Raw genomic sequence first — 70,969 nt, forward strand, 5'->3', positions numbered from 1 at the left:
TGTTTTTCACATATCAGATTACAAAGCCTCAGCAAGCATGTGACCTTCTTTGACAACAAGTCTGACATGTTTCTATTTTGTCAGAGGCTTAGCGCCGCCACATTCTTCTGCAAAGTGTTTCTCCTTTTAACGCTGATGGTCTGGGTGGTGTCCAAGTAAAACAACCATCACAAAACAGAAAGTGAAATTGAGAAACAGGAACTCGCATGAAATGTGAGTGCGGATGGATTTGGGATGTCATTCTCTGACCTGTGAGGAAACATGGAAAATGCACGGTGCACTGATTTCAACATGATGTTCGAATTGTAAGTAGGGTCTATAAACAGGGCCACTGCAAAGATGTTGCAGCTAAACAACAGAGCTTTCTAGGAACTATAGCTTATGTAATGTTTTGTCCCTATTTTTTTCCGTACCTTAAATCTCAGGTTAAATATGGTTCATCAGCTTCTTACCAGCACTGGGGCTAATCTTGTTACAAAAACAAACATTTCAATGAAAACAGCCGCTGATCGTGTTCAGAGTTTCATAACAGGATCCCTGCAGCTGATCTGTCCTGGGGTTTCCATCCTCAATCCCGATTAAGAAATCGCAAGAGTAGGAAATTAGATTGTTTAGGAAAAATTATCTTTGGGATGGTGCGATTTGGTCGGCATTCACAGTCCTGTCACAAGCTCATGAATCCTAATTGAGTTGATGGGGTTATGGATGAAATATTTATAGCAGCAGTGTCTGTCACACTCATCTGTCTGCTCGACATTAAATCCGCTTTGATAATTGTCTGTGAGTCTGATCCTTCAGTACATCATAATAGATCCTGACCATTCATAATTTACATACATTAAAAATCTCTATATCAAAATAATTTGTATTTTATTATATTATTGAATATAGTAGTGTGTATTGGAAAAAACTATAGAATGTTTGTTTATTTATATATATTATTAATTATTATTATACACCGTTTATATAAATGTTAGGAATTATTATTTAAATAGATTTTAAGTATATATATATATATATATATATATATATATATATATATATATATATATATATATATATATATATATCGTAATTACATGTTTTAAGACTAAACATATATGCAAAAGGATAAAAAAACTTTGGCATAACGTTATGTGCACGAGATAAAAATGTTCCATGACTATAAAAAAAATAGAATCGTATTTCATCTCACCTTTCCTCTGTGTTGCACATGTTTTTTTTCCTCGTAGGCTGCTTTACTCAGATAACTCAAAGACTGACTGTTGTGCACAAAGTCCACGGAGAAATGCACCATATATGTAATAATTCTCTCCGAAACGTCCTGCGATACGCGCGTCGTGCTTTGACACCGAGCACCGAGTGCGCGGCGCTGACGTTGTGAAGCTGCTTCTGAATATTAATGAGCCTACGAAATCCCCTCCAATCAAACGCCGAGTGCGATTGTCAACCGACACGCAGCTTCATGAATATTCATGACGTGCAGCGTGGAGAATAATGGGAGACAGACGCAAAACAGGGAAGTGAGTGAGTGACAGTGAATCTACTAATATTTTTCTGCTTTTAAATAGCGACGAGGGAAGGATATCTATTGTTTTATATGTTCTTCATAAATATATATAGTAATATAATGCGATTTAAGACAATTTCTGAAGCATTATGTTGGGATTTGACGACGCTGAGGGTTTCTGGGAAATGAAGTTTTCAGCTTTGAATATTCCTACAGTTTCATAATCACTTAATTTACGTGTAATTAATGTAAATTGAACAATAAAAATGCTAAAAAATCAACAGAAAAGCCATCTCATTCTCAATTATCATGTCAAATTTTATAAACTAATGCTAGAAATGCATAAACTGAATACGTCATCTGAAAATACTCTCACGCTTCCTTTTTTATTTATTTTTTAAGACCTCCAAAGGACTTTTGGGACAGGACTTATGTTATGTAAGTGCTGGTAGGCTAATGGAAAGAACGCATGGGCCAAAAGATTAAAGGATTAGGAACCGGACACCAGGCGGTGTGATCGTTACACTGCGGTGGGTGAAGATCAGTCTCAGTGAGGTATGACTCCAGTTTAGAGAGAACCCATAACACAATCAATATCTTAACTCTGCAAGGCACTGGGTTTGAATTTTTAGTAGTAATGAAACCTCAACTGGGTTCGAAATCAGAATGAGTGGTTTAAATGGGCTGGGGTTTTCAATTGGTTTTTCCACAGAAACCTATAATAGGTGATTATATCCCATACAATGATAAAGTTAGTTGCATTTGAATTTACCATTGTTTACATGCTATCAGAAGAGATTTCTGTGGAGACTGCAACCGCCCAGATGAGAACCAGTAAGGGTACTTAATCAAGCTGTGTTGTTGGCTTTCTCATAATGAGAACAGATACCACAGAAATTATAGGCAACTTTTGCAGTCTACTTATTTATGGTTCGGTATTGGATTTCATTGTTCATTTGTCCTTGTTGGCATGATGACATCCATTATGTGTTTGGTGGTTACAGTGTATTGTGCGCTAAGTGTGGTGTTAGCAACCACTAGATTTGGTGGCTTTTTTTTAAACAATAAACAAGTTTGAAGACCTAAACATATATCAGCTCAGGTCATGCCACAGTTCTTGTCACGCACCCCTCAAACTGAAAGCTACCACAAGGAATTCTAAAACCTCAGGACAAACAACAAAAACATATTTACTTTTCCATAATGATGCTCCATAATAATTCACCCTGACTACAGCTGACAGAACAATAACAACAATAATTAGCAAACAATTAAATATATTTGATAAAGTCAAATGATGTAGTTTATTAGAGTAGCACATCTGAAAGATTATGGATTACAAGTTACCTTTGGCATGATTTATAAGGCCCTGTTTACACCTGGGGCCTATTGCACAAAACTAGGATAAGGGATTAAGCCAGGATATTTTGGTGATCCTGGATCAATTTATCCGCTAATATACAGTTATCTTTCTTTATTGTTATCATTTTTGGTATGGGTGTGCCTTCAGGGTACATTTACACGACAGTGGTGTACTCGATTTTGCATACAGATGACAAGATCATCAAGATATCTTATCCTAGTTTTGTGCAATAGGCCCCTGGTATTAAAGGTGGGGTAAGCGCAACCGTTAGTGATATTTCAAATCACCAAAACAAGCATGCCCTATCCCCCAAAAGGGTCTCGCCCCTATTTTGATAGCTCCGCCCCACACACACACACGTTACCTAGGCAACGACTATGGCAGAATCTGTGTGTAGCTAATCCAGGTCAAATATTCAATGAAAAAGTCACCATCACAAAAACACAAACCGCTCTCATGAACAACTCGATAGAACACGAGCCGACAATCCAACTAACAACATATTACAATTATGACTGGATTAGGGTTATATAGAAAAGAAAAGAGGAAAAGAGGAAACAAACATATTTTAGGAGTATAGTATCTTACTTGTCGGACACATTTTGTGAGCTGACACTTGAAACAGACAGTGAGGAGATTTAGATGCGCCATACGGTGTGGAAATGAACGGATCTTTATGACAAGGGAACATGACATATTGAACATATTATATTAGATGAATATGAGTATATTCAAGCAAAAGCCAGCATTTATTTGTTCTCGGCTAATGTCCGTTATATGTTTTGAAATAACACTTACCCCACCTTTAAGATGTGTTTTGGTCGATTGGATCACAGTTTTAAACGGAGACACATTATTGTCTCTTTTGTCCACTTTCAACCACTTCTGTCCTGATTTCTTCGAGGGGAGGGTCTATGGGCTGGTAAATGCATGGTATTTTTCCGATCTTTCCATCTAATGGATGAAATATGCTTGCACAGCTTTTGTTTCTGCTCTGACAGACGCAACTCCAGCCAAACGCTGTGAGTGTGTGTTAGAAATCAGGAATGGAGAGAGAACATTGTGCTTGGTATGTTTTCAAACCAAACGTAACTCTCCAGCTAACAAAGTTTAAATCCTGTCTGTGCTAGAGCGCTTCCAATAATATTTACACATTAGGTCAGTAGGCAGTCTTTTGTGGCTGTTTGAACCAAGCGGCAACCTCCCCTAGTTTCTGTTGAAGCCAATACGAAAGTGACTTAAACTGAAATTCCTCGACTGGCCACTAGGGACAGGCTCCAGAAGGGAGCAGAATCTCATTGAGCCCCATGATAAAATCCCCAACTTTACAGCAGAAAAAAACATTTGTACAGCCTGGTACAAATTGTGTTTTGGTCTATACAGCTAATTTTGCCCTTTCATGACAACTGTGAAGGGGGTGAAGTTTTTTATAACTAATTTGTTTACATTATATAAAGCCTTAAAGTTTTGCATAATTAAGGGCGTGGTCACTTTGATTGACAGGTGGTTAGCCATTTATCCTCTGTCTGTTAGTCATCTTGTCACCTCAGCTCCGCCCACGTCCCGGCTCTTTGCCCATTTTCTGTTATCCGGGGGTGACGCGCGATGATGCGCTGCCAAGATGGCAATGGCAGCTCGTCTCTGCTTTATGCTTCAAAACTGCTCTTCAGAATCCTATCGTGACGTCCATATTTTTTTACAGTCTATGGTTTGAACACATTCAGCCACATGAGCGTTTGAAAACAGTCCTGTCTAATGCATTCTCGTTTACCTCTGGAAGTGTTCAAAAGTGGACAAACTCTTTAGACCCATTTAAACCTGTATTTAACGTCCGATCTGATCAACCAAAATGCATTTTAATACCAGGTGTAGTACTGACCTGCACCAAACACAGGCAGGACACGCAGTTCTTCTGATGGGCCAGTAAGAACAAAGAGCGTCCATGGACAGCATCAGCCTGCTGATCTATTAAAAGCTCCATTGTATCTTTTCCTCTTTGGCATTCTTGTACATCCAGGAAATGCTTGTTTACTGTATCAGGTAATCATCTCAGAGCCGAATGGGAGAGATTCTCTTTGTCACGGCAGGCAGTGCCTGTAAACTACTTCTGATTTCTGCTTCATTCATACCTTGGTTTAAAAAGGGTGGGATATGTCAAGGTGATTGAAATATTCTAGAAACCAAACCATCCAACACACCCTACCTTTCAACTACATCAGAGGTGCCAAATCCTGCTCCTGGAGACTTCCTCCAAAGTTCAGCTCCAACCCTACACTGTAAAAAAATATTTAGAAAACATACCAGGTATGTCACATAGCCTGCTCTCTGGAATATCCCCCTGCACTGTAAAAAAAAAAAAAAAGGTTGGTTTTTGTTGGTTTAACTTTAAAAATTAAGTAACCTGGTTGCCTTAAAATTTTGAGTTCATTGAAATGAAAGTTTTGAGTTAATACAATGACATTTTTTTGAGATTCTACAACCTTTATTAAACTATTTGTAAGCATATTGGGTGATTGTGTTTTTTTTCCCTGATAACGCAGCGAAACATGCAAAATAGTGCTATTTTCATGATTTATCAAAAATGTTATGTGGTTCAGATACAATAATATTTTGAGTTTCTATTTATTAAACAAATTTCCTTCATTGTATCAACTCAAATTTTAAATTTTAAGGCAACCAGGTTACTTACTTTTTAAAGTTAAACCAACAAAAAACAACTTTTTTTTTTACAGTGCAGAGGGATATTCCAGAGAGCAGGTTATGTGAGATACGTATGTTTAATAGTAAGTTAGTTTCGGTTTTTAACTTTCGGTTAAATAAACACTGGTAAGTAGCCATAACAACTCACTCTCTAAACCTAACCTGCTCCGGCGCGCATGATCCAGGGTTAGTTTGCTTAAGAGGTATTCAGATGTGTGTTATATAATTTAGTTATATTCATATAAATACATGTGTTATCTGGTTACAATATTATACGCACCCACACAGACACACACACACACGCTCGCACACACACACACACACACAACACACACACACACACACACACACACACACACACACACACATATATATATATATATATATATATATATATATATATATATATATATATATATATATATATATATATATATATATATATATATATATATATATATATATATATATATATTCTACAGCACTAGTGTAACAAGGTAATGTTTCAATTAAATGTAATACATTTTCTGTCATCTCATACATGAGACATCTATCTATTTTTAATGATGCTTTTACACATTGAATGAATATATATATATATATTTTTTAACATTTCTTCAAGTTCGCCATCTTGGATTTATTTTTCTCTGCATTTTCATAGGTTTGTGCAATTTTAGTTACCTATAAGACTTCTGTATTTAAATGACATCTGTTATGGATGGAATGCAAAATCTCTAGTCCAGACTCTAGAAAGTCATCTAAATCTAATTTTAATGACCAAAACACTTCTATGAGGTATGGGCAGTAAGCTAGGTATGTTTAATCAGCTGTCCTGCATGGAACGTTGTAACGGAAACTCCGAGCCAGAACAAAAAGTATTAGTGCCAATCAGCTTAATGCCGTACGCCACAAAACCCCTGACACACACTGTACACACTCACTTCAAGAACTTATGCTCAATGACACACCCCAGCCTCCCTAACATCCATCAGGGGTTGTAAGTTAACAGAATGAATTTTATTGGTGTGCATGTCAGCATGGGTTAGCAACTGATACACCTCTATCTAAGTCAGGACAGAAGGTGAACACGTATGAGGAACAGCCTGAACTCAGTATCACTGGTGAATGTTCATTTGGCTGGAATGGGGCATTTCACCATTGCTTAGCAGCCCGTCTCACAGAGACTGGGTCAGAACAGATAGCACATTGTTCTACACCTAAAGTCAAAGTGAGCAGCTGTTCATATTGTGAATTGAAACACAAATATATACCCTGTATTTTATTCAATTTTTACCTTGAAACAACTGATTGAAGGTTTGCAAATATAAATCACAGCTGATTCCCATCTAGGAAACACACTCAGGTGTTTATGTTCTTTCAATACCATATGGTATATGTAATATAAGGCCTCTTTGGGCTGATCTTGTGTGAAAAGGAACAGCAACACAAATAAAGTAAGAAAAATGCCTGCACGAGGAAGATGAGAACCAGGACAAGGGAGAGGAGTGACAAGGACAAGGTAGAGATTGAGGAGTTAGAATGCATGGTGGCGCTCAAAGAAGGGCCAGATTTAGAGTAACTGATTAAATAAGAGCTACTGACCATGTCATAAACCAAAGACTATCATACAGAGAGGCTGGTGAACGAGTACAGACAAATCTTAGCCAGGACACAGTGGCATCCATTATCCAGTTTTCAAGAAACCAATAGGTAGGATATTGTATAAGGACTTCTACAAAGTGTAAATACTTATACCATATATTACTATGAGTGTATGCCTCTGGTCTTTAATATGTAACTATATTTTGTCTGTCTAAGGATTCAACATCTACCTCCCTCAGGAAAGCTCCTAAATGAAGAACAGGAACTTGCTATTGTCAAGATGGTGACTGCTGATAATGAAATAAAACTGAAGGGCATTCTATAAAGCTACTCTGAGAATTTCTGAATTTCTGCAGCAAAAGAAACAAAATGCATGGAATTTACTAAACCCAACTTAACAAAATTGTGGAGAGGCTTTAAAAGACACAATCTATGATCAATAAACTAAACTGTCTATTGTAAAAGGGAAGACCTGACACAATTTTGTATTGATGTCAAAACTGTGGCCATGTGAAAGTACATGACATTAAAGAGTGGCTAGTAACTTTAGAAAAACCAGCCACAGTGGCTGATGATCAAAAAAGTTCATTTTAAGCCCTATAGATATACACACACACATATACATTTTCATCATGTATATTTTATGTTACTCATTTGAGTATTGCATCCTTCATTTCCCAAGTCCTGAGATCGCTGGCTTTTCACTGTTCCCATATGAGTCTATTTTTGCAGACCATACTCGGAAAAAAAAATCGGACAATCTTTTAGCAAACTGTGTGAGTAGGAAGGGCAGCAGGTCGTGGGAATCGGTTCAACGCACCAGCCTGGGCTGTCAGCAGAGACTCACTTCCACCAAAAGCATCAGAAGTGCAGTAAAAGAACAACTGAGGAAGTGGAGAAACAATGTACAAGTTTGAAAAAACACACACACAGTCTGAGCTGGATCAGGGTGTGGGACCTCAGAACAGGGACGGCCATTTCTCTGGACCCAGAAGCCCAGAGAGTGAAAAGAAAGTTCTGTTTCCCATAATTCTGTTTATGTTTCCGCTGGTTACGTTCCCACGGTGACTGTTCTTCTTGTTTATTAATCTATTCTGGTTTGTTCCTAAACTAAATTTAAAACTGGTAATTGTGTGTGTGTGTGTGTGTGTGCGTGTGTGTGTGTGTGTGTGGGTGTGTGTGTGTGGGTGTGGGTGTATGTGGGTGTGTGACTTCAAAGGTCCCCAGACTGGAAATGAGCCATGCTGACCGGTTATGTCTGTTTTAGTGTGTTGTTTATTGAAATGACTCCTGATAGGAAGTTCGAACGTGACCAGTACAGCAGCTTGAGTGATGAAAACGTGAATAATTATGAATACACACTGTTCCTGACTTAAACAACAGCCAGTGGCATTATATTCAGTCTATCATTGAGCGTTCCCAACCCAGCACCGCTAGTTTGCAGTTTAAAACAAATTTCAACCCAAATTGGGTTAAATCAACCCAGCATTCTTACCCAACAGTCTCAACCCAGCATTTTTTGAGTGAATGAAAGAGTCTGTTAAGAACTTAAATGTAAAGCCATATTGCCACAGCAGAAACTTTCACCACACTCAAAAAAATGCTGGATTGTTTTAATCAAAATTTGGGTCAAAAGCCCTATTTGGACGGTAATTGTTTCTTGTGGGGTCAAAAGGTGTTTTCATCATTGACCGGAGCTAGTCTGTGATTTTATTGCCGTCCGAATCCTAAATGCCAGTGTTTTTTTTCTCCCATCACCCGCGTAAAAATCCCCGGCCTGTTTTTGACAAACACCATGGTGATTTAATTGCCGTCCGAATCCACATCTCTGAGTTTTCAAGAAGAGATCACTACAAAATGAACTGTTTATATCCTTTTTGACCCCTGTGGAGCACCGTATCGTTGCGCTTCACTGTCATTTGGAAGCATTTGAAAGATCTATAGCTCACACTTTTATTACTGAAATGCTGGAAAGTATTTACAAGAATAATTTTTTCATCACCACTCAAAAGAGAAAGAAGAAAAACACAAACATTTGAAATGAGCTGTTATTATGGCAGTAATTGAGGTTATATAGGTTCAATTTGAAGCATTGTATTAACTTATTTCCGCTCATTTCCACATTTTTAAAATGACATCCTATTTTAAAACAGGAGATTTCAATAATTAATAATTTCCTATTATTAAATTAAATATGATTTTATTCTTATTACTCCAAGCATATGCCATTTTTACAGCAGACAGTCATTCGCCTGATCACGCGAGCAGTGTTCCCAGGAGCGCAGGAATGCACAAGTTTTATTACTGAGGTAGCATACAAATTTATTTTTACGGACGTCCACATGAGAAACAATTACTGCCCGAAAAGGGCTAAATATGGACAAACCCAAATAAATGTTATATATAAATGTTAAAATGTTATTGAACCCAAAACGGCTGTGTTTGTCTGTATTTGACCCAAATTTGGGTTAAAACAACCCAGCATTTTTAGAGTCCAGGAACTAGTCTAGGGACTTTGAGGTGGTACTTAGTGTGTTTCGACCGCAGGGACCAGGGTCTAAATGCAGTACTGGATAAAAATTTCACCCTCAGAAAGTCCCTGCTCATGAGGTAGTATTTTTTCAAAGTTCAGGAAAATTCAGGGGTGGGACTTGGGGACTGAATATGCTGACTTGGTTGAGTTCACGCAGCATTTTATTTCAACCACTATTTTTAAAAGTCTTGTGGTGTGTGCAGTAAGACTTTGCTCTTTGAATCAACAATGGAGTGCAGACCAATGGCTTTATTAAGCCTATATTAGGAGGACAAAATTTTCGTGGCACTTTGGGTCTTTCTCAAAATATGGTGACAAACATGTCTCTTGAACTTTTAGTCATGAAAAATATTTCAGAGAAACTATATTTAATACTTTATTAAATTAAATACAATTTTATTATGGTATTATTTATATAAAAAACTTTACAAAGTTCAGACTAAAGAGTCAAATCTACATGTCTCTATCTGAAATTGCATAAACTTTTAAGTATGCCAGGTACTTATTTTGAATAAGTAATTATCTCACAACAGCTACAAAAAGTATGTTCTATATAGAATGAATGTGGACTATATTTCGGCATGTTGTAACTGTCATGTGACCTACCGGTGTCAGTTGTGTCGCTTCACTGATTCAACCAGGTGCTGAAAGCATTCTTTAGAAATGTTGGCCCATATTGATAGGATAGCATCTTGCAGTTGATGGAGATTTGTGGGATGCACATCCAGGGCACGAATATCCCAGTCCACCACATCCCAAAGATGCTCTATTGGGTTGAGATCTGGTGACTACGTGGGCCATTTTAGTACAGTGAACTCATTTTCATGTTCAAGAAACCAATTTGAAATGATTCGAGCTTTGTGACATGGTGCATTATCCTGCTGGAAGTAGCCATCAGAGGATGGGTACATGGTGGTCATAAAGGGATGGACATGGTCAGAAACAATGCTCAGGTAGGCCGTGGCATTTAAACGATGCCCAATTGGCACTAAGGGGCCTAAAGTGTGCCAAGAAAAAATCCCCCACACCATTACACCACCACCACCAGCCTGCACAGTGGTAACAAGGCATGATGGATCCATGTTCTCATTCTGTTTACGCCAAATTCTGACTCTACCATCTGAATGTCTCAACAGAAATCGAGACTCATAAGACCAGGCAACATTTTTCCAGTCTTCAACTGTCCAATTTTGGTGACCTCATGCAAATTGTAGCGTCTTTTTCCTATTTGTAGTGGAGATGAGTGGTACCCGGTGGGGTCTTCTGCTGTTGTGGCTTCACAAATGCTTTGCTGCATACCTCGGTTGTAACGAGTGGTTATTTCAGTCAAAGTTGCTCTTCTATCAGCTTGAATCAGTCGGCCCATTCTCCTCTGACCTCTAGCATCAAAAAGGCATTTTCACCCACAGGACTGCCGCATACTTGATGTTTTCCCCTTTTCACACCATTCTTTGTAAAGCCTAGAAATGGTTGTGCGTGAAAATCTCAGTAACTGAGCAGATTGTGAAATACTCAGACCAGCCCGTCTGGCACCAACAACCATGGCACGCTCAAAATTGCTTAAATCCCCTTTCTTTCCCATTCTGACATTCAGTTTGGAGGTCAGGAGATTGGCCTTGACCAGGACCACACCCCTAAATGCATTGAAGCAACTGCCATGTGATTGGCTGAAAATTGCATTAATGAGAAATTGAACAGGTGTTCCTAATAATCCTTTAGTTGAGTGTACTTCTTTTGTCACACTGTTTTTCCCATTAGGCCACGGGAGAGGATTTGTGAATGGCAGTGAAGGGATGCAACTCACACTGGTAGGTCATAATGACAACATGGTGAATGTAGTATGTCCGAATTACTTTCATACACACATTCATACCACATAGAACACACTTTTTATAGCGGTTGTGAGGTAATTACTTATTCAAAATAAGTACCTACTCAAGAGCGTATGCGATTTTGGTTGCAGCCGTGATGATTTTCTAAGCATGTTGAAAAAGTTATTGATTTACGTAAAAAAAAAAAAGTGAGTTATTTAGTTCGTAAAATGCCATTGCCGTTTCATTGTTTCATGTTTGTGAATGATTTTCTGACCTCTTTTATGGCAAATAATTGAATTTGAAACCAGATAAAAATGTTTTTAAATTATACAATAGTGAAGAAAATTAAGTTATTCTATAACAACTTCAAGTTTGGAAAAATATAAAAAAAACTTTTTTTTGCAAATGGCCTTTCGTTATGCATAATCTTCTGGGTCAAGCGCTGAAGGAATTCCCTCACGCTGAAAGGGCTCTTGTTTTTGTGGTATTAGATATATGAACACAAAGAGCTGCTAAGCAGAACAACCGGTAAACAGGGACCAATGCGTGACGTTCTGACACTAAAATGTCTTTGAGCACTTAATCGGCGTGTTGTTACTGCCCTGCTTTCCTTAATCTCTGTGTTTAAACACAGAGCGCTTGGAGAGGACAGATATTCCGGGTATGTCCGGGGCTCTGTGCTCTTCCCAGCATGCCAGTAAACATCTAGAATAACATTGGTTTCAGCATTCTGGACCCGCTCTGTCCACACAGCCTGAAGTAGGCCAAACTGCACAGCAGGGCTTTAGAGGGGCGGATTTGTGCCGAGTCGAGGGAATTCCTTCCATACTTCCCCTCGTTGAGTCCTTTTCTGCGTGACTGAATCTCTGAAAAACACGGAGTGGCAAGAGTTCAGGTCTGACTCATACCTGGGGTTAAGCAGCCTATATGAACAAACAAGAACTAATAATCTTTGATTCGTTTAAAGAAATACACTACAGGCAAAATCATAGTATTTTCATGCACAGATTAATTTTCCTTTCATAACATCGGGTTTTAGAAAACATTTTAACTAAACTTGAAATACAAAAAGTAATGTCTTTATGTACTGGGGGAAGTATGGTTATGGTCTATTAGTTAAACAACTTACCCTTTTCACCTGCTGTTAGATAATGTGTGTATGATTTTGATATCAAAAACTCATAATTTAGAAATAAAAGGCATTTTTCCTACACGGATTTTAGCCTCTGATTTGAACTCTCTGTTTGAAGGGGCGTGTCTGCTGTGAGACTTCTGTTTAAACACCCACTGCTGTGATTGGCTGCTGTGAGACTTCAGTGTAAACGCCCACTGCTGTGATTGGCTGCTGTGAGACTTCAGTGTAAACGCCCACTGCTGTGATTGGCTGCTGTGAGACTTCAGTGTAAACGCCCACTGTTGTGATTGGCTGCTGTGAGACTTCAGTTTAAACGCCCACTGCTGTGATTGGCTGCTGTGAGACTTCAGTTTAAACGCCCACTGCTGTGATTGGCTACTGTGAGACTTCAGTGTAAACGCCCACTGTTGTGATTGGCTGCTGTGAGACTTCAGTGTAAACGCCCACTGCTGTGATTGGCTGCTGTGAGACTTCAGTGTAAACGCCCACTGCTGTGATTGGCTGCTGTGAGACTTCAGTTTAAACGCCCACTGCTGTGATTGGCTGCTGTGAGACTTCAGTTTAAACGCCCACTGCTGTGATTGGCTACTGTGAGAATTCAGTTTAAATGCCCACTGCTGCGATTGGCTGCTGTGAGACTTCAGTGTAAACGCCCACTGCTGTGATTGGCTGCTGTGAGACTTCAGTGTAAACGCCCACTGCTGTGATTGGCTGCTGTGAGACTTCAGTGTAAACACCCACTGCTGTGATTGGCTGCTGTGAGACTTCAGTGTAAACGCCCACTGCTGTGATTGGCTGCTGTGAGACTTCAGTTTAAACGCCCACTGCTGTGATTGGCTACTGTGAGAATTCAGTTTAAACACCCACTGCTGCGATTGGCTGCTGTGAGACTTCAGTGTAAATCCTCTCCTCATCATCCTCACTAACACACCAGTGGGTGGGCCAAAGTTGCAGAGACGGTCTTTCCCTGATTTGCACATTTCACAACGAGTCGTTTGCTGGGCTTGGTTACAATAAAGCTTTTTTTTTGGACTTTTCAGTTCTGAAATTTACAGGATATCCTCTCATATGTCAAAAGATCAAGAAAAAAAAATGACCCATTTAAATGCCTCAAATCATGCAGCTTTTGAGATGTGATTTCACATTTCTAAGCCATTAGGCTAAAATGCAGAATATAGTTTTGAGGTGGACTTTCTTCCCTATTGTAATATATAGCTGAGTAAAATGGCTTCTCCAACAAGAAAAAATGTAGGGCGGGACTTTATTTTGTCCATGGGGAATTGATTGGATGGGTGTGGTTTGCTATTGCTGTGATGTCATGTGAGTGACAGGTTGCTCCGCCTTTGCACCAGTGAACACATCATCAGAGAAGAAAAGATATGCCAATGAAAGAGACAGGAGAAGTTTTTTTATCAAAGATTTTGAGGCACATGAATAATAAAAAAAATGGCGCACAGATAAACAAGAGTGGTTCATTTTGATTTCAAGGCTTTAACGTGGTGGTTTGCTATTGTTGTGTATGTTGGAAAGCTCTGGTGAGAGAGAGAGAGAGAGAGAGAGGAGAGAGAGAGAGAGAGAGAGAGAGAGAGAGAGAGAGAGAGAGAGAGAGAGAGAGAGAGAGAGAGAGAGAGAGAGAGAGAGAGAGAGAGAGAGAGAGAGAGAGAGAGAGAGAGAGAGAGAGAGAGAGAGAGAGGCATGTGCTCTGTGGTTTATATGTGATTTTATCTCTCAGTGTTTTGTCAGAGTGTAGCAGCAGCAATGCGTGCTGGGAAACATGTCTCCAGGAAACTTCTTGCATTGAGAGGAAACCTTAGATCAGTGCCATGAACAGAAAAACTGAATTGGACAGGATCTAAGCTTGTCTGTGTTCTTTATCAAAACTGAAATCTAAAATATCTTCATTATAAGTGAAATATCTTTGTTGAGGCGGAGTGGGCATTTTGGATTTGGGCCAGTTAAGTAACAACATTTGCAACCAGATATCAACGACTTAGCAAGTGGCAACCGACCATAACACCCTTAGTATAACACTCTTTGTGGGTGTTAACTTTTGCATGAGCAAAAGCCATTTACATTTTTTTCTTCACTCACTTCAGTCTGTTTGCAGTGATGTGGAACGCTTGACCTATATTTGTCACATGACTCTCAGTCTCAGAGCCTGCGGCACTGTAAATACAGCTGTCATCCGCTGTCCTGAATCATTATCAACCATCTTTCTGTAATAGGACCTAAAGAGAAACTATATGCCAGCAATGAAGCTTTGGATTTGTTTGTTTTAAGCATAAACCCCCCAAAAATATTGATTTAAGCGTAAATGCTTATTTATGTAAATAGATATTCTTTTTTACAGTGTTTATATATTTTATTTTTGGTATATTTTCCCTTTCGTATTGCATTTAGAAGAATTGTTCAAATCCTAAAAGATCCCTTTGATCCTAGGCCAAAATATGTACTTTGCAGAAGCTTTCTGCCTGTCATCATCTGGAATGTTCAACTAAATGTAATAGTGATTTAGAGAAAATATCTTAATACAAAAAAACTTCAGAATAAAAATGTGTGCAATATTTCTCACTGACGGAGAGTTTAAATTACTACCAAGCAACTAAACCCTGACCTAAAGGTCAGACACCTAGGGACACACATGGTGGCATTTGACTGACGTAAAACCATATAATACTTCCATACAGATGGATGAAGCAACTGGGTGAAACAGTGAAACCATCGGAAACCATAGACAGTAAAAGAAACAACATGAGCGGAAATGTCTTCGTGTCGATGTTCTAGCAGATAGCGCCATCTGCTGTCTGTGGTGGAAAATGGGTAGGCCTATGTCATAGGCCCAACTGGACGTGTCAAACACACTCGTTCTCTAAGGAAATCGTGAATTACAGCACATTCTAAGGGTGGTGATGTTCTGGGGATTATATTTCCATAATAACACATCAGAATATGAACGTTATCACCTCACATCCGTTCTGTTTGAGTGCCAAAGCTTGCATTTAAAATCCCCTCAAGAGCGCGTTTGCTCAGAGATATTAATGCCAGTAATTGACAATCATTCCATCATTATCAGCTAAAACTACAGTTAAAATAGGCCTACTAATTATAATGTGTTCACGACACATCTCATGTGTCGGGACGCGGCAGATCAATGACTTTATAACTCGCAATTGCGACTTTATATCTCAGAATTCTGACTTTATAACTCGCAATTGTGAGAAAAAAAGTCAGAATTGTGAGATAAAAAGTCGCAATTATTATTATTTTTGTATTATTTAGTGGCGGAAACGGGCTTCCATAAATAACAAAGACAGGAATGGCTATATATAAATACAGCTAGTAACGTAATATAATTTTCACCCATATCTGATTAATTTGAATGTAATTTTACTTTGTCCTATGAAATTTGTATTATTACTAAAAAAATGTATTAATTAATGAATTACTTTTTAGAGTAGGCTAACTTAACTTTAGCGAGAGAGAGAGAGAGAGAGAGAGAGAGAGAGAGAGAGAGAGAGAGAGAGAGAGAGAGAGAGAGAGAGAGAGAGAATCATTCCATCATTGAATGATCTAGCTGCGCAGCACACTCTCTCACTAGAGAGAGAGAGAGAGAGAGAGAGAGAGAGAGAGAGATCCCACCATTAAAATTCTGTAGAAATGATCTACAGGTCGGGATGTTTAGATATGTATTGTCTTATAAGAAAATTCCCACAGAATCCCATAGGAATCAAATAAGAAAGGACAGGTAAGCTTCCAAAATACTATAGAAATTCTAAATGGAATCATGTACAGGTTTCTTATGGGAATCCTTTAGGATTTTGTTGACAAGGCCAGTACATTTGAATAATAGCCTAAACGGTTTACCGCCAGCTATATTAAAACATGTTTTATCAAACTTATAGGCTCCTTAAATAAAAATGATATGACACTTTTGAGACGTGTGGATCTATATAATAACATTAAAAAAATAATGACAGATTTTATGTTTTATTGATTTGCTGTTCGGATCGAGCGGAAGTTCCTATCGTAAATTTTCACGTGATTTCTATTCGTGAGCGTTAACACAGCTGAAGCGTATTCTTGTTGTATTTAAAACGAATACATATTTGAGGACCTTTTCTTTGAACACCTTTTGTACAAATTTTTTTTTTTTTAAGTATCCATATTTATTTGAGGTAACTAAACGCAACCCGATAACAACGTATTAAGGTAGATAATGGGATAATCTAGGCCTATTAGGCCTACTGTTCAAAACTACATTATACCGTAGTATACACTAAAACTATATCCACAAGGAGACGCTATTGTTTAACAAGTACAACAATAAATAACAATAAATTCTTATCTTTCACCAGGTTCTTTGCCAGTGTGAGGAAACGTCTGTGTTGTGGTGCCATATTCCTCTTTCCTGATCAGAGCTGCGACCACAAAGCAGAGTTGTGAAGGTCAGTAGGCCTAGTACTAACAAACTACAGTTGAGATGTGTATTTCATGTCACATACAAATAATAATATATAGGATTTATGGCTGAATATGCTGTAAATACTGACTTCTTATTGTCTGTTAGTAAAACTCTCAAGAGAGGCAGAAACCTCAAAATGAAATGTCATCTTCTGCCTCGCATGTTCACACATCTCTAATACTAACAGCTGGACACAATATTAGCCAAATCTCCTGTCTTTCTTTTGACTGTTTTTCCACAGTATTGTGTTTCATGAAGCAAGGTCATAGCAGATCTGAGAAACAGAAAGCCAGAAATATTAATGTTATTAAATGATCCAAGCACTTCATGACAGGGCCTCACCTGTGCCAGAAATACGCAAAATCCTCTGAATTCTTTCATTATGTGAGAGGGAGAACCTAAAACGTTTAAACCTGCGCAGATTCAGAGAGGAAAATCCTTAACACGGGCCCATTTCAAAAGCACTAAACACAATGAGTATCATATCTGAGAAAATTAAAACAATTTCAGTTATTTCAGCTACTGCAGGAGCTTTTAATCCTGTGAATTTACTAAACTATTGGATTTCATTTTTCCTTATTTTTCTGTCTCTTGATATACATACCTTTACTGATAAGAGGAAAAGGAGAGTTTATGCCGCAGGAATCTGATTTGTTGAGGAGTCTTTCATTATGATGTCACTGCACAGGAATGTGGCACAGTTGATGAATAACGAGTGGAATTCCAGCCGGGAAAGTGCTAGTTATCCCAGCGTGGAGGAGTTTTCTTTTCTTTAAGGATTGCATCATGATATAAGCTCGAATCTGTCCAGCATCATACAACGCCTCACATTGCATCAATCAAAGGTCACAGCAAAACCACATTCCCCCCCCCCCCAAATGCCACTATGCAGTTTTATCCTTGTATTTTTTTTTTTTGCATAATTCAACACCAGAACAACTAATTATTTATTAGAACAATATGTACAAAGTCAGTCAAGCCTTGTGTTGTTTCTGGCTGTGTGTAGAACCTGCCACTTTGTAGATTTAAAGGCAGGGTATGTAAGTTTCGCCATTAGAGGTCACATTTTCAAACCCATAGCAAAGGTGTAGCTTATGTTCCCGTGAATAAGCTTGGAATCATGAAAGATATGGTCTTCACCTCCACAGCTGATGGAAAGCAATCCGACATGTAACTCGTGTTTAGGGCTGCAACGATTCATCGAGTAACTCGAGTTAATCGAATCAAAAAAATCCTCGAGGCAAAATCATCTGCCTCGATGCTTCGCTTAGTCCATTTAACTACACACAGATATTGCAGAAAGACATTTTTTGTGTAAGGACTCGGAGAATGAGCGGATTGCGGTTATATCCGCGGTTCAGGTGCGTAAACATCCCAAACATTGCAGGTGGATGAGAGAAATCGTTAATATGTTGATTTTAATAAAGACGCGGAACTCTCATATCACGCTAAAACGCAATGAATGCGTGTCGTTCTTTAACTTTCGTTTTCAGCTCATGTCGAGATCAAAGACCGCAATGCGAGAGAGAGAGAGAGAGAGCGGGCGGGCATCAGCACTGGTAGTATCATTTAGTATCGCTGTTTTTAAATGAAGAAAACTGTGTGTTGAGCTTCAGGATGCGACGCTGAACATTTAAGTTTCATTTGCGGCAGTTCACGCGTCAGCTGAGGAGATACGAGCAACTCCAAACACATGAACGCGATGGAGTTTGCAGCTTTGCACATGGATCACCGTCATTGTGATGTGTGTGAAATCTTTAATGAGGTTTTATATATCCTACTTGATAATATCTAAAAATGCACCATTAGATGTTCTCAATACTAGGCGCATTAAACATCAGAACAAGCTGCACGCACGTGTGTGTGTGTGATGAGCACTAGCGCTCGTGCTTTCAGAGCTCAGAGCTGCGTGCTTTCATTGATTTGTGTAATTTAAATATCACACTTTAATCATATTTATAGCTACTAACTTAAAACAAGCTGTGTTACAATGATGAATGATTAGCTCAAAAGATCAGCATGTGTGATGTACTTAACTGAATTAAACATATCTCGCGTTTGATCACGTTCTAGCGTATTCCTCCGTGTGATGTATAGGTTGTCGACCCTGGTTTATGTAAATAAGTGTTTTTGTTTTGTTTAGCAACCTACTTCAGTGTAGCTAATATGTGACGATAGCATCGCGCTTAACACGGAGGATTTGAAGTTGTGACGATCTGGTGCGGGTGGATGGTTTGCTTCTAACAGCTGATTCGGTGACGATAGAGCTGATCCGCGCATCTCTTCTTCCAAGTTAACCTGTCCAATATGTTTTGCTTCAGTAAAGGAGTAAAATGTCATGCCTGAGCTGAAGCTGAAACATGAAAGTTAAGTTGCACAACATAAATACAATGTTTAGTTATTTATATTATTTATAGAATATAGAATATTAGAATATTTATATTATATAGAATGTATAGAATATTTATATTATTTATATTGGCATTATTGTTATTTATATTACTACTATTTAGATTTATTGGTTGTAGGTTTAGTTTTAGATTGAACCATGTTTACCTTTTTAAAGTAATTTGAAATAGATTTGTATTTAATATAATATGGCAATTGTATGCATTAAAATTGTTTAGTTTCACAGTTATTAATGTATGCAATTTCAGCAATAAAACTAAATTTTTCTAAAAAGAAAACAAATTAGATGTTAATTTTAAGATACCAGTCTTATTGTCTCTTATTGCTCTTTAATAAAGAAAAAGTAATTATTACCCGATTAATCGATTAATCGATCGATTAAGTGGTAGATTAATCGATTACAAAAAGAATCGATAGCTGCAGCCCTACTCGTGTTTATAGATGAGCTAATATATTAAAGTTGTATAACGTTATTGTGGTATGAAGCAGGGTGGGCTGAGAGCTGTGGGAACGGAATGAGGAGTTAATGCAAATGAGAGACACCTGCGCAGCACACTGGTTTTGAGTCCCACAGAGGATAAAAAAGGAATGATGACTAAAGGGTGAGAAACAAAGACTTTATAGGAAGATAGGAAGGTGCACTCTAATTACTTTTTAATTGGAGACAGTGCAACACCCAATAGGCGAATAATCCCCGCCTTCTAAACGAAAGAGCCAATCGTAGATTAATTATAAATAAAGTTATGGGTCGTAAAGTCATGCCATTGGCGAACGGTTTTGGAGGATTTGATGCTTCCCCATTCAAAGAGAGAGGCATCCATGCCCGAGAGGCATTTCTAAGATGGCCGCCGAGTGAAATGATTGTCTTAAACGGAATTTGGTGAGAAAAGGCCAGGCCCTCTATCTATCTATCTGTCCGTCCGTCCGTCTATCTATATCTGTCCGTCAGAAATCAAGAGTAGATATAATATTCACATCACAATGGTTAAAATAGTAGAAAAATCGATCCAAACATCTTACATATTGTGCCTTTAAAAAATTACTTTTCGTGTAAAAGAATATGAACCATTCTGTCACAATATGATACTGTTTTCCAAAGAGGCTGTTATTAAAAAACGAGGTAGTTGAAAAATATGAACACAACGGCAAGTAACAGATTTTTTAATTGTAAGGATGAAACAGAAAGGTGAAAAGAGGTACAAAATATGACTGTTTTTGGTGCAAATGTTTAGTTTTTTTTTTAGCACAAAACAACACAAAATAATAATTAAAAAAATGTCATATGACCCTTTAAAAATCACAGTTAGTTTGTAGTCATTTAGCAGATATATTTATCCTAAACACAATCCCACTGAAGTAACCTGAGGTTAAGTGTCTTTCTCCAGGGCACAATGATGTTTGATTCTCACTCCTGGGGATCAAACCAGCAAACTTTCCATCCTGAGCATTTTTGAAATCAGTGCATTCAGGGGAAAAATACAGAAGAAAGAAAGTATAGGAATAGAGTTGTTGAATGATTGCAGGCTCTGTGGAGTTTAGGGAGCTGTAGGCGACTGCTGCTCGTCTTTATCGCTGAACTCAAAGTGGCAGTTCGGCGCGAGCATGAAATATTTAACCTGTTAAGTGGAGCTCAATGGAATGGCTCTTATCCGAAACGAAGTCTGGGGAGACCTGCAGAATAACCACACATACGCGACTCCATCTCTGGTATGCATTAAGACACAATAAGGATCTAAAATTTATCATGATGGAAGAGTTTTCAGACTTTCAGTGCAAGTATGCCGCCCTTATAAAAAGTACTATGTTGTTTTGGACTTGGTATTCTTGTAGGGTTTTGCCACCTGATGTAAGGCCAAAAAACACAGGATGTTTCATTTGTGTTTTTTACTGTACTTAACTATAAATTTCAGCAGCGAGAAGAACATCAGCATATCAGACAAATTTCCCTGTAGAGTTGAAAGGTCACAGATTTTTTAGTTACAAATGCTTCAGAGTAATCGACAGATTGATGGTAAACTGAACGCTACAGTCACTCTCTCTGCATTCCTCTGGCGTTAGGTAAGGACCACTCTTGCCAACCCAAGTAAAATGATGTATTCAAATTTCCATGATTCAACTTCCTCATCCTGGTCATTGAGTCCATATACGGCTAATTTCCATTTTCCTGATGTAATCCGTCTCTGGTTGTTATAATTGGTGCACAATGTGTTCAGATTCATATCACACTGGTAAATAACTACACTTCTGCAATAATTGTGGAATTTGTGGGGTTCTGATGCACTTGTTTGAGTGTTATGAAAGTTTATTTTGGTTGATTTGGGCAGAATACACTTAAAAACAAAGTGTTTCCTATTATTTTAATGGAATTAGATGTTCTCTAACTTGACTCGGTGTTGTTTTGTGTGTTTTATTTAAAGTGGTCATATTCTACACTTCCATGAAGTCCTCTTATAATCTTAGATGTTTCATACAACCCAAAATTAACATTTACATGACACTTTCTTTCCTCTGACCCTACATAAAATTAAAAAGTTTACATCTTGCAATTCTATTGCAAGATAAAGACACATTGTTGAGAGAAAAAAGATTTGCGAGATATAAAGTTACAATTGCGAGAAAAAGAGTCCTGTTTATTCCGTGGCGGAAACAAGCATAGTTTATGTTATTCCAAAGACTAAAAATGTTTAAGTAAAATACTTAATCTTTTTAATCAAAAGAGAACGCTGAGAGTGTTTGGGGAAGATAAGTGATTAGAAATGAATTACTTTCAATGAGAGTTAGCAATTTGAGGAGTCATGAGCAACATCCAGCAGTTTAATCGTTGTCAGGTTAAATACATGCTTTCACATAGTGTGGTGCTAGCAACACCAAGGTCATGGGTTCCAATCCCAGGGAAAGCAAAAACTGACAAAATGTAAAATGTGTACCTTGAAGTCGCTTTGGATTATAGCATCTGCCAAATGCGTAAATGTAAATCTACATGGTACATTTCAAAAGATCATGGAAAATCTTTTTTTTCACGATATGAACAGATGCTTTATTCTTTACTTTCTTTTTTGTTCTCTAAACCCAAATTTTAAATCAAAGATTTGATGTTCTTGTCACAGTATTGACACACCAGAAAGAATCAGCAGGTATTTCCTGTTGATTAAAAAAGATAAAGTTCTTATTTGTTCAATGGGATGTCCGTCATCTGAGTCACGCCTCCAATCAGGAAACACAGTGCGACACGATTACGTCAAACATATTTGAAGTTCTCGCAACTCTCTGGAGAAGATTGTTGAGATTTATGAGCTGCATAACTATTTACACACACATACACACCAACCTTCAGTAACCTCTCCTCTCCTCTTTTTCTCACTCCCTCTTTCTTTCCTCATTTCACTGAAAGTTCTTTCATATTTAATGAGATTAGTTCCACCCACTGCCTGTGCTGCAGCTGAAGGCAACACAAAGAGAGACAGAGAAACACACCACATGATGAACGAGAGAGAGAGAGAGAGAGAGAGAGAGAGAGAGAGAGAGAGAGACAGAGAGAGAGAGAGAGAGAGAGAGAGAGAGAGAGCAAGAGAGAGAGAGATGACTGTGAGAGAGAGGGAAAGAAAGTTTCATTCTCAGTCAGTCATAAGTATGTGACGGGCAAATCTAACCCCAGATCAGACCTCCTGCCCCGTCTGCTGTTTCAGACCCATAGATGGTGCTGTTTCAGTGCCGAGGTCATGTGTACGTTTGTGTGGACTTTCTATGAACCCTGGAAGAAATTTGATGAGAAAATAATTGTATTAGTGGTACTTCCTACGGCAAACATTACTAGTGTTATTGCTCAAAGTCGTACTGTTATTTGAACAAGCCTCTGTGACAAAATATTAAATTTGATAGGCCTATGTAATTTGCTCAACACTTTGTGCTATTGACATGAATAAAACCTCAAATTGAGAGGATTTTAAAGGAGATGTGTGCTATTAATTTATTATCTAATAATTGGACTTTGGGATGAGCTATTTGTCCATAAAAGAGCCACATAGCAACTATACTGAACACATAGCAACTGCATAGCAGTGCACTAAAAACACCTAGAAGCCTGACTGCATAGCATGTTAAAATCTCTCTGAACATTTTAGCAACAAAAAACACCCTGGCAACCAATAGCAACACCCTAGTAACCTCACAACAAACAAACAAACAAAAAAGCGAAAACTGAGGACATCATTAGAAGTGCATAACAACCACCCAGAACAGCCTAGCAACTGCATAGCAACACACTAAATACAAAAAAACCCTTAGCAACCACATAGCAACAACCTGGCAACCCCCCACAACACCCTAGTAACCTCACAGCAATCAAACAAAAAAAGAAAATGCAATTAGTTAGTTTATAGCAATTCCCAAACCACCCAAAACAGTCTAGCAACTCTATAGCTAACATTCTAACATGCTAAAAAACACTCAAAACACCTTAGCAACCACCTAGCCATGCCCTGGCAACCCCACAGTAAACAAACAAAAAGAGAGAACACAGAGAACAGCTTTGCATTTGCATAGATACAACCTGCTAGTCACCCAAAACAACATAGCCTTAGCAACTGCATAGCAACATTCTGACAATCATACAAAATGCTAGCCTAGAAATCTAGACACACCCTAGCGGCAGTAAATCTAATTTGCCACGAGTGTCGTCTAGCAACTCTCAATACACTTCTGAGCTGTAAAAACCAAACTCTGGTCGGGCCAATCACATCGTGTATAGAGTCGGTGGGCAGGGCTTAACATTATGACAGCCGAGTTGCGCTTGCGTGCTTCTAGTAAACACAGAAGCTGGCGAACGGTGGTCTTTCGAATCAGTTTTAACCACGACTCTGGAAGACTTGGAGAAGAATTGGCACTGAAGTCATTCTTAAGAAGGGAAGATGTGGTCTGAGTTTTGCCGACCGGATACAGTGTTTCAACTAGCTCCGCTTCATCTTCGTTGCTCTGGTTGGTTGTAGCGCTATCCAATTGTGTGTACGCCGTGCAGAGGGAGTTTGAAAGACAACCGTTTATCCCGCCCCTCCGATTGAGCCCTGTCAATAGTGAGTTTCCAGACCAAACATCTTGATGTGGGTCTGGCTTGTCAGGCTAACAAAATGCATGAAATGCATGATGCATAGCAACCCACTAAAAATAACCTAGCAACAGCATCACAACAGGAACACTTAGCAGCCACATAGCAACACCCAGGCAACCACCCACAACACCCTAGCAATAAAACAAACAAAACTGCAAAGCAACACACTATATACAAAACACCTTAGCAACCACATAGCAACACCCTGACAACCACCCACAACACCCTAACAAACAAACAAAAAGAGAGAAAACTGAGGACACAATTGCAAGTGCATAGCAACCATCCAGAACTGCCTAGAAACACACTAAATACAAAACACCATAGCAGCTGCATGGTAACACCCTGACAACCAGCCACAACCCCTTAGAATTGTGGCAGTGAGTTTTGGGCAGGAAAGCATTTTGAAAAGTTTTAAAGCTCAGTCAATTTTGCTGGCACATGAAAAACTGAATGCTTGCCAAACTGAAATCAGGTGATCAAAACACTCTGCATGTGTTTGTTTTTAACAGATGGGATTTCAGTGATGTGACGAACGATTTAGTTGCATCAGATAATGTAGCCAATTATATCGTTTTATTGTGTTTTTGTTGCAATTTTACACACACTGCATAGTTTGGAAACAGAGCGGGGGGTTATCTAAACATGCCGAGAGTAGAGGAGAGAGTTGTTTAAGGCTTGGGAGATTTTCAGGTGGGCCTGTGGTTTATCACTGACAGCTCATAGACGTAATCCAGATGACAGCGGGAAGAGCGCGAGAAAGACAGGGAGATATAAACAGAGATGGCATGTGTTATGGTTTCACATCTCTGATTGATGATTTTCAGCGCAGGCTTGGCGCTCACAAGTGACCTCTTGTGTCGATCGTGAGAGCAGGACATTTTACCGTCTCCTGAAGTCCAATCTAACTGTCCCTGATGAATGAGTCACCTCATAAGAGCTCATCAGGTAACACTTTAGTATCCTGTTCCATTATTAATCAATAACTACACAGGAATGAATGAGTTACACAATATTAACATTCTAGTAACTACTATTAACTAACAAAAAATGCAGTTAGATAACTGCAGATAAGTAATGCAGTTACACATTACATTTTGCATGGCACCTTTTTCTTCAGCTGTTTATCTTTGCTACAAATGAAGTGATATTGCCATATACAGGGCATTGAAGGTACTATATTGTGTGTTTTTGCCTTTATGACTTTATGCGATTTTGGCTGACCATTCGTGGCGATTTCTGTGGTCCTAGCTCCTAAATAGTAATCATGCGTCATACAGTGAGAGAGAGGTTCAAAGACGGCCATTGTCACAGTCTTGTGACCAAAGGTAGACTGCGATAATATTCTTAAAATTTAAAAAAATGTAGTATGATCATCTCACTGCTTTTGCTGCCACAACCTATGTCTACTGACTACCCAATAAATATTCAATATGAAATGGCATACTGATCAATGTGTCATGGCGCTAAAACTTAAAACTACTTACTACTAGCTCCATTTGCATTTTAGGCTTTTATTCACATATAAATATTGATCATCGAACATAAACAGCTCAACCGAACCTGCTTGACAAACGAAAATGAACCTCATTGGTTCTTGAGAAGCTCAAACGTGCTGCGTAACACGAGAATGAACCTCATTGGTTCTTGAGAAGCTCAAACGTGCTGCGTAACACGAGAATGAACCTCATTGGTTCTTGAGAACCTCAAACGTGCTGCGTAACACGAGAATAAACCTCATTGGTTCTTGAGAAGCTCAAACGTGCTGCGTAACACGAGAATGAACCTCATTGGTTCCTGCGGAAGCTCAAACGTGCTGCGTAACACGAGAATGAACCTCATTGGTTCTTAAGATGCTCCAAAGTGCTGCGTAACACTAGAATGAACCTCATTGGTTCTTAAGAAGCTCAAACGTGCTGCGTAACACAAGAATGAACCTCATTGGTTCTTAAGAAGCTCAAACGTGCTGCGTAACACGAGAATGAACCTCATTGGTTCCTGCAGAAGCTCAAACGTGCTGCGTAACACGAGAATGAACCTCATTGGTTCCTGCAGAAGCTCAAACGTGCTGCTTAACACGAGAATGAACCTCATTGGTTCTTAAGAAGCTCAAACGTGCTGCGTAACACGAGAATGAACCTCATTGGTTCTTAAGAAGCTCAAACGTGCTGCGTAACACGAGAATGAACCTCATTGGTTCTTAAGAAGCTCAAACGTGCTGCGTAACACGAGAATGAACCTCATTGGTTCTTAAGAAGCTCAAACGTGCTGCGTAACACGAGAATGAACCTCATTGGTTCTTAAGAAGCTCAAACGTGCTGCGTAACACGAGAATGAACCTCATTGGTTCTTAAGAAGCTCAAACGTGCTGCGTAACACGAGAATGAACCTCATTGGTTCTTAAGAAGCTCAAACGTGCTGCGTAACACGAGAATGAACCTCATTGGTTCTTGAGAAGCTCAAACGTGCTGCGTAACACGAGAATGAACCTCATTGGTTCTTACACGTCAAGAGAACATGCTTGAGCTTGTTTAGCACATTTGCTGTGTGAGCTGATAAATGTTTATATGTGAATAAAAGCCTGAATTCAATCTGTTCATCATATAAAGCGAGCATCTCTTCAGAAAATTTGGACTAAACCACTCAAAGTGAACTCACACTCTGAAGCGTCAAAGTATCAGTTGTGTAGCTGCCAATGAGGGACAGAAATCTCTCAGATGTCGTTAAATGTTCTTCATTTGTGTTCTGAAGATGAACAAAGTCTAATGGGTTTGGAATGACGGGGTGAGTAAATAATGACAGATTTTTCATTTTTGGGTGAACTATCCCTTTAAACTTTGTCTGTGAAACTCACTGTACTTTTACTCGTGTGGTTTTCAGGTACTCTTTGCACATTAGTGAGGGGAAAGAGTGAGTATTTCCATTTTCTTAGAGTTTATAAATAGTTAATGGCAGCTCACGATTGGAAGAGGGCGTCCTACACTGAGATATCTTATCTTAAAGAGACTCTTCAAAGCTCCAAAAGGAAACACAGCCAGAGAAACGGAGACTGTAATCTGAGGATGTTAGCAGTACTGCAAGTTTGTATTTATACAAAGGCAAAGATGAAACAGTTTTTCCCGAAATCAAACTCAGACTAACTTGACCAACAAACCCGCCCCTCCAGTGCCAGGAACCATGTAGTCTAGAAGAAACATATCTGGTCTGCTTTCAAAGATTCAACAGAATAAAACAAATACAGCGACTTTATTACTGCAGAAGTGTAGCATTCCTAGCAGGAAAAAACATGCAAACACAAAGCAATGCACTAAAAACTAGTTAAAATGCCTTAGCAACCACCAAGCAACAATCTAGCAAAAATCCAGAAGAAAAGAAAGCACCCAGAATGTCTCCAACTACATAGCAACACCACAGAAACCACCTAGAACAGCCTTGCCTTTGCAAACTTTAACAAATCCAGCGTCTTCCCTTCATCAGAATTGTTTGCTGTAGCAGCCTGAGTAAACTTGTAAACATGATTTTGCTTCCTGTGCATGTTGACTCAATGATGTTGTGTAGAAGCTAGCTAATGCGACACATTTATGCTGTTTTAAGAAAGCTCTTGATGTTTTTTATGCTTGTAGATGGTCAATGCAATGTCATGGCGGCTGAGGCCGAGACCTGGAACCATGTGACTTTTTGACCGCTGGGAGGAGGTTATGCAATCACATAGACGTTAAGAAAAGGTTAAAGGCCATTAGTTCTGTTTCCCATCACACTTCAACACCCACATTATATGTGTTCACAAGACTTAAATCTGGATTTATAACCTTTGGAGTATAAACTTGAAAACTAATATAGAAGTGTGGTCAAGGATATCTTGTTTACTTCCAACTAACTGCAAACTCTTTCATGCATTTGGAAACACCCTAAGTTTGATAAGATTAGATCAAAGAACACAGATCCAGAGACTAGTTCTTCATTGTACGTACAGTGTGTACGAATATGTTAGCTGGTGGAAAACATGCTGTTGGACTCTAAATTTATCCTGAGATGTTGGGATTCCCACGCTGAGTGTGTGGATCCGTTCACTGTAAACAGGGATAACGGGTCACAGAGGAAGGCGGAACATTTGTGGGTGTAACCCCAGCAGGGCCTCCTGTCCTGGATCTGTGGGTTCAGCCTCACTGGGGACGCATGGAGGTTGTGGAGTAATCAGTCATGTGGTCATGGGAAAGCTGGAGCCGGAGCAGAGATGAATCTGACACTGGAGTTACAGCAGGAAACTGACCTCAGAACAGGTTTAGTTTAGTTTAGTTTAGTTTAGTTTAGTTTAGTTTAGTTTAGTTTAGTTTAGTTTAGTTTAGTTTAGTTGTTTGTTTAGTTTAGATATTTAGTTTAGGTTGGTTTAGTTTGTTTAGTTTAGTTTAGTTTCGTGTAGTTGTTTGTTTAGTTTAGATATTTAGTTTAGGTTGGTTTGGTTTGTTTAGTTTAGTTTAGTTTAGTTTTTTAGTTTAGTTAAGTTAAGTTTAGTGTAGTGGAGTTGTTTAGTTTAGATGTTTAGTTTAGTTTAGATGTTTATTCATTTAGTGTAGTGTAGTTGTTTAGTTTAGTTAAGTTTAGTTTAGTTGTCTAGTTTAGTAGTTTAGTGTAGAGTAGTTGTTTAGTTAAGTAGTTTAGTTTAGTAGTTTAGTTTAGATGTTTAGTAGTTTAGTGTAGAGTAGTTGTTTAGTTTAGATGTTTAGTTTAGTTTAGATGTTTAGTTTAGTTTAGATGTTAAGTTTAGTTTAGTTTTTTAGTTTAGTTAAGTTTAGTGTAGTGGAGTTGTTTAGTTTAGATGTTTAGTTTAGATGTTTATTCATTTAGTGTAGTGTAGTTGTTTAGTTTAGTTAAGTTTAGTTTAGTTGTCTAGTTTAGTTGTTTAATGTAGTGTAGTTGTTTAGTTTAGATGTTTAGTTTAGTTCAGTTTAGTTTAGTTGTCTAGTTTAGTAGTTTAGTGTAGAGTAGTTGTTTAGTTAAGTAGTTTAGTTTAGTAGTTTAGTTTAGATGTTTAGTAGTTTAGTGTAGAGTAGTTGTTTAGTTTAGATGTTTAGTTTATTAGTTTAGTTGTCTAGTTTAGTAGTTTAGTGTAGAATAGTTGTTTAGTTTAGTAGTTTAGTTTAGATGTTTAGTAGTTTAGTGTAGAGTAGTTGTTTAGTTTAGATGTTTAGTTTAGTAGTTTAGTTGTCTAGTTTAGTAGTTTAGTGTAGAATAGTTGTTTAGTTTAGTAGTTTAGTTTAGATGTTTAGTAGTTTAGTGTAGAGTAGTTGTTTAGTTTAGATGTTTAGTTTATTAGTTTAGTTGTCTAGTTTAGTAGTTTAGTTGTCTAGTTTAGTAGTTTAGTGTAGAATAGTTGTTTAGTTTAGTAGTTTAGTTTAGATGTTTAGTAGTTTAGTGTAGAGTAGTTGTTTAGTTTAGATGTTTAGTTTAGTAGTTTAGTTGTCTAGTTTAGTAGTTTAGTGTAGATGTTTAGTAGTTTAGTGTAGAGTAGTTGTTTAGTTTAGATGTTTAGTTTAGTAGTTTAGTTGTCTAGTTTAGTAGTTTAGTGTAGAATAGTTGTTTAGTTAAGTAGTTTAGTTTAGTTTAGTAGTTTAGTTTAGATGTTTAGTAGTTTAGTGTAGAGTAGTTGTTTAGTTTAGATGTTTAGTTTAGTAGTTTAGTTGTCTAATTTAGTTTTCTTAAGCACTGCTTGGATTCAAATTCTTATTCAGAACTAATTTATTTCAGTTTAATTAACTTAGTAATGCTTGGTAATACTATGTTTAGTTTAGTTTAGTTTAGTTTAGTTTAGTTTGGTTTGGTTTAGAACTGCTTTGGCCATACAAATTCAAGTTTTACACTGCATTAATGTTTAGTTGTTTAGTGTAGTGTAGTTTTGTTCTGTTGTGTTTTTTAGTTTATTTGTTTAGGGTAGTTGATTTGAGTTGTTTAGATGTTTATTTTAGTTTGTTTGGTTTAGATGTTTAGTTTAGTTGTTTTTTTGTTTAGTTGTTTAGTTTAGTTGTTTAGTTTAGATGTTTATGTTTGTAATGAACCAATTTATTTCAGTTGAATTTACCTACCAGTGTTTTGTAATACAATTTATAAGTTTAGTTAATTTAAGTTTAGTACTGCCTTGGTAATACACATTTTTAATTTATAAAACTTAGTTAAGTTTAGTACTCCTTAGGTAATATAAAATGTTAATTTATTCAAAACTATTTTAGTTTAGCATTGCTTGGGTACAATATTTAAATGTATACAGAACTAACTAATTTATTTTAGTTTAATCTACTTAGCAGTACTTTACAGATTCAAAATGTATACACTAGTGTTTAGTTTAGAACTGCTTTGGCCATACAAATTCAAGTTTTACAGTTTTACTGTTTAGTTTCACTTAATTTAGCACTGATTTGGCTATTCAAATTCTACACTTTTGTTTAATGTAGTTTAGTTTAGAACTGTTTTGGCAAAAAAAATCAAATTTTACACTGAACTGTTGTATTGTTTTGTTTTAAGGTATTTTTGGCATTGCTTCGACAATACAAATGTACAGTTCTAGTCATGCCAATAAAGCTTACTAAGCTGAATTATAATTTTGCACTGCATTATTTTGTTTGATTTGAAATTAACAGAGAGAGAGAGAGAGAGAGAGAGAGAGAGAGAGAGAGAGAGAGAGAGAGAGAGAGAGAGAGAGAGAGAGAGAGAGAGAGAGAGAGAGAGAGAGAGAGAGAGAGAGAGAGAGAGCTGACAGAATGGAATTTCCCACGTTTTTATTTTCTTTCTCCAAAGTTCTCAGCAAACTAAATTTAGGAACATTTGAGATGCTCTCAGTGACACTGTGAGGAAGAAGGTCATTTTCTTTCTATTTTTGTTCCCTCAGCTCCCTCCATATTTCTCCCCTGCTGTGAAAATCCTGTTAATCGTTTTTCTCTCCATGTTTGTTGGGAACATGCTGCCCTTGACCCCCTGGTTGCAGCGAGACCTGGGGGCCACTCTCTCCGTCTGACGTCATGTGGGAGCTACAGCTCAAACAAACTCCCTCTCTCTCCACCAGGTGTGATCATGATCAGTCGTTGCCCTATTCATCCCTCAGTTTTCAGTCATCTCGCTGGTCATGTGACCTCTTTTGTTCTGCACATGTACACGGTCAAACTTCACCCAACAGTATTTCTCTTTCTGCTCTGGTCTGTGGCCAAGTCCCTCGTTCTTTCCAGTGGATTGTCCTCCTCCACAGAGCGAGGGAGGGACGGTTGGGGGAGGTGGAGAAAGGGAGGCAGGAAAAAGAGAGAGAGAGAGAGAGAGAGAGAGAGAGAGAGAGAGAGAGGAGAGCCCAACAGAATGTAAACACATCGTGTGGAGGACAGGCTGTTCTTATATTTGGCATCTCAAAAGAACCGATTTATAAAGCTTAATATGTAGAAAGAGTTTTTTTTCATGACTTTAGAGCAGCACCAGATCTCTTTGAGCTCCTGCGATCGGTCAGATTTCCACGTCTCTTTATCATTCTTTCAGCGCAAACGCACTGTAATGAACACAAGCTGTATTTCCTGTATCATTCAATGGCAGGGGCCTTGTGTTTGTCTATCATAACACCAAGTGAAATGACCATATATAGGTGCACAGTGTGTATATATATATATATATATATATATATATATATATATATATATATATATATATATATATATATATATATATATATATATATATATATATATATATATATATATAATATTTTTTAAAATATTTTTTTTCAATTAAGTGAACAGTTTAAAGTAATTTATTTAAGTAGTCCTTAAATAAATAAAATAATCACCAAAGCAACAAAGTAATGAAAACGAAGAAATGAAAAACAATAGAAAATATATATATACAGTATAAATGAAGTAAACAGTGCTAACAGCAATATCAAGTATTGAAGTAAACAGAGATTTTTTTTTATGTAAAAATAAAATAATTTTTTAATATTTGTATTTTAATTTTTGTTTAATCAGGTTAAAACTATTTAAAAAGTCCTGTTTTTCTGTGCCTCCCAGAGATCAATATATATATTTTTTGCAATAGGGGCACAGTATATATAGCCTGGGTCTGCCCTCCTACGTACTTCCGCTCAATTTTCATTTTCCTTAAGTACTACTACTTCTATGTACAAATGAAATGTACGAGAGTCTGGTAAAACCAGGCTACAGTAAGTATATATATACACTTGATAGCTACAGCAATCCATTGTTTTAATGTAATTGTTTGTTTATTTTAATGTTATTTTTTAAAATAAAATGTATTATTTTAATATTTAATTTCATATTATGCAAATATTTAATTAAATAAAAATGTTAATATAATATTTAACATGGAAGTGTTTGCAAATTAGGGAAGTTATTTAACACTGTTGAATTTTGTAATCAAATTAAAATGATTTATTAATGAAACACGCTTTAGTTAAAAATTACTTGATGGCTGTATGCCATTATTTAAGTGTAATTGTAATGTTTTATATTATTTAATTAATTCATAATTTTAATAAATATTATGAAACATTAATAATAACATTTTATAAAAGTGCATTAGTAAAATAAATGCACAAAATATTGAGATATACAAAATGAGAAATTAATATAATGTTTTATATAGTTTTTTAATAGTTAACTTTAAAAAAAATACATTATTATTTTAATATTTTTGATTATTTTAATAAATATTATTAAAAATATTCATATAAACATTTAACCTTATTATAAAAGTGCATTAATCATAAAATATTTTTTCATAAATTATTGAGATATACAAATAGAAAACTTATTTTAATGTTTTGTATTTTTTTTATTAATATTTAACCTTTTAAATACATGCTTTATTATTTTAATATTTTAGATTATTTTAATGAATATTATTGAACATTAAATATTTTACTTTATTATAAAAGTGCATGAATCCCATTTTTTCCCCCATAAAATATTTAGATACAAATAGACAAATATAAGTAGCTTGAGATTGAAGAAAGTTTGTGTCATTCTGACACAAATGTGATTTGTGCCATGACTTTTGAAATCAGATTCCTGCTTCCCTGTGCTGGCACATGTGAGTAGTGCATAAATAATCTCTGCTGATTAATCAGTTCGGCATTTGGAAATACCCCAAAAAACTAAGATAAGATTTGAGAATAGAACATGACCGTAACACGAAGAGGTCCAAGAGCTAATTACGCAATCACTGGAGTAATTTTACGTAATTATTGGCATTATGTCGAGTTGAGCGTTATCAAACACAAACCCGTCGCAGGAAGCGAGGTCTGCGATCTTTCCTCTTCTGAGCGATTTCAAAGTGTTTCTGTTTGGTGGAAATGAGGGTGGCAACAGCGCAGAGGACAGAGGGGGCGCGGAGAGAGCGTTTTAGCACTGCGATGAGGCTAACGTGATCGGACGTTTTCATTGAGGCGAGAAAGAAAGAGAGAGAGAAGGAGGGAAGAGAAAGGAGACATGCGGGGGATGTTGAGGGACCTTTGGGACGCTCTTTCTGCTTTTAGGTGAAACCGCAGCTCTACTTGTACCTGCAGCACCTCCTCTCTGAAGAAAAGAGAGAGAACAACAAAAAGCTGAAAATAACAATTGAAAGACACTTTTCCACACAAAAGAGAGTCACAAATCCAACTGTATGTACCTCATGAAAAGATCTTTTCATGCTGGTTCATGCTAATTGGTCCTGTTTCTTGTGAAGCCTTCTGATAGAGTTGCTAGTTAAAAAAAGAAACATACTACGCACTATTACTTAAAGGGATTGTTCTCCCCCCCCAAAAAAAATGATCCCATGATTTACTCGCCCTAAAGCCACCCCAGGTGTATATGACATTATTCTTTCAGACAAAACATTTTCCCCTTTTTTACGCTACGTCTCGTCAGTTATGCTAATTTACGTTACTTTCTTCCCTTCCCGCCAGTTACTTTCTCTACACTAGGTCCCGTTGCGCCAGTTACGCTTTTTCCGTAAGTTGAATGCGGTCTGCTAGCCGGAAGCTAGATATTGTCCTTTATAATGTGTTAAATATGGATATTTTCTTACACAAACTCATTGATTTGCTTCAAAAGGCCTATATTAACTCCCTTATGGAGCACTTTTATAATGGATGGATGCACTTTTTTGGCCTTCAGATTTGGGCTGCCATTCACTGCCATTATAAAGCTTGGAAGAGCCAGGACATTTTTTTAATATATAGTCATATGCACCTAGGATGGCTTGAGGGAAAATTTTCATTTTTGGCTGAACTATCCCTTTAATTGAGAATTATTAATGGCGATATGCTATTATTTTATCTGTTGTTATTTATGCTAATATGTATCTTTTTAAATAAATGTATTATTGTTTTAATATTTTGTTTTAAAATGTGTAAAAGATAAACAATGTAAATAAAATTATTATATAAAATCATGGGAAGAAATAATGAGCGATTTTGAGAAGATATAATGCTTTATTATTAAAATTACATTTGAAAATAGTTTTTAATATGGGCTAAAATTAACAATTTAATTGCATTAATAGTTTTATGAAAGTAAGTATTATGGAATATTAAGAAACAATGTTTTCATGAAATATTAAACAATAAATAGGTACATATATTTATTGGTTTAATTATGTATCGACTTCATTCGTTCCTTTCGGGATATTTAATTACTTAATTACTGATAATTTGATTATTTTATTTTGAGTATACAAAACACCCCTCGAAACACCACAAATGCAGTATGTTCTGATGAAGTGCGGAACCCGATGTCAAGCTTGCAAAAGGTTTGTGTTCACGTCCATTCACAGAGTATGCTTTGGGCCTAAGAAGACTTCATCTCACCCGCATACCAGGCTGTGCACCAAAACATAACAGCAGTGTCTTTTCTGCAGGGAAACTAGACATTTGGTGACGTATACAGGACTTCAGAGTAGAGGAACACATGGGATACCTTCCCACTGACTTTCTCTTCTTCACCATAAGGAAGTGAAGAGCTGTCAGTTTCAGGTAGCAGAGGCTAGATGATGTTAGTGGTGTGACATCATGTCCAGACACATGACCTCCTGGGAGTCTGTCTGTGGTGAATCACCAGAGAGAGAGAGAGAAAGAGAGAGAGAGAGGAGAGAGAGAGAGAGAGAGAGAGAGAGAGAGAGAGAGAGAGAGAGAGAGAGAGAGAGGAGAGAGAGGTGTGATACACAGCCTGATCAATCAAAACAAGATTATTGAAAATACAAAGAAAAACATGATATAGTAAAACCAGTTTATTAGTTAACTGTGCTCAATTAAGATCAAAGGCTCAATTAAAATTCATCTTTAAAAACACTGATAATTAAATTCTGTCAAATTGTCTCTTTTGCAAATTTCAGAATCAATATCCATTTTTCATACTGTGTGTTATAATGTTGCCTCAATGCACTTTAAGTAGTATTTAAAACAACTCATTTTAGTTTTAGTATTTTTGTTTTGTATTTTTAATTTACTGAGATATAGGACAGTATATTGTATAATATGTATTATACAAATATCAATAATGAAATGTATATTTTAATATTTAATATGTATTGGTTATCAGCCATAACATAAAATAAATGATTGTGATCGGCCAACATTTTGATCACGAAATTGTAAAAAATATTATAGAATTAATAATAATTGTAGAAAATTATATGACACAATTTTAACAATATCTGAGAAAATAAATCGCATAGCAATCCCAGTACATTTCTGTAAAAAATACCATAACGACTTTTCCGGTAAATACAAAAATATGCCAATATCACTTTGTAACGGGGTTCGTTGATGGAAGGAAGGAGGCGGGAACCGGCGAACAATTAACAACTTTTATTAACTAAACAAAACGAAAGTAAAACCGCGGGCAGCCCCTCACAGACGACTGCCGCCCACACATAACAAAACATAAACAAAACTCAACGGAAAGTCCAGGCCTGGTCCTCTCTCGTCTTCTGCTGCCTTCGCTCCTCCTTTTATGCTCCCGTCACTTGGCCGTGAAATGAGACCGGTGTGTCGCGCAGCTGGTTCTCATTACCACTCGTCACCGGCCCGCTCTCGCGGTCCCTCGCCCCGCTGCTTGCCACACACTTTAAAAAAGGTGGGGTTTTAGTTTTAATTTAATTAAAATATTTTATTGCTTTTTTAAACCAAATGGTTGGGTTTGTCTATATTTGAAAAGAGGAGTGACGACAGTGAAGAACGAGAGAGGACCAGGCCTGAAATTTATGCTGATGTTTTTATTAATTATGTTTATATGCGGTAGTCGTCCTTAAGGGACTGCCACTTTACTTTCGTTTTGTTGTTTGTTTATTTAATTATTAAACTAACTTTACCGAAGAGTTTATATATAGGAAGACAGTGCACTCATGAATGGAAGACAGTGCAACACCCAATACAGCAAATAAGCCCCGCCTTCAAATCGAAAGAGCCAATCGTAGATAAGTAAAGTCATGCTTCAGACTCTACGGTCGCTATACAGTCCCTGACAAAAGTCTTGTCGCTTATCTATTTTCTAGAAATACCTGATATTAACCTGACTTTTAATTAATTAATTGGTGTTAGAAATAGCTCATATGAAAAGCTAAAACCCTCCCAAATGATGTTTAATGCACTGAAATAAAAAAATTTCACAGAAAAAATATTTATCATTTAATCAAGACAGAAAGGTCAAATTTTGGCAAGACAAAAGTTTTGTCGCCTATACATAAATTGAACAAATTTACTGCAAATACAAAAATATGTCAGCAAATTAAGTTGTGGTGCTGTGAGATCCAAATTTAATATCTTGTATGACTTCCATGAGCTTGAAGGACTGCATCCATGCAGTTTGGCAAGGATTCATACAATTTATTGATGAAGTCATCAGGAATAGCTAAGAAAGCAGTCTTGCATGCCTCCCAGAGTTCATCAATATTCCTTGGTTTCGTCTTCCATGCGTCCTCTTTCATCCTACCCCACGTATGCTCAATGATGTTCATGTCTGGTGACTGGGCTGGCCAATCCTGGAGCATCTTGATCTTCTTCGCCTTGAGGAACTTTGATGTGGAGATGGAAGTATGCGATGGAGCACCGTCCTGCTGCAGAATTTGGCCTCTTTTATGGTTGGGAATATAAGAGGTAGCTAAGATTTCATGGTATTTTAGACTATTGATGTTGCCTTCCACCCTGCAGATCTCTCGCACACCCCCATACTGGATGTAACCCCAGACCACGATTTTTCTGCCACCAAACTTCACTGTTTTCTGTGTGAATCTCGGATCCATTCTGGCTCCAGTAGGTCTCCTGCAATATTTGCGGCGACTGTGGTGTAATTCAACAGAAGATTCATCTGAAAAATCCACCTTCTGCCACTTTTCCTGCGTCCATCCTTTTAGCAGGCTGTGGGCCTTGGCAAATGCCACACGGTTTTTCAATTGTCTTTTGTTTAGTGCTGGCTTCTGGGCACTGATTCGACCATGGAGGCCATTTCGAGACAGAATCTGACAAACTGTTCTGGTTGACACAGGGACTTCAGGTGACCAGGTCTCGTGGAGCTCTGCTGCAGTGGAAAATGGGCTGGCCTTGGATTTTCGAGCCAACAAACGGTCCTCTCGAGCAGTTGTCTTGTGGGGTCTGCCTGACCTGGGCTTGTCAAAAACGTCTCCAGTCTCTTCAAATCTTTTTTTTATCCTCTGTACTTGACGCTGAGACACATTGAAGGTGTCTGCCACATCAGCAGTGGATCTGGTCTTCAGCCTCTTGATAATCAAAACTGTAGTCTCAGGGTGAATCTTAGGCATGTTTGCAGAGGTCTAGTTGCAGTTGATGTGAAGGTCTGGTGTACTGGGGTTCTTTTTATACACACTTGAGACCTAATTGATCCATTATTAGTCACAGGTGAAGCTCATATGACAAGGTGACAACACTTATGTCTTTGCAAAAATTGACTCAATGGGCTTCACCAAGCTGTGAATATTAGAATACTTTTTGAAAGTTTAGTTTTTCACTGAAACATTATCACAATGTTTGAGCCTTTTCTTGTAAAAAAATATTGATTAGAAATATATTTCAGCTGCACTTTAGGTCAATTTGTACACAAGCGACAAGACTTTTGTCAGGGACTGTAGAAACGGGCAGTTTCTGAGATGCATGCTTATGACTGCGCATGCACATTAGCTTCGTAAAGGCTGAAAAATGTAGTTGTTTTGTCATGATGCAAGTGTTTAGAAACTACATTTATGAGACAGTTGTTGTCAGATTTGATTGGTGATTTCGAATATGAAATTTGAATCGTATGCTTGCCGAACAGTTTTGGAGAATTTGATGTTTCCCCAATCAAAGAGAAGAGGCACTTGCATGCCCCAGAGGCGTTTCTAAGATGGCGTCCGGGTGAAATGACTCGTCTTAAAGGGACTTTGACTTTACATTGATCGGTCAGTTAAGCACATGTTGATATAGCAAAATAAAAGAACTTACAGTAAACGGCTCTGACAGAGCTTTATAATTGGCCCAACGCAGACACTTTATACGGCACTGTGTTCAGATCTTCATTCTTTGTTCACACACTGCATCATACCATTAATTTACTGGTAATGAATATTATACACTAAAAACAAATATTTTTACTGCTTAATTGTTCAAATTGCTTAATCAAAATGAGCTAAAGCAACACAATTGCTATACATTTTGCCATAACTTCATTTGATTGTGTTTAATCCACTATAAGTGAAATTGAAGTTTATTGATTACATGAATGATTTGTGTTGCATTAACTGAAACTGGGTGGGGCTTGTTAGTTCCCAGCATGCTTTACATATGGCTAAATCAAGAGAGAGTATATTTTGTTATTTTATATGTAAAAGTCTTATTTTTATGTATTTTTGAGCAATGAGAAAGGGGTCACTTAACATTTATTAATTCCATGATGTTAAAGTTTTCAAGTTTTCATAATTGATTCATTGGGACCGATGTACACAATTAAATCATGTAAATCCAACACTTTTTTTCAGTGTATATAACCTCAACTGTAAATATATATTTTTATATATATATTTATATATAAATAAAATAATTACCCTGGTTACCTTAAAAATTTGAGTGCTTTGAGATTAAAAATTGCTGTTCAATGAACATTTTTGAGAATCGACAACCTTTGTTTAAATATTATTAATTTTTTAAAGAATATTGGGTAATTGTGTATGCTTTATTTGTGAAGACGCAGTGAAACATGCCAGATTGTGCTATTTTCATAATTTATAATATTTTTTATGTGGTTTAGATACAATAATATTTTGAGTTTCTGTTTATCAATACAATTTTCCTTATTGTATCAACTCACATTTTTAATTTCAATAAACTCAAAATTTTAAGGCAACAAGGTTACTTACTTTAAGTTAAACAACAATATATTTTTTACAGTGTATACAAATATAATATAACTTCTCATAGCTGGTTATTTTTTAAAAATCCATGTTTACATGTTTGATATCGTAACGGTAATTCGCAGGTTATTTATCATTAAAAACTGTATGTTTGTACACTGTAAAAAAATCTTTCAAAAATGATCACATCAAAATATTTCAGTTGGCCAAATTGAATTTCTATGAATTGATGCTATATAATTAACAGAAATTAAATTTGGCCAACTGAAAAATTTAGATTTGATCTGATCAGTCAAAGAAAATGTTCAATTGGAGACATTTTTTGTGCAGTGTAGAGTTGATGAAGATTTAAGATTCCCTAAATAGGAAAATCCATAAAGTGTCTTTCCTTCTCCAAAACAATGGAGTCATCCTCTCTTTATGCTCAGGTGTATAATTCCTCCGCTGGGCTTCCCTCGGTACAATGTCCTCACTTCCTGTCTTTCTTCTCTTCACAATTCCTGTTCGACAATGATTTTTCCACAAGCTGCATCTTAAAACCAACATCAGGATGGTTTCAATTGGGAATGTCATCCGGTGGCCCATGACTTTAAGCGACGACCTTGAGTTAAGACAAGCTAGGACTACACTAGCCATGCCAACTTCATCTTTTACTTTACCGTAGGCCACAAGCGAGCAGAAACTTTTCTTTCCTAAGCCACGGCGCTGTGAATGATTTAGCGTCCCTGCGGCGGTGCTGCCGGGAACAGCAGGATTACACCAGCTCTGACTTTAGCACTCATCATTTATGGAGGTTCAGGGGAGAGAGGGCCTGTCCCAGCTAGAGCTTCTCGGAGCTGGAGGGCATGAATAAGGCATGTACAGCCTCCGCTCTGTCTGTACGGTAGGCCTCAGACGACGTGATGGAGTCCATGGGGGAACAGGAGGGGTCGGTCGCAGGAAAACACACACTAGGCCAGACAGGAGGCATGTTGTGACTGGGAACCATGAGGTTTATTTAGTATGACAGCAACAGCAGGAGACGCAATGAACACGAGAGCTTCAAGCAGGTGTATGTCCGGCTGCCCTCCGATGAGTGGACGGAAACATTAATATACTGTGGTTAAGCATTTAGCATTTTTGTGATTCTATTTTGATTTGATCAGGAAAATTGATCAAAACGAGAATTGTCTGTTTTTAGCTTTAGCAATGAATGTGGACTCAAAATATATATATTCAATATAATCTATGATCACTTATGAGAAACAGACTGTATTTAAACAGATAGATACATTCTGTCATTTACTCACCCTCATGTTGTTCCAAACCTGTACGAGTTTCTTTCTTATGTTGAACACAAAAAGACATTATAAAGAATATAACCAAACACTTGACAGTAGCCATTGACTTTTTTTTCCTACTATGGAAGTCAATGGCTGCTCTGTTTGCTTACCTGGATTCTTTATAATGTATTATTTTGAGTTCAACAGAAGAAAGAAACCCATACAGGTTTGGAACAACATGAGGGTGAGTAAGTGATAAAAAAAGTGTACATTTTTTGGTGAACTATCCCTTTAAGATAGCCATCTGCCTCTATTAGGGTTAATAAAGCCCCTTTCACATTGCACGTCGGACCCGCAATATTCCCGGAACATTGCCGGGTCGCCTTCTGTGTGAAAGCAACCACTTCCCGGGATTGATTACCGAATTCGACCCGGGTCGGGGACCTAGTAATATTGCGGTATTCGACTCGGGACGAGCGCTGTGTGAACAAAAGCCGAAACTAATGCCGCAACGTGTACGTAGTTATCGTGCGACTCCTAGAGCTTGTTTTTTCAATAATACAACCCTGCAGTGCCAGAAGAGCTCGTCGGTGTTTTAAATGCAGAGAGTGTTCGTACACAAAAGAAACTAAAATTAAACAAGCAGAAATGTGTGCAAACTGGACACAAGTCGAGACCACGGAGCTCCTTACTATCCGCGCTGAAGCTGAGATCGCTCGCCATTATACGTCACATCAGGATGTCACGTGTCAACTCGACCCGGGACCGTTAAGCGTTGTGTGTGAAAGCGCACATATTACGGTATTTCGCTGGCAGTGTAAATGGACCAAATCTAGCGGCCCGGGAACAAATGCTGGGTCGCATTATCAGTGTATTTGCCGGAATCGCAGTGTGAAAGGGGCTTTAGAGATGCCTAATTTATGAATTAATCCTTCTTTTGAATCAAATCTTTGAAAATGAATGGTTCATCTAGTTCACATCTTCGGTCTGGGGTGTGTTTCCCGTACAACGACGTAACTCACTACTGAACTACCATAGTACAATGCATCGTTGAAGAAATCAACTAGCTGTTTCCCGAAACCGTATTATTGCGAATCTGTCGTTCAACCACGTTGGTTATTGATGTCACGTAGGTGGTGGATTATTTACTGCTTTTAACAAATTATTTTGAGATCAAATTTATGCTAGATTTTTTTGCTATATATTATGCAAACTCCTCCCAAAAAAACCTGACTCTATATAGGTCATTTTTCAAGCACCTTATTACGACCTATATTTGCGTTTTTAAGTCATGCGCCCTCTAGCTGGCGTGAAAATAATGACGTCTTGTTACGTCTGACGTCAACAAATGACGTATGACTGTCGTTACCAATCAAAATACATGTTTCTTTTAATGCAATGTGTGGACTTTTTACCACCATTTGTCATATTTCCATTTTGCAAAAATATTTTTTTTTTTACTTACAACACCGACCCCATCCCTAAACCTACCCAGTGATTTATAGTGCATACACACTTTATGAGCATGTGTGTTCCCTGGGATCGAACTCACGATTGCATGATCACATGTTATATTGCAGTGCTTTATCAATTGAGCTATGCGAAACCAGAAATATTTCACAGATAAAAAAGGAAAAATGCTTATTATAAACACAGAAATGAATGCATATTTTCAATAGAAGCAAAACTTTAGGAAACACTCCTATGGGTCGTACTTCAGAGAAGGGACAAATGACCTATATAGGCGTATTGGTTGGAGGACATGTTCAAATGATGGACATGGCACCTGAGGACTAAATCTTATTTTTATCAGTTATTTTTGCTTTATTTCCTGATTCAATGATAGGCTCGTTCTTACGCACGAGAGCACGTCTGCACATTTGCTCTCTTCAAAAAAGGTGTTTTAAATCTCTTGACAAACTTAAAAGACGTAAATGACATTTGTATGTATTTGAAATAAAATAAATAGATTGTACTAAATGTCAGCTTGCTTATTTTGTTCAAGATAAGGATTTATTAAATCCACATGTCATGCAAACTGGAAACTCTGCTTCTGACCACAGGTTGAGAGCTGTCTTTCCAACCACACAAGTTTGCGATGCTGTTTTGCGAATGTTCGTTGGAACGATGGTTTTGGGAAACAGACTCGTTGAACTATGTTGATAAAGAGAGAACTTGCGATCATAGCTGGCTATCGATGCCTTTGGGAATTTACCCCTGCATGATTTGTTCATGAATCAGTTCGACTCACTGAATCACTGATTCAGTCACAGCGGTTTAAGGGCACTGTTTTACCGCATGGCGCAGGTGCACTTAAGGCATGACCGAATCCACTTTTGCGTTTAATGACGAAGAAAACCCCAAAAGGGTTGTACCTACACTCTAAAAAATGCTGGGTTGTTTGAACCCAATGCTGGGTCAAATATGGACTAACCCAACAATTAGGTTGTTTTAACCCTGCGGTTGGGTTAAATATTTGCTTAAGACAACCCAATCGCTGGGTTAAAACAACCCAATTGCTGGGTTACACCAACCCAATCGCTGGGTTAAAACAACACAGTTGCTGGGTTACAACAACCCAAACCCATTTTGGTTAAAACAACCCAATTGCTGGGTTAGTCCATATTTGACCCAACATTGGGTTGTTTTTTACTCAGAATTGTTTTAGAGTGTCTCTTAAGCCCCGTTTCCACCAAAATTACCCGGAACAAGTTGTACCAGGAACTTTTCTACAGGAACTTTTCTCCCCCCCAGACCTGCAGCTGTCTGCGTTTCCACCGCGATAAAGTTACGAGAAGATTAGGCAAATTAGTCCGGTGATGTAGGACTGCGAGTACTGCTTCTCCAAGCCAGTGACGGAGAAGGCTGTCACTTTTTATTCAATATTCGAATATGCATTCGAAGATGACGTGAAATATCCGTAATCGAACTATAAATAAACTATCCGGTTTTTAAAGTGCCATGTAGCACAATTTTTTTTTTACTGTCGGTGCGTTTACATGGAGCACTAGTTTAAAAGTCCAATCTGAAGGAAAATGCTCCATATAAACACCTCAATCGTAATAAAAATGCCCAAACTGAATGAAATTGTAATCGTTTTGAGATGGGTGGGATAAACCTTTTCATGAATCGATCAAACTAAACATTTCACCATGACCTGACCGGATTACTTTTGAGTGTGCGTCCTTATGTGATGTACACAGCGTGCGCCTTCACCAAGCATGACAAGAGAGGAAAATACATTTTTCTGAGGGATAAACTTTTTATTTCATGAGAAGTTATGAAGATAATGTTGGCATAATGACACTGTCCCTAAGCCTATGTAAGCAAACAATCATTAACTACTTCAACTGCGCCTGACATTAGAATTTATTTTTTCTGAGATGATCATTACACTTTACAACAAATGAATAGCTTTTATAAAACCGTATAAGTCCTGGTGGCCGTTGAGAGTTGCTATGGCATCCGTAAACACATTCCAGCTGCTGGAGATGACGGCGTTGTAGATAATTTAATATATTCGAATGCATTGCTTGATATTTTAATTCCGTTCAATTAGATTTTTTTCAAAAATGACAGCCCTAACGGACAGTAATCATTTTTGTGTGTACCGATTGAAAGATTTAGTGGACTGTTTACATGAGACGTTATCTAAACCGATCTGGTGTTTACATGTGATGACTTTCAATCGCAATCATTTTGTCACATAAGCAGTTTGTCTGCCACATCAAAAATGTCAACGCTGTTTTCTCCAGCAGCTGGAGTGTGTTAACTGTAGCCATAGCAACTCTTAACGGCCACCAGGACTAATACAGTATTATATTATAAGCTATTTATTTGTTTAAATAATCATCTGAGAAAAAAAAAATTCTTCTGTCAGGCACAGTTAAAGTAAAAACTGCCTGGGGCAATATACGCTGTCTCATTACTCCATTATCTTCATAACTTACGAAATAAAAAGTTAACCCCTCAGAAAAATTAACTTTCCTCTCTTGTCAACATGAGCGCGGCGTGTAAGACTGATTATATTACTGAATGTAGACCGAACCTCGCAAAAGACTTTTAAAAATGCAGAGTTGAAATAAAATGCTGCCTGAGCTCAACCAATCAGCGTGTTCAGCGCCCAGGTCCCGCCCTCGAAAGTTCCTGAACTTTGAATAAGTACTACCTCGCGAGCAGGGCCGTTTGGAGGGGGAAATATTTACCCGGAACTTCATTTAGACCCATGGTTCCTGCGGTCTAAACACACGAAGTACCACCCAAAGTTCCTAGTTCCTGGGTAAAGTTCCTGTGGTGGAAACGGGGCTTTAATAAGCCATGGGTGTGTTTTGGGTGTAACGTGAAATCTCCCATTCCCTTTAAAAGCCAGGTGCACTCGCACCATGGCGGATTCGCTATATTTTCATCATGGTGTAATTTGTGAGCGGAAAGATTAAACGCTTCTCCAGAGGGGAAACCTTTTATTTTTTTATATTTAAAAATGTTTGTTTGCTGCTGCGCATCCCTGTGTGTGTAATAAGCAGTGTATTTGTGTTGTATACCTACACATATTACTAACGGGCCCTTTAAATAACACCCCAAAAAAATAACACTGCGTGTGTTTTTGTTGGTCAATGGCGCAGTCGATTTCAGTTGCCTCAAAATAGCGTCTGAACACAGATGGCGAAGAGATGGGTGCGAATGCATCTGCTGTTTAAACAACGTGGCGTGGCGCTGGACGTTAATAAATATTTTGGCTCGCATGTGTGCCGCTATTTTTGTTGTGTCTCAAACGGAATGTAACAAATGAGGGGCTCGTCCGGGAATTTTTTGTTTTTGTTGTGACTGAAAGCCTCATTCATAGTAATTGTATTTCATTAAAGAAATAAAACATTTGGGTATGGAACCACATGAGCGTGAGTCTGATGGGCATCTCTGGTGAACTCAAATTCAAATGTAAAACGTTATGAATCTGCCACTGAAAAACCCATATTGATTCATCATTAATCTGATTATGTCCCCTTCAGTGTCTTGCTCTCTGCCTTCACATTTGTGTGCTGTGATTTGTGAGATGAACATTTGATTACACATGATGAATTAAAAATTGAAAGGGACGGCTTTCCTCTCCTTCTCCGTTCTCATGTATCTTTGATGTGCTTTTCATTTCTTTTCTCTGGTTCGCTCTCAGACCGGCATAACACGAGCGCGAGGACGTTTTTAGCTCGGTTTGGGTAATGAACTGTAAGATTTGACTGTGTGGAAGGAAAGGCAGTGAGACGGAAGACGGTCCCTCTTGAGGGCTGCTAAAAGCCTGCTGTCGTAAAGCCTTTCTACCGCCACACCCCACCAGAGCAACGATCGCAGGATCCCGCGCAGATGCTCTGCACCCAAGCCACATTGACAGGATTTCATATCAATGCAGTTTATTTGATGCTACTCACTCGAAAATGCTCAAGTGCTACTTTATTCCTGCTAGTGTGTTAACTGCATAGCTAGGATATATTTCCAATCGATCTCACTTTTCTGGAGCGTTAAAACTGATTAAAGGGACCTTGGCTTTTTAAAAATATAAAATTCAGTTTTAGACTATATTCAACGTTCAGTATAAGAGTTGTATACATAAAAAACGATATGACTTTACTTTCATAATCAGGACAATTCACCATCACTGCGCCAAGGGATAGGTTATTACTTAAGATAATCCAACAGCTAGGTTATTACTAAAAATAACCCAACGGCCAGGTTATTGCTAAAAATAACCCAACAGATGGGTTATTACTAAAAAATAACTCAACGGCTGGGTTATTACTAAAAATAACCCAGCGGATGGTCTTTACTAAAAATAATCCAACAGCTAGGTTATTACTAAAAATAACTCAACGGCCAGGTTATTGCTAAAAATAACCCAACAGATGGGTTATTACTAAAAGTAACCCAACGGCGAGGTTATTGCTAAAAATAACCCAACAGATGGGTTATTACTAAAAATAACCCAACGGCCAGGTTATTACTAAAAATAACCCAACGGCCAGGTTATTGCTAAAAAATAACCCAACAGATGGGTTATTACTAAAAATAACCCAGTGGATGGGTTATTACTAAAAATAACTCAACTGATGCGTTATTACTAAAGATAATCCAACAGCTGGGTTATTACTAAAAAATAACCCAGCGGATGGTCTTTACTAAAAATAATCCAACAGCTGGGTTATTATTAAAAATAACTCAACTGATGCGTTTATTAAAAATAACTCAACTGATGTGTTATTATTAAAAATAACTCAACGGATGGGTTATTATTAAAAATAACTCAATTGATGGTTTATTATTAAAAATAACTCAACGGATGGGTTATTATTAAAAATAACTCAACTGATGCGTTATTACTAAAAATAACTCAACGGATGGGTTATTATTAAAAATAACTCAACGGATGGGTTATTATTAAAAATAACTCAACGGATGGGTTATTATTAAAAATAACTCAACGGATGCGTTATTACTAAAAATAACTCAACGGATGGGTTATTATTAAAAATAACTCAACGGATGCGTTATTACTAAAAATAACTCAACGGATGGGTTATTATTAAAAATAACAGATGATCAGATCACGAGCCGCTTGAACTGAATACAGCGATCTGTCAGCACACAATAAAAAGCCACAAAACAGTAATTATTGTTTAAAAAAAATAAAAAGATCAAACTTAAAAGCTGAGACTTTATATAAAAAGTAACTGGCTCTGTCCTGGATGTCCATCAGGGTCTTCTTTACTCCACAATGCGTGAAAACCATAGACTGTAAAAAAATACGGACGTAGTGTCCGTGACGTCACCCATAGGATTCCGATAAGCCGTTCTGAAGCTTAAAGTAGGGGCGAGCTGGGCGTTGCCATCTTGTGAGCGAGTCATCGCGTGTCATTCCCGGATAACAGAAAATGGGCAAAAAGGCGGGATGTGCGTGGAGCTGAGGTGACGCAATGACTATAGACGGCAGATAAATGGCTATCCACTTGTAACCACGCCCTTAATTATGCAGAACTTTGAGGCTTTATATAACGTAAACGAATGAGTTATAAAAAAATTCACAACCTCACAGTTGTCATGAAGATCAAAATTAGCCTTATAAGCCAAAACCACAATTTGTACCAGGCTGTAAACATGTTTTTTTCTGCTTTAAAGTTGAGAATTTTAACATGGGGCTCAATGAGATTCTGCTCCCTTCTGGAGCCTGACCCTAGTGGCCAGTTGAGGAATTGCAGTTTACATTACTTCCGTATTGGCTTCAAGAGAGATCGCGGGAGGTTGTGGCATGAGAGCGTTATGGCTTGTCAGACGTAGCAACATTAACTAAGGTGGGTGGGTCTCTGCAAATGGTCAATTCAATGGTTTTTAACACAGGTGGTGCATTCTGGGAAATGAAGTAAAATTCAATTTTGAAATGGATGATTTAAAAATGCTTTCTAAATTCAGTCCTAAATAGTGCACAACCCTGCTGGGAACCTTACTTGAACTTACTGTTAGTTTGGGAACTGCGCATGCTGGGACATCCAAATCTGTACACAAGTTGAAGTTTTAATTTGGACCGGATTGAAAGTCTGTGATCTTGCGCTGCTATATCAGGTGGACGCTTCAGGGGGCCAGTATCGCTCCGGCCCCTAGTCAACAATAAGACTGACAGCCAGGCCTTTTACGGAAATAAAAAACACAGAAATGATCAGTAACACACACACACACACACAAATGGACTCACCACTGTACGGACACAGACCTTCATGCTTTGATGTACATGAGCGCCTCTCCTCCCTAAAAGGATGAAGGGGATCTATTAGCGCAGAAACAGACCTTTAAAATCCTCGAGCTAATAAAAGACTTTCAAGCTTCTTGACCACACGGGTTTACAAGACCCAGATCTTCCATGCCGATAACACTGGTTTACGTAGTAAACTTCCACTTCCATCTTTTTTTCCGTTTATCCTTTTAAGTCTGGGTTTTGGGGTCTTCATATTAGTTTATGTTAGTTTTGTCTCTCGCCCTCCGTCAGCGTGTTTTATCAGCTGACAAAGGGCTGGAGTGCTCAACTGCTGATTTGTTGGAAAATAAACACTGACAGTTTAATTTATCTCAGCTGCTCTGGACTCCATAAAAGGCTTTGGTCTTCTGAAAGTCATTTGTTTACATTTGAGCTCTCGGATGTTTGATATAAAAAATACTCTTTCTCATCTTAAACAACGGGGAGAGAAAGTCAATGGGTGTCGTAAAGAATATTTAAGTCTAACTAATCAGCAAATCTGTGCTTTTTTCCTCGCATATCACGCATTTGGGTGAGGAATGACTCACCGGCCTGGTTTATTTAGTTGGTGTGTGTCAACAGCTGTGAACTTCTGTGTCTAGTTGTGCTGAAAAGCAGGGGAAAGAGAGATTTATGAGTGTTTTGGAAGGAAATGAGGAGAGAGATCTCATTTATGTTTCAGTTAAGCATCAACTTGGTCACAGATGTTTCATGAATCATAAAAATAGAAACAAATACATCATATGCCAATAGAAATATGCAGTTCACATGTTATACTTGCTCTGCTGGCATCTCCCAAAACTCTAAAGGAGACACACGTCAGGTTATGTAGATGTTAAATATCGTAACGGTTCCTCCTGTACAGCAGTGAGGATGGAGAGCGAATGGAGAGTTGCTCTTCTCCTGAGACACGAGTCCTTCTAATCTCATATGCGTCTCCTCTAGAGCCGAGATACCAAAGTCTGCAATCAGACACGTCACAGCTCTAAGTGTGAGCTCAAATATTTCTCATCAAATACTTGGACTGAGCTATGCCATCCAAATTAGTTTTTTTTAGCACTCTATATATCAGCAATTGTCTTATTTTATTATACATTTAATATGTTTATATATTTACACACACACACACACACACACACACACACACACACACACACACACACACACACACACACACATATAATTTATTAGTTTTGACCATTTTTATTAGAATTTTTAAAACTAATAAATTATAGGGATATTTTATATAAATTATTAAAAAAATATTTACATTAAATTGACATTAAAAATATTTAATATTGCTATTATTATATAACAGCATTAGTATATATATATATATATATATATATATATATATATATATATATATATATATATATATATATATATAGTAAATATTTTATAATATATGTACAATGTATACTTTTTAGCATGCATATTACTAGGATATTTGTTGTTTATTAGTACTTATAAAGCACGTTAATGTCTTATTCAATTAATGTTCTTATTCTTATTAATGTCTTATTCGGTATGCCCATGTTCATGACCACAATAAATATTTTGTTTATTATTAATAATAATCTATTTTATTTTTATCTATATTTATATATCTATATATTTAATATTTAGTGTGTGTGTATGTATGTATGTATGTATGTATATATATATATATATATATATATATATATATATATATATATATATATATATATATATATACCTATTAACATGCATATACAGTATTGACTATTTATTGGTACTTATTAAGCACATATCAAAGGTATAGTTCACCCAAAAAGGAAAATTTGCCCATATTTCACTCACCCTCAAGTCAACCTAGGTGTATATTACGGATTGCCGTACACATCAATTTATGGTGAAAAAGTAACCCTTGACCCTTGAACCCTTGACACGTGCGTATTGATGTACGCAGAAGCGCAGAGGATAGAGCAAAACAAAACACTGATCATGAATTAGAGTCTAAAACGAGATTTTTTAAAGAGAAATGGTGGAGGATTTCGATATAAGAGAAGAGGGGCTTGAGTTTATTGCCCAGTACTATCCACAAGAGATCCTGTACATCACGTCAGAGGGGTCACTCTTTCATCGTAAGTCGACTTACGTACGGCTTATTTAAATTAACTTTCTTGTTATTTTAGTCTATAAAGTTTAAAATATGGATATTTTTCTTACACAAACACATCGCTTCAGAAGGCCTTTATTAACCCCTCGGAGCCGTGTGGAGCACTTTTATAATGGATAGATTCACTTTCATGGACTTCATAAACGAGGCAAAAATTCACTGCCATTATGTATCTTGAAAGAGCCAGGACGTTTTTTTTTTTGTTTTTTTTTTATTTTTTTTTATTATAAAGATCTTGCACATTTGTCGGTTTACATTGGAGGCAAACTTTCCTGACATTTATCTGCAAAAGGCACAAGCATAATTACTCAAAAACAGGAATACAGTGTGAACTATACTTGTTAATTATGCACTTTTCCAAATATATAATTTAGTCCAGGAACAAAAGAGGATTAGTATTAGGTATTGCCTCTTATACATGTTGACCTTTTGTAAAAGCATGTAGACAAAATCACAAGAAATATATTTAAAAAAAAAAAATAATAATAATAAAAAATAAAAAAAAATAAAAAAAAAAATAGATTAGAAAAAACAACAACCACAACAACTCAACTATATACAAGGGTACAAGTGGGTAAAATTGTGCAAGTAGGTAAAATCTTGTATTTTACTTACTACAGTTTGATTTTATCCTCTCTCTCCTGTTATCCACTCCATTTTGCCCTTGTTACTCAAATCTCAGATGAGATCTGGTCTTATTGCTCTTATATATTCTGTCCAGTTGGTCCATAAACGAATAAATTTTTCCTTTTCTAATCTTAAGGCCATAGTGAGTCTCTCCATTATATATATTTGGTATATATACATTTATAGTATTGTACCATTCTTCAGTACCTGGTGGGTCTGGTTGAAGCCATTTTCGTGTCAGGGCTTTTCTGGCTGACATTATCAGAATCCTAAACAGATACTTGTCTGCAGTTGAAGTCAGATTTGGGGTTTCCAGACCTAGGTACATGTGTAAGATATCAAAAGGGATATTAGTTTGGAAAATTTTCTCTAGGCATCTGTGTACCTCTTGCCAAAAGGGAACAGCTTTTGGGCAAGCCCAGAATATGTGATAGTGATTAGCGTCACTGTCGCCGCACTGTCTCCAGCACCCTGTTCCTATATTTTGGTGAGCTTTCTGCGCAGGGGTTATAAAAAATCTCATTATGTTTTTCCATCCAAATTCTCTCCAAGTTATCGAGTAAGATGTCTTCCACTGCATTTTACACATTACTTCCCATTCATTCTCATCTATTACTATGCCTATTTCTTTTTCCCATTTCTTTTTGACGTATTGCGTGTTTATTGGTTTGCTTTCTTGGAGACCTTGGTACAGCCTTGTTATGATTTTTGTTATAGTAATCTCATTATATGCTAACCGAAATAGGTTCAAAATGATGCTGTCCCTTTTGTCTGCGCTTCCCTTTGTAATTTCATCGTATCTACTTCTCATTTGTAGATACCGATAAAAATCTTGATTTACCAGACCATGTTTCACCTTGAGAGTTTGAAATTCTATTAGCTGTCTGTTATGTGTAAATGAAAAGTAGGAAGTGAGACCTTTTTCTGCCCATTGATGGAATCTTGTATCATGTCTATTGGGTATAAATTCCGTGTCATATGCGCACCATCTTAACATCGCCACTGCCTTGGTTAGCTTATTATTTTTACAGACTTGGTGCCAGATTTTAAAAGTTAGTTTTATCCATGGATTTTCTTTATCTGCCAGATGAGTTAGTAGTCTCTTATCCGCTACCATAGCTTGTATTGGAGGGCCCTTAGTGGTAGCCTCCTCTATGTCTTTCCATCTAGCTGTAAAAGTTGGGGAACATAGGCAGACCAGAGGTCTTAACTGGGCAGCGTAGTAGTAATCTCTTAAACACGGCAGTGCCAGGCCTCCTTTATCCTTTACAAGCTGTAATGTGTTGTATTTTATCCTTGGTTTTTTCCCTTGCCATATAAAGCAAGAAATTATTTTATCCCATTCCACAAATTGTTGTTTAGTAACTTCAACAGGGAGGGTTTGGAAAAGGTACAAGAGGCGTGGCAGGATGCTAATCTTTACTGATTCAATTCTGTTTATTAGCCCTAGAGAGGGAATAAGACTCCATCTTGATAGATCAGACTTAATTTTTGAGTTTAATGGCCCATAGTTAAATTTGAATAGTGCTGTGGTGTCTCTGCATAAAATCACCCCAAGGTATTTCATAGAATTCTGGCCCCATTTAAGATTATATTTGTTTTGTAGTTCTCTAGGAGGTTCGAAGTTAAAGTTCAAGACCTGAGTTTTTTGGATATTTAATTTATATCCTGAGAATGACCCAAATTCTTCTAGTGTGGACATCAGCCTCTGTAACGATTCCTTTGGCTGGCCTAAATAAATTAATATATCGTCTGCGAATAGCGATAGTTTTTGGTCCCCCCCTCGCATATTTATTCCTTTAATGTTGTCATCTTGTCTTATATACTGGGCTAGTGGTTCTATAAACAGAGCAAATAGGGTTGGGGAGAGAGGGCACCCTTGTCTACATGATCTTTCTAATGTAAATGGCTTTGACAAGCTACCATTTATTTTTATTCGAGCTGTTGGTTTATTGTAAATTGATTGGGTCGCCTTGATAGTGGTTTCATGAAAGCCAAACTTAGTTAAAACTTGATAAAGAAAAGACCACCTCACAGAATCAAAGGCTTTCTCTGCGTCCAGCCCTATCAACATTGCTTCTATGTTATTATTTTGTATGTGTTTTATGACATGGAGAGTCCGTCTAATACTATCCTGGGTCTGCCTCTGGCGAATAAACCCCGTCTGATCTGTATTTATAAGATTGGGCATAATATTATTGAGTCGTTTGGCTATTATTGAAGTGTACATTTTGTAATCTAAATTTAGACCAGAAATTGGTCTATAATGAGCACATTCCGTTTTGTCTTTACCTTCTTTTGGTATGACCGTGATTGTTGCTTCTTTCCATGTGGGGGGGATCTCTCCCCCTTTAAGTGCCCAGTTGCAGACTGTTCGCAGCCTTGGAGTTAGTTGTTCTCCAAACGTCTTATAATATTCGGATGTGAAGCCATCCGTGCCTGGGCTCTTATGAGCTTTTAGCCTACTTATTGCTGCGTTAATTTCGTTTTCTGTAATTTCCTTTAATAGATTGCTGTTTTCTTGTTCTGTCACTTTTGGTAGGTTCAATGAGTCTAAGAATTTTCGGGCCAAATTATCGTTATCCAATTTTGGCTGGGAGTATAGGTCTTTATAATAAGTTTCAAAGCTCTGTTGTATTTTATCCATCTCATGGTGTATTAAGCTAGGTTTTGGATGTTTAATCTTGTAAACTGCGCTGTCAGCTTGTTGTTTCCTTAATTTAAATGCCAGCCATTTTGTAGATCTACCTCCTACCTCATAATATCCTTGCTTTATAAATAATAGCTTTTTCTGAGTTTCTTCATGTCAATTTCGTTTTGTAATCTTTTTATTTCCAATTTCTTATTATTGTTTAAAGTGCTTTTGTGCTGCATTTGTAACTCTTTAAGATTGGATTGTAACTTTTCAAGCTTCTCTTTTCTTTGTTTTTTTAACAGGGCGGTATAGGCAATTACTTTCCCTCTTATAACTGCTTTATATGCATCCCATAGGATGGATGGAGTCACTTCTCCATTGTCATTTTCCTTAAAATATAACTCAGTTTCAGTTCTTAATTGTTCTTTAATTTTAGGGTCATTTAATATACTTGAATTAAGTCGCCAGATTGTGGATTTAGGATTGTTATTAGTGTAGATGGATAAATGTATGGGGGAATGGTCAGATAGATCAATTGTTCCAATGTTGCATGTTTTAATTCTGTGTCTTTCTTTACTAAAGGTAAAAAAGTAATCTATTCTAGAGTACGTGGAGTGTGGTGCAGAATAATGTGTGTAATCTCGACCAGAAGGGTAGAAATCTCTCCAGATATCAATAATTCCAGTTTCGGTCATGATACAGTTTATCTTTCTAGTGAGTGATTTTTGTTGAAGTAAATTTGTACCCGAGCTATCTAGTTTAGATAATCTCATATTCATATCCCCTCCACATATCAACATTCCCTGGGTTTCTGACGTCATCATTTCGAATAACTGTTTGTAAAATGCCCAATCACTTCCAGGTGGTGCATATATGCTAAGAATGGTGACCAGTAAGCCATCAATTCTCCCCTTGACCAGTATGTATTGACCATCTTTATCTTTTTTTTCAGATAAATGCTCATAGCGAGTTTGGTGGGAAATTAGAATTGCTACCCCTCTTCGATGCCCTGATTTGTAGGATGATGAGAAAACATGCTTATAAGGACCTCTCTTTAATTTTTTGTGCTCCGCTTCTGATAAGTGTGTTTCCTGGAGAAGGGCTACATGAGCCTTTTCCTTTTTCAATTTAGACAGTATTTTGGATCTCTTTTGTGGATTGACCAATCCATTTACATTGAAGGAGAGGATATTCAATGATTGATTAGTGTCTATCATTATTATTAGAGTAAGAAATGTTTTCAGTCCCATTATTACCACTTGTCCCAAGAACAGATTTTAAGCTGCATAGAACAGCAGCAAACCAAAAACATATAGTAAAACAAGTAAAATAATGTATACTTGTATACATCCAAACTGACATGACTCCCATTGGTGGGGTTAACATGATATAACCCTGTAAGACCTGATGTAGTACAGTCTCTAGGAGGGTAAGCCCCCCAGTTAGGGGTGGGCCCTCTGCTAAAACGTCCTTGTTGCTCAGTTCACACATTCATTCGTGTGGAAAAACAAACAAAAGAGAAAATAAAAAAATAAACAAAACTGTCGTTTCCCGGCGTTAAATCAAAATAGGCAGATATCACTCGTATGCAGGAAACATCTGCTCTTTAATACTTTCGACCAGTGGGCGAACAGGGTATAACTAAGTCACTTAAAAAGTACCTGAGGCTGCTCGCTTCACATTTTAGCATAGGCTATCTCTCTCCTGCTCCCTGTTACTTTAAGCTGGATCCCTTCGAAACTGCTCAAGTCTAGCTTTAGTCGATGGTCCTGCTCGTGTTGCGCGCTCTCTACCTCGTCGCTGTTCTCTCCGGTTCCCGTCGCTCACGGTCCACGTTAGTCTCTTTAACTGTTCCATCAGCGTTGCGGGTGGTTTTATGACAGTGACGGGTAGGCCCTTCTCGAACATTTCTTTCGTTGCTTCCTCAGCCGTGGAATAAACCCGTGTTCCATCTGGGTAAAACACCCTTAGTTTCGCGGGGAATGGCGTCTGAAACCTTATCCCTCGTTCTTTCAGTATCTTCTTAGCCTCCGCGTAGGACTGTCTTTGTCGAAGCACGTTGGGTGCGTAGTCGTTATCCAAGTTTATTTGTTTACCTTTCCAGTTAAACCCTTTCTTCTGCCACGCTTTTCTAAGGACCTCTTCTTTAGTCCTGTAGCTGAGAAAGCGCACAACGATGGACCGCGGTGGGGCTCCATCTGGTGGAGCTGGTGCGAGTGCGCGATGGGCCCGTTCTATCTGGAGATTCAGACTCGAAGAGAGCTCCAGATTTTCTTTTAGCATGTTTTCAATAAAGTCTATCATTGAGTGGGCATTTTTTTCTTCACCTTCAGGAATGGAGTAGATCCTTAAGTTATTTCGCCTCGAGCGTCCTTCTTGGTCAGTTAGTTGCGTCTCGAGTCTGGCCTGAATATGAATCAGCTCAGTCATGATGTCTTCCACCGATTGCACTCGTTCCTCAGTGTCGAGTATACGGCTTTCTACCTCCTCGAGTCTTGCATTGGTAGTGCTGATTTGTTCCTTTATTTCCTGTAGTTGTTGGGTGTTATCTTTTCTAAAGTCTTTAATTTCCATGAGAATCGCTCGTAGATCAACGTTGCCCTCCTGTTCCGCCGCGCTAGTGCTTGCGTTAGCTAAGCCACTGTCTTCGTTAGCTTCAATTTCTTCGTTCATTATTTCGGTCTGCTTCTTTGATTTCGATTTAGTCTGCCTGTCTTTCACCATCGCCCTGCCTTGTACCTTTTTGTTTAGCAAATTTACGTCTAGCTTTACGAGTTTTCAGGGCTTTTTAGTTAAAAATGCCGGGAGCAGCAGCTTTTATGCAGCCATCTTGTTGCGTGTACAACCGGAAGTCCAGGACGTTTTTAATGTGATGTTCACCCAAAAATGAGAACGTGATGTTTATCTGCTTACCCCAGGGCATCCCAGATGTATGAGTGTTTGTTTCTTCAGTAAAACATAAATTAAGATTTTAACTCCAACCGTTGATAATACATGTCAATGGCCAATGGGGTGTATTTCTATGAGAGTTAAAACACACAGACATACACTTACCTAAAGGATTATTAGTAACACCTGTTCAATTTCTCATTAATGCAATTATAACATGGCAGTTGCTTCAATGCATTTAGAGGTGTGGTCCTGGTCAAGCCAATCTCCTAAACTCCAAACTGAATGTCAGAATGGGAATGAAAGGGGATTTAATCAATTTTGTTGTTTTTGTGTGCCATGGTTGTTGGTGCCAGACAGGCAGGTCGGAGTATTTCACAATCTGCTCAGTTACTGGGATTTTCACACACAACCATTTCTAGGCTTTACAAAGAATGGTGTGAAAAGGGGAAAACATCCAGTATGCTGCAGTCCTGTGGGTGAAAATGCCTTGTTGATGCTAGAGGTCAGAGGAGAATGAGCCGACTGATTCAAGCTGATAGAAGAGCAACTTTGACTGAAATAACCACTCGTTACAACCGAGGTATGCAGCAAAGCATTTGTGAAGACACAACACGCACAACCTTGAGGCGGATGGGCTACAACACCAGAGGACCCCACCGGGTACCACTTATCTCCACTACAAATAGGAAAAAGATGCTACCATCAATTTGCCATACAATTTGCATGAACTCACCATGGACAGTAGCCTGACAAGCCAGACCCACATCAAGATGTTTGGTCTGGAAACTCACCATAGACAGCTCAATCCGAGGGGCGGGATAAACGGTTGTCTTTCAAACTCCCTCTGCACACGATAGGATAGCGCTACACCAACCAGAGCAACACGAAGGTGAAGCAGAGCTCGCTGACAGATTAAACATTCGCCGTATCCGGTCGGCAAAACTCCGAACACATCTTCCCTTTTTAAGAATGACTTCAGTGCCGCTCTTTGTTCTTTTCTCAGAGAAAAGCTTAACTCCAAGTCTTCCAGAGTCGCGGTCAAAGCTGATTCGAAAGACCGCCGTTTGCCAGTTTCTATGTTTACTAGAAGCACGCAAGCGCAACTCGGCCGTCGTCATTATGGCCCCACCTGCCGACTCTATACACAATGTGATTGGGCCGTCCAGATTCTGAGGAATACAGCTCAGATGGGTATTGAGAGTGCCTAGACGACACTTGCAGGCAAATTTAATTTGCTGTCGCTAGGGTGCGTCTAGATTTCTAGGCTACATGGACAGTTGAAGACTGGAAAAATGTTGCCTGGTCTGATAATTCTCGATTTCTGTTGAGACATTCAGATGTTGGAGTCAGAATTTGGCGTAAACAGAATGAGAGCATGGATCCATCATGCCGCTTTTATCACTCTGCAGGCTGGTGGTGGTGGTGTAATGGTGTGGGGGATGTTTTCTTGGCACACTTTAGGCCCCTTAATTGGCCATTGTTTAAATGCCACGGCCTACCTGAGCATTGTGTCTGACCATGTCCATCCCTTTATGACCACCATGTACCCATCCTCTGATGCCTACTTCCAGCAGGATAATGCACTGTCATTTCGAATCAAGCTCAAATCATTTCAAATTGGTTTCTTGAACATGACAATGATTTCACTGTACTAAAATGGCCCCCACAGTCCAGATCTCAACCCAAATAGAGCATCTTTGGGATGTGGTGGAACGGGAGCTTTGTGCTCTGGATGTGCATCCCACAAATCTCAACTGCAAGATGCTATCCTATCAATATGGGCCAACATTTCTAAAGAATGCTTTCAGCACCTGGTTGAATCAATGCCACGTAGAATTAAGGCAGTTCTGAAGGCGAAAGGGGGTCAAACACAGTATTAGTATGGTGTTCCTAATAATCCTTTAGGTGAGTGTACGAATCCATATTAAACCCTGTGGCTCGTGGCGACACATTGATATCTTAATACACGAAACGATTGGTTTCAGTGAGAAACCCAACAGTATTTATGGAATTTTTTAAACTTCAAATACAACACAATTTGCCATCACTTCCACTATGATATGTGTGAGACATTACTTCTGCCTCTTGTGTACCAATGAGATACGCCATATCGTGTGTTTGGACCTCATCCAGTGGTAGTGATGGCAAATAGTGTTGTATTTGAGGTGAAACAATGTAATACTGTTGGGTTTCTTGTAGAAACCGTTCCTTTCGTTTCTTAAGACATTATTGTGTCGCCACGAGCCACAAGGTTTAATATGGAGTCGTATGTCTGTGTTTTTTACTCTCATAGAAATGCACCCCATTGACATGCATTATACAAGCAACGGTTGGAGTTAAAATTCTTAATTTGTGTTCTACTGAAGAAACAAACACACATACATACTGGATGCCCTGGAGGTAAGCATATCCACATCACATTTTCATTTTTAGTTGAACTATCCCTTTAATATAACTGTGATTTTATTAGTCTGAAAGAAGGTCATACCACCTAATTTTCATTTTTGGGTGAACTAACCCTTTAATGTCTTATTCTGTATGACCATAGTCAATATTTTATTATTGTTTATTATTATTAATAATAATACATTTGATTTATCTTTTTTATATTAAATTTTATTGCTGTCTATAAAAAAACAATTAATCTGTCATTTTTGTGATTATACCTTACAGCGAGTATTTCCTGTTGTCCATGAGGGCTTGTATCTCTCTCTCTCTCCCTCTCTCTCTGGAGTGGTCTCTCAACAGCTCTTGGCAGCAGACGTTCAATGCAGAGAGCAAACAGGGAATTCACCTTAAAAGGAGCCAATCTCGAGTCTCTCTAAACCGGAGAGCTGAGAGTGTATATACAACGGCATGTAACGGTTTACAGTCACTACAGCACTTTTTAAATAGTTGCTCAATGTCTGTTTTTCTTGTGTGTGTGTGTGTGTGTGTGTGTGTGTGTGTGTGTGTGTGTGTGTGTGTGTGTGTGTGTGTGTCCGTGTGTGTGTTTGTGTTTGTGAGAAAGAGAAACATTACATTTGCATGAGTTCACTTTCCCATACGAGCCCCCTGTGTGTGTTTGTTGTTGTCTTTTTCAGTCATATATGATCTATTGTCCTTTTTACTGTCCAATGCACAGCTTACACAACAAAACACTCACTGTTGGGCCACCAGACGAGCATGTGATGAATAAAACTTTGAACTTGCAGAGGGAGCGTGTTACATAAAATGGCTTACCAATTGTGTATGTTACAGATTAATGATAGTTGTCTGGTTGCATTGGTTGAAGGCATTTTTTGAGCATCATGGGAGACCAAAGCCTCTCAGACAAACACCTAAAAATCACAGGATTATTATGAGATAATTACACATGTTTAAAAGACTAAAAAGCACTAATCTAGTTTCTAGTCTTAGCTGGTATAGCTTGTTCTTGTGCCCAAAATCCCTATAAAAACATCAAGACAGACCAGCCTGAGCAAGGCCAGAAAACCAGATTAGGCTACAGTACATACACAGTCTTAAAGGTACAGTTACAGTAACAAAAACAGCTTACTAAAGGGTTAGAGAGGTCAGAAAATGAGCATCAAAATAAAATATTTCGATTTATGTTCAATATATGATCCTTGGAGGCTTGTCCTGGCAATTCATTTTGAACACAAAAGAGACTATATTTGATGCAAACATTTTACTGCTAAGCTATTATGGTAACATTAAAATTCAACATAATAACCACAATGACAACAAAAACTCAATGACGTAATACTCTTGATTCAGTTTCCAGACAGACAGAGACAAGGTGAATCATCCTGTTAAATTTGGAAATGTGGTTTATACCAGGAACAAATTTAGGACTCTAGAACACCATCTTCAGACAGACACGAAACTGCAATAAGAGCTTTTGAATATTTTACACATAGCTCTGCGGTACGTCAAACACAGCTGACAGCACCGAGAGATACAGCACACATTAAAGTCGGTTTCAGTGACCCTCTGCTGATCTGAGATCAGCCGTCTGTAGTCCTACATGACAGTTTCAGCTGAACCGAGTTAATATTTACTTTGATAGATTTTAAATTTTCATGAGTTAAATTCAAGTTAAGAAAGTTTTGTGACTGCATTTAAGCTGTGCTTATATATATTCTGGAAATAACTGGAAATAACCAAAAGTGACCCAATATTTGATGCTGCTCTACCTCATGCGCTGCTCTGTTTGTCGTTAGAATGATAGTTTAAACATTAAAATTTTTAGGCTGGTCTGCCTCAGCGGTCTAACAGTACTCAATGACAAAATGATGGCCAATCAGATCAAAGAAGGCGGGGCTTAATGTTCACTGAAGATGAGTGTGAATTCCAGCGGAATGCTTTTAGTATTTTTTTAGTGAAAGTGCGCATGCTTGGTAAGATGCAAGTTCGCTAAACATTTAATATTTGACTTTTTAACTGTTTAACTTTGCTGCAGTACCATGGGTGCAGCGACGCAATGATATCACGCAGCGCCTGAAAATAGGCTAACTTCCGTCAACATAACTAACACGTCAAGCTGCTTGCACAGAGAGGGTGCTGGGGACTATTTTCATGCGCTGCGTAATATCATTGGCACGGCATGGCAGCAAAGCTTCTGGATCCTTACACAGGAATAAGAGTGTAGAAAATCACAACTTTTTCTTTTTTGTCAGTCACAGTACACAATGTAACTACACATCACAACATGTTAATAGGAAAATGTTGCCGTTATTTTAAAACTTACTGAGCTGTAGGCTAGCTGGTGAATAAGTCCCAAAAATTTGGCATGTTCCTTTAAATAAAAAGTCCCCCCCCCCCACCCACACACACACACATACACAGACACACAGACACACACACGCACCATATCTATGTTCAAGATATGGTTATGGTCTACCATTTAGGCAACATGGCAACGATGTACTGAAAATGGAAACTTGCGTTTTTGGCGACTCGTGGAGGTAAACTGAACACGTTATAGAGCAATAAACAAGCTGAAGATAGCAAGATAATCGTTTGTAAATAAGACACAGGTCGACACTGGATTTGCAGACATTTAGACATTAATAGGGCATAACATGGGGCAGACATTGGATCCGACCGGAGGAATGGTTCAATATACTTGTGTGAGTAAAACATGCTTTTATATGTGACAGAACATACCTTAACACATTGTCATAGGCTGGAGAATCCTTTATTTGTTGATTCATTGCGATTCAGGATCAGACTCCCAGGGTTTGCAAAGCCCAACATCCCAGGGCTGGGGCTATGTGTTTTTCAGACGGGCTACCAAAACGTAAGCCTGTCGGCAGGCCGGTGAATCTTAAATAGTGAAATAACATTCCTTTCTTGATCTCCATTGTTAATGTTAATTCTCTTGACTTGAAATTTTTAGAGCGTGCGCCTGTGCGTGTGTACGGTTTGCGCTTATAGCCACCGATCGGGCGAGCTAAGTAATAAAAAATGTATCAAACGTAGGTGGACAAGAGATAAATCATTGTTTGATAAAGACGTTTTGAGATCCCTGTGAGGGAATCGTTCCATTTGCCGCTTTCTAAACAATCCCTCCCTCATGTGAACTGACAGGGGAGCTGAAGCTCATTAAATATGCACATTTTCTCCAATCCTAGCCATGGGCGTTTACTTCCAAGTCTCCAGTGCGGCACGCCCATCAGCGTTCAGGGGAGAGCCTCAAAACCAGTGTAGAAAATAGCCTATTACTTATTATTACTTATGATGTTTTTGAATGTAAAAACCACACTAACGTCATAAGTTGACCTCAGACACCAGTATAAAAAAATTAAAAATCCAGTTCATGAAACCTTTAAAACCCATTTTGAAAAGTTGTGTTTTCAGGCACATTTACACGCCTTTGTTGGGTAAATGAACAACCAAAATACAGTCTTTTTTTCACAGATTAATTGTTCACTTTAAAACCTGTAATATGTGCTAACAGAGTAAATAGGGCCAATTTTGATTTCAAAGATTTGATTTCTTCATTGATTTAATTTGTCCAATAAACTTTCTGTTTGTTTTCACGAACTGAAGGACAAAAGATCCTTGTCTCAAAATATCTTTTGACCAAACCTGTGTTATTTTAGTTTTATTAATATTTTTTATTAGCTTTTATTTGTATATTTTTTAGTAATTTCATTATGTGTATTTTATAACTTTTTTATGTATTGCTTTTTGGGTTTAATTTATTTTAATTTCAGGTTACTTTTATTTAATTTATTTCTAGTTTATAGTACTTAACTTATTTCAGTTTATTGTCAAGGCAACATTTCATTTAGTTCACGTTTTAATATTTATATTTAATTAATTTCAACTTATGTGTTTTTAATCGTTTTAGCTTTAGATAACAATAATAACCCTGGACCAAACTGGCATTTTCAACAGATTTATTGTATGTTTTATAATGCATCTTCACATTGTTTTGAATCTTTTCAGCACTGATAAGCCTCTGCTCATTTTCACTCAGAAATTGCTAGTGAATTTCACAAACAATTACAAAGAAATAGCAAGTAATGCATTGAAATAAATGTGAAATAAATTAAATTTTTAGTAAATTAATTAATAAATTATCAGATAATCTGTTTTATTTATAACATAAAAAAATATTTTTTACAGTGTGTAATGTGGATGTTCTGCCTGTTTCTCAGCATAAATGCTGTAATCCTGTGAGCATGAAAATCCAGACCCAAAGCGAGAACATCTCGCCTTCCTCTGTCAAACAAACGTGTCTGATTTGCGGCTCTTCTCGTGCAGTAGAGATCTGCACACTGTCATTTGGATCATAACAGAGGAACCGAGCTATACACAAACACGATTTATAGCGGAGTCGACACTCTTCCTTTTGCTCATTCGCTGTTCCTTAAGAAAACCAGAATCCCTCAGTTTGTTTATGAACGTTTACATCTTTTGAATTTTATTACTGACCCCCTGTGTGACCCCTGCAGTTCCTCTAAACACTAACACTAGTGAGTGCTCTCATTTAGGTCCTCTTGATGTTATCTCTGCAGCGATGAAGAATGTAAGGGGTTGTTATTTATACCGCCGTGTCTGATAGCGAGGTGACGGTGGCAGACGTGTTTATCTCTGGCAGCGTTCTCTTGATTACGAAGGGGGCAGGGTGGTCTCCAAAAGAGACGCAGACCCCCGCTGGGACACTACAGGGTAGAAGAAACGCCCAAATCACGCCCTCTGCTAATTAGAGCATTTATCTGATATCTCGAAAGACATTTGCAGACTGATCTGAGAAGAGATTCAACTTAAGCACGAACCAAACAACTACAGTTTTAAGAACCCGGCCCAAGATACAGTCGCTTGGATTTAAAAAGAGTCAGTGACTGGATGATTATTGCAGCGATTATTATGTTTTCAGCATGTTATATATAGTGATGCCAGTAACTAAATGACTTAGTAATGCGTTACTCTAATCTGACTACTTTTTTCCAGTAACGAGTGATCTAACGCGTTACTATTTCAAACCAGTAATCAGAATAAAGTAATTTATCCAAGTAACTGTGAGTTACTATTTTAGTCATTTTCCTTAGTCCAAATATATATATAAATTGCTTTCTTCTTGCATCTCAGTGAGAGTATTTTTTTAGGAAATATTTTTTAATTTCAACTGTCAGGAGATACATTTTGACATTTCTGTTAAAAATGCACTTCCAATAACGCGAGTGTTGGCAAAAACGGTTGTCATTTCTATTTTGAGGCGGCAGGGGTGTTGTCGGCAACTGCTGAATGTAACTAATAAAGCAACTTGTAATCTTAGTTACTTTTAAAATCAAGTAATTTGTAAAGTAACCAAGTTACTTTTTAAATGAGTAATCAGATTACTTTTTCAAAGTAACTGTGGCAACACTGGTTATATGTTTGGCAAAAGTTCTTCTAACCCTAATTGATGAGTGTGTAGCTTTTCATTTTATGTAGGACGACACATCATGGCTGTATTCAAGGATGACAATGTCCTCATTCATCAGCTCAGCCTGTGAAAAAATGATCGGGAGGTAGCATGAAGAATCATTTCACCTTTGAGTCCAGACCTTACATTCACTGAGAGTCTTGAGGATGTGGTGGAGGAGACTTTACAGAGTGCTGGATTCTTGACCAAAGATTTATGAACATTTATTTATATCATATCCGTAATAATCCTAGCCTGTGTTCCCCTGTCTTGTGTGAGGACTTACTGTTTGCCTCAACGTGCCCACAGAGGTTATACTTGAACTTCCCTCCTGCCCTGAACACAGAGGTCGACCTGAAACACCCTGCCGGTCCTGTTATGAAAAACTACAAAGAACTACAAAACATGGAACAAGACCGGAAATAACAAAAGTCCTCACACATGACGGGAACACATCATGACATATATGATGGCCGGGCAGTGAATTAAAAACATTCTGTCTCTATTATAACTACTATAATGATCAGGGACAAAATACTATATTAAAGGAAAGTGTTGTTTTAGGGTCATTAATTAAATACACAAATGACAAAAATTCGAATGATCTGATTTTATAGCATTCTTTAGCCTGTTAACTGTCAATAGGTGTGTTTTCATCCACCTAATTTTATTTGGGGATAACGCATTAATAGTTTTTGTTCGATTAGATCACAAGTTTTTGTGATATCAAATATCAAATTTGGAGTACAACTTGCTTAGACGTTAGGGTTTGATTTTCTATCTATGAGGTCAGGACTTCACACCAAACTCGCTCATCCATGTCTCTATGGACCAACGCTTTGTGCAGTGGTGCGCAGTCATGTTGGAACAGAAAGGGGCCGTCCCCAAATGGTTCCCTGGCAACCGTCAAACACAGACTCGTCTTTCAGATATGCTATTCAGAGAAGCATGATTGGTCACTCCAGAGAACACGTCTGCTCTAGAGTCCAGCTGCTTTACACCACTGCATCTCACACTTTGCACTTGGTGATGTAAGGCTTGGATGAGCTGCTCGGCCATGGAAACCCATTCAATGAAGCTCTCTACACACTGATCTTGAGCTCATCTGAAGGCCACAGATGTTTGGAGGTCTGTAGATATTGACTCTGCAGAAAGTTGGTGACTTCTGTGCACTGTGACCCTCAGCATGCGCTGACCCCACTCTGTGATTTTACTTGGCCTATCACTTCGTGGCTGAGTTGCTGTTGTTCCCAACTGCTTCCACTTTGTTATAATCCCACTAACAGTTGAGTGTGGAATATTTAGTAGTGAGGAAATTTCAGGAATGGACTTATTGCACAGGTGGCAACCGATCACAGTACCACGCTTGAGTTCACTGAGCTCCTGAGAGCGACCCATTCTTACACAAATGTTTGTAGAAGCGTCTGCATGCCTAGCGCTTGATTTTATACACCTGTGGCCATGAAGTGATTGAACACCTTTGGAGGGGTGTCCCAATACTTTGAGCAATATAGTGTATTTTGTTTTCAATTTAAATGTTTAGTTTATGATTTGTTTTACAGTAAACCTAAACTTTTATAACTTTTTAAGTTTTCAATTTTTGAAACTGCTTTCATTTTTGCAATAATACGAGACCTTTTCTACATAAAAACTCCTAAATGAAATCCTAAAACATGAGTGTGCATTTATCAGTCGCATGTTAATCATTGGCTCAAAAACCCTTTTAGCAATGCGTGTGAATATTCAGCACTTGCTAAACTTAACAATGGAAAAATAAAGCAATAAATAAATACTTTTACAACCAACACTGGCTGGACTGTCTTAAATGCGGGTCATTAAAGAAATGGTAAATATTCTGTGGAGGGACTGTATATAAATAGGCCTATACTACAGCTGTAATACTACATCAATTGTCAATACAGTAAAATCATATCAGAATATCAGTGATTGAAGGTGTAAACTGCTCATACTGTGGCATCTTTTCCTCTTCAAATCTATGAACTAGGAAGGTCAGAGATTGCTTTAGTTAAGCAGTAAGCAGGTAAATGATTGTTGAGTTCTCAGACCATAAGGCCTCAGGTTTCTGGTCTCAGTAATTGTGTTCCAGTACAAAGTCAGGAAACCAGTCATTCCTGCACACACAGTCTGCATTAGCACACACACACACACACACACACACACACACTGTAACAGCTTAGGCGGAAACATAGAAGTATGTACATAGAAGACTAGTTGAATCACAGACACACACTGGCTTCTGACTAATGAATATTAACATCTGTAGATCAGATATTACAGATCAGAATGAAAAAACGCCACTATCATTCAGAGAAACACCTCATAAGATGCTCAAAAACAACCAGCTGACCTTAAAATAATATGGCCAATTATGGTAAAATAAAAATTAATATATTTAATTGAATGTAATACAACGAATTGATATAATATGATATAATGGTTATAATTACAAATAAAACATATTCAAATATAATAACAGTAATATAGTCAGAATAACATTATTATTTATCATGTACCACTGCATTTAAGTTTTATTTTTAATTATTGTTATGTTTACTGTACATACAGTTAATACTATAGCCTAGTATTTAAAGTTAATACTATATATTATACAATATTTTACAGACAAAATGCTACTGTATATTATCAGAGCAAAAATCTTGAAGTTCAAGTTGTTTTAAATCTATTTGATTTTGTGCAAAGAGGCACTGAAGTTACAATAAATAAAGGAGCTTTAATTAAATATAGAAATGAAAAAAGCTTTGTAAGAAATAATGTGTTACCAGATTAATCTGTTTGTCTCTTGTAAATGCTTTAAAAGGATTATAAATGTTTCACACTCCAGCGCATTTACCGTAAAACATGCGCGGGAAATCAAGTGTCACAAGACGTCACACGGGACAACCGTGATGTCTCCCAGACCACAGAGGATATTTAGATAAAAAGCAGTGTGGAATATTTAATCAGAAAGTACATTTTTGTAACATGTATCCAGAATAAACACCACATGTGGACAGAGCAAATTCAGTTAATTTTGGTAACATGGGGCAAAAGATCTCAGAGCAATAGTTCAGACTGTTAACAATGAGTGTGAAGTTCATTCTGTCTTTACTTTATATTCATGGAAACCGTGGCATTACACACACACACACACACACACATATGTCTGGTTCACTAGGGACTCTCCATAGACGTAATGGATTTTATACCGTACAAACTGTACATTCTATCCCCTACACCCCTGCCCCTAACCTTACCCAACACACACACACACACACACACACACTGCCCCTAAACCTACCCATCACAGGAAACATTCTGCATTTTTACTTTCTCCACAAAACTCATCCTGTGTGATTTATAAGCCTTTTGAAAAGTGGTATAGGTGATCTTAGGAATAATAGGAAGTTTTACTATCCTATTATTACTATCTATTTGGTCCCCACAATGTAATATAAAAAGGACACACACACACACACACACACAGACAACAATTAGAAAAACATTCATTCAATAATGAAGATGAAGGTTAAAATTAGCAATGGCCCTGATTAGATAAAAAGTTAAATGATCCTTTAGATATGATTTGTTTATGTAAAGATATATAACAGCAGAGAAATAAGCAGGGTTAGATGATCCATATTAATGATATGATTTATTTATAGAGTTAAGTGAGCATATGACAATTAAAACACTCGGCAGGAAGATTTAAAGACCACTATAATTGGTAGTTGATACACTGTAAAAAAAGGTGTTGTTTTAATTTCAAAATATTGAGTGGGTTGCCTTAACATTTTGAGTTCATAGATTTTTTTTATTTATTTTTAGTTAATACAGTGATGGAGCTAGGTTTAATGAACAGAAACTCAAAACAGGATGTTATCTGAACCACATTAATTATTTAAGCTGATCTGATAGAAGATTATTTAATTTTTTTACAGTGTTGTGTTTAACAGGATTATTGTATATATTGTATAAATTGTTGCCGTTAACTAAAACTAACTCTTAAAAAAAACACATTTTGGTTACTTGAAATAAACAACTGAAATAAAATTATTATTTATTTTATTTAAACTGGTTGTCTGGGTAACATTTCTCATTTTCATTTAGGCTAATCTTACTTGAAGCACTAAAATAACTAAATTTAATAACCACATATATATATATATATATATATATATATATATATATATATATATATATATATATATATATATATATATATATATATATATATATATATATATATACATTATATAAAAATGACAAAAACACAACAAAAGTAGGCTACTTAAACCTGAACTAAAATTAAAGATAAAATGTTTTATACAAATAAATTCAAAATAGCACAAAAAAGATTAGTATATCAATGATATTAAAGTATCTGGGAATTATTATCCATAAATATATTTTATATATATAAACTGGGTTTGATGGAAATAGTAAGTTTGACAATAAGGTTTGAGTATATGTAAATCTGTGGAGGGTATGATGAGTGAGTAAGGGTTTTAACAAGAAGGTTCCTGAGTAAAAATCAAGGAATAGTGATTAAAATGGATGTTATGAACGTGTTTGAGAAAGAAATGAATGAGAGGTGTTCTAATTAAGATGGTACATGTATGTAGGCTGTAAACTGAAGAATGTTTATTTTTATATCAGACCATTATTGTGGATCTGACCATTTTATTTTATTTTATCTTATTTTTTTTATTTTTTTTATTTTTTTATTTTTTTTTATTTTTTATTTTTATTTTATTTATTTATTTTTATTTATTATTATTATTATTATTTTAATTACTATATCTTTACGACTGTTTTAACTATGTTTGTTTTTAATTCTTTATTCGTCCATATGGTATTCTTTTTTTTCTCATGCATTTGTTACCACTATTTTAATTAATTTCTATGTAAAGCACTTTGAATTGCCATTGGGTATGAAATGTGCTATACAAATAAACTTGCCTTGCCTTGCCATATATATATATATATATATATATATAGCCTATTTATATATTTATTACATTTCTGCCATCATATTTATCTTATATATATATATATATATATATATATATATATATATATATATATATATATATATATATATATATATATAGGCCAATAATCCTGCACTATTCAAATATAATTATTATTATTTAGAGAATAAGGGATTATATATTTAAAAAATAAAGATGACAACATATATGGCCTACCTCACTTGAATTTTTATTTTATTTGTATCATTAGACATGACTTTCAAGGTGGTCTGAAACCAGTTTCCTATAGAGGAGCTGACATACAAAAAACAAATAACAAATAACATCCTTCTCCCCATATTCTGATTTAATATTTCTTGCAAGAATTATTCAAATAATAGGCCTATAGCAGATATTTGACCACCACTTGGTTTGTTATAGGCTCCAGGGTGTGTATCACATGACAATAGACGCCTCAAGTGATGGCCGCAGAAGATTGTATAACTTGAGATGAATTAATGGTAAACATTTTCTAGTTATTATATGTCCTCCTTGGTGTCGGACACAGCTATTATAGCCAGGGTTAGAAAAAGAGGCAGGCATTGGAGTAAAGGAGGGGTTAGATATGTTGATGATGGTGTGGTGGTAAAGTGGGCCGGGCCTCGCACAGCTGAGTCCCATCTGAAGCACGGGTGCGCGCCTTTAACATGATTGATCCGCTAATAGGACAGAGGATCAGACGCACAACTT

The 70,969-nt window shown here is 37.3% G+C and overlaps 1 protein-coding gene and 1 long non-coding RNA gene across 2 annotated transcripts in view; one reads left to right on the forward strand and one right to left on the reverse strand.

Annotated features, from left to right (window-relative positions):
- oaz2a (ornithine decarboxylase antizyme 2a) overlaps positions 1–1,297 on the reverse strand; it is a 17,116-nt gene extending 15,819 nt beyond the window's left edge. Inside the window, exons 1-2 of the mRNA XM_067436604.1 lie at positions 1,293–1,297; positions 1,196–1,236 (exon numbers count right to left, since the gene is read on the reverse strand). Coding sequence (XP_067292705.1) covers positions 1,196–1,236; positions 1,293–1,297 — 46 coding nt within the window. The remainder of the gene's footprint in view (positions 1–1,195; positions 1,237–1,292) is intronic.
- Positions 1,298–16,274: 14,977 nt separating this feature from the next.
- On the forward strand, positions 16,275–60,178 carry LOC137065271 (uncharacterized). The gene is made up of 3 exons (XR_010901611.1): positions 16,275–16,402; positions 17,013–17,102; positions 60,002–60,178. It is a non-coding gene; the product is annotated as an uncharacterized lncRNA (long non-coding RNA).
- Positions 60,179–70,969: the final 10,791 nt, after the last annotated feature.

Source organism: Pseudorasbora parva, chromosome 25 (assembly GCF_024679245.1).
Source record: "Pseudorasbora parva isolate DD20220531a chromosome 25, ASM2467924v1, whole genome shotgun sequence".
Classification (NCBI taxonomy): Eukaryota; Metazoa; Chordata; class Actinopteri; order Cypriniformes; family Gobionidae; genus Pseudorasbora; species Pseudorasbora parva.